Here is a 72,089-nt window from a genome sequence, read left to right as displayed (position 1 = left end):
GGCTGGCAGATGGCATAGCACATACAATGGAGCCCTTTGAATCCAGTCTTCTGGAACTTATAGTAATGCAGAAGAGGAGGAGGAGAACATTTCCAGTGGTCCATTTAAAGGAAAGATGCTTTAGGGAAGTGCACATTGCTTGATAAATTCATGGATGCTGATACCCTGCAAAAGTTCTGGTCATCCAAGGCACTTATCATGGAGCTGTATACCCGCATTATAGGGTACCTTGAGCCCTCAACCCAGAGAAGCCATGCCATGCCATACCATCCATGACTAAATCCATGAAAAATGTTTTCCAAGTTATTTTTGCTATGTGGGAACTCCCTGATAGCCGCCATTACTAGTATAAAATAAATAACAATTCCAATATACAGGGTTATTGAAAAGTAACTTCTTATTTTAAAAATCTCATAATTTATTTTGTAATCGTTATTTTTACAAAAAATTAATATGAGAAGAACACACATAACATAAGGTTTTATTTAGAATTCAATATGTGCACCAGCATTCGCCTGCAGCTTCTTGTGGGATGGCAGAAATAACTTCTCGTAGTCGCCCTTCAAGTTTTTCTAAAGTTTTTGGTTTCGTAGAGTAAACTTGTTCCTTCAACCAACCCCAAAGAAAAAAGTTGCAGGGTTTTAAATCAGGGCTTCTGGTCGGCCACTCATGCGGACCATCTCCCAGGAAAACGTTCATTCAGCCATTCATGAACAATAATGACAAAATGTGGAGCAGCACCATCTTGAATAAGAATCAAGTCTTCTATATTTTCCCAGGTATTGACAACTGGCCAGATTTCATCTTGCAGCATAGTGACATACCTTTTCGATATGTATGGTATCGCGAAAGATAGGACCCACAATCCTATCTGAAGTCATGTCATAGATTAAGGAACATACATTAAAGGGGTTGTAAAGGTTCGTTTTTTTCAACTTAATGCATCCTATGCATTAAGGTAGAAATAAACCTGGCAATGACGGCCTCCCAGCCCCCCAGTTTTACTTGCCTAAGCCCTGAAACTCTGTGGGCTCGTTCCCGCAACGGTTTTCCCCAGCTTGAGTTGGCTCGTCATTGGATATTGAGAGCAGCGCAGCCATTGGCTAAATAGTTTTAAATAGGGAGTTATTTTTCAATTACCCTGTATATTCCATAGCTTGTAGATATCATAACTTTCACACAAACCAATCAATATACACTTATTGGTATTTTTTGTTTTTTTTTAACAAATACATGTAGCAGAATACATTTTGGCCAGTTTATTAAGGTTTTTTATGGGATATGTTATATAGCAGAGAGTAAAAAATATTGTTATAATAAAAAATAAAAAGCCCAGAGGTGATCAAATACAACCAAACGAAAGCTTTATTTGCGTTGAAAAAACAATATCAATTTTGTTTGGGTACAGCGTTGCATGAACGCTCAATTGTTAGTTAAAGTAACGCAGTGCCGTATTGCAAAAAATGTCCTGCTCATGAAAGGGGGTAAATCTTCCAGAAGGCAAGTGGTTAATATAGAAAACATTATCTTTGTGTCATTTCTTTCAGAATGTAAAATATTCCATTGCAGGTTCATTTGGCAGAGCTTAATGTAATACAATGTGGGTGTTTTTCACTCTTAGTAAAGCTTGTTAAATAGGCATAATAGGGATACCACAGCCAGACAGAGCTTAAGAGTTCACCAGTAGTAATATAATTCATATGATCCATTTCTAGACTATAAAACCATCCCCGGTGAGTTGTAATGTCAGGGACACACTGGCAGGTAATTTGGTTTTGTCCTTGCTGTTCCTGACCCAGTCACCACAATGTGTATCTGCCGTGATTCATAAAGCTACAGCTGTGATGGGAATATCATATTTTCTTACAGGCTGCTTCAGAAGCTTAGTCATAGCAAGACTGCCTAAGGCTAAGGAGCCCATGGAAGGTAAAAGCAGGCCAATGATATTCTCAGAAACACTAGGTCTTTTGGTAAATATCAGTACTGTCAGATTGCCAGTTCAGGCCAAATTGTATATAATCGAATTCAGGAGCTTCTTGTGTTCCTTTTTATAGCTACTGCTGTTTTCACTTTTTTTTTTTTTTTTTATAAGCAATAGTCAGTTTACTGCTTGCACCATGCAGCTTTGAAGAAGCTAAATGTACCTATACTCCAGAGAGATATAAAAAAACAGAGCTCAGTGTTTATTAACAATAAATTCTTCCTAAAGCAGAGTTCCAGGCTTTTCCTCAGCATCTACAAAAAGTTTAGCTACTGACTTTCAATAAACAGCCACTTTCCTGTCCCACGGTCCAGCGATGCGGCTGAATGGAGCCTCACACCTCTCCCTCTCCTCTCCGTGGTGCCTCCATTGAAACTGTGGGCACCCGGGCCATGACAGCTTGTGGCTTCACGGCCGGGCATGCACTGCGCATGTATGAGTCGTGCTGCGCTCTCTGAGTGTACAGGCAATCTTATTGGACCTGTGACGTGTCCCAGAAGATTACCGAGAGGGAGGGGCCGCTTAGGGGGAGAGGAGAAATCACCTAGGTGGCCGTACTCGGAGGCAGGAAGTGGGACAGGAAGTACCACTCAAAACTAGTCACCCACTCCCCCCTAAAAAAAAAAAAACATGCCAAAATGTGGCATGTAAGGGGGCGAGGAGTGCTTAAAGAGGAAGTTTCACTTTTGGGTGGGACTCCGCTTTAAGAACTGGGTTGTTTGTCTATCTTTCAGTTTTATCTTTTTATATGTTTGTTGTTTTAAATATTATAATTAGCCAGTTCAGCTCTTTGGCCATGTCCTGTATGCTCAGGCATTAAAAGGGTCAAAACACGCCATGCACGGCAGCCATGCACTTGATTCTATCTTAACTTGAGTTCACACTGGCATTAAGAGCAGGCATTTGAGAGGTGTTTGACAGGCGTTAAAAAAGCCCCTCCAACGCCTATGCACAAGATACAATAGACAGCACATAGTGCTGTTCACACTACTGTGAGTGTTAGTGTTGCGTCACTTTGCTTTAAAATTTAAGCCTCATGTCAAGTCAGGAGGCATTTGAAGCCTTTCAATGCCTCCCATTCAAGTCCATGGTAACGCCTCGCAGATGCTCTGGCAGGCAGTTGCAGAGCTCTTGAGGGGCGTTAAAGGGGTTGTAAAGGTAAATATTTTTTCACCTTAATGCATCCTATGCATCTGACAGTACCGTACCCCCCCCCCCGAGCCTCCGTTTTATTTACCTGACCCTTCGAAAGTCCCGCACTCGCCCAGAACATCCTCCTTGGTCCTCAGCCTGGCCGTTGATTGGCTACCGTGGATGGATTGAAAGCAACGCAGTCATTGGCTGGTGCTGCTGTCAATCACATCCAATGACGCTGTGCGGTGGGGGCGGGGCCGAGTGATACAGTCAGCGACTATGGCCACCAGCTGTATCATGGGAGCGCGCCTGCAAGATTTTTCTATGAAGGTGGAAAGCTCTGGCGAGGAGGAGGAGAGACAGCCGCCGAGGGACCTCAGAAGACATGGATCGGGGCCACTCTGTGCAAAACGAACTGCACAGTGGAGGTAAGTATAACATGTTAGTTATTTTATTTTTTTTAAATGTTTGCCTTTAGTGTTTCTTTAAGATTCTTTCATTTACTATAATGGAATTGGCATTTGTGGAGCATTTTTAACTCCTCATTAATGCTTGTAAAATGCAGTTTTTTAGTCAACATGACCTCATCTTTTCTACAAACATTTTTTAATTATATTGTGTTTGTGTACAACAAAATGTATTTAAGTGTATTTAATACACTTAAAATAAAGATTAAATAAAACCGCAAATATTGTGTGAAATACAAACAATTGCAACTATGATCCTTAACTCTACAGGAAATAGATAATGCTTGGGGGGGGGGGGGGTTAAGAAATTGTTTAGCCAACAGTGCAGATTTTAACATGTGTGCAACACAAATGTAAAGATTTATTTTAAGATGAGGTGTTGTTTAAACAAGCTCGCACATAACATGAACATGTAACTGTAATAACACTTTCTGTGCCAGAAAGTCTCTTTATTGTAATCTGATGGCCTTGCATTCATAATCTAATAATACTGTATACAGTATCCAGAGAAGAATATGTGTTTTTTATTTTAGAAAAATCCTTCATAGAAAACTCTGTACAGCTAAGGAGTAGGTCACTTCTGGTGAGTGCTTATGTTTGTAAGTAGCCATTGTACCTTGTGTAGCAAGTGCTATATGTTGAGCAATACAGAGATGAAGCAAAATGGATGACGATAAATCTATTTAATTTTGTTGATGGACCTAAGTTAAGCCTGGTACAAACGGGTCGAATGTCGGGCGGCACTGGCTGGTTCAATGGAAATCGACTGACTCTTGGCCCGTAAGTACTAGAGTCGGTGTCAAATGGGCATGACTGAGAAAGGTCTACCGATCAGCTCCCGATCAATGCTGACTAGAACAGCAGTGGAGTTCACTGTACTAACGTTGGATTGTCAGTACAGAGACTCCCCCTGAACTGACAGTTTTTTTGCGTTCAGCCCTTCAGGGCTGAACGCAAAAAAATACTATTGTATACGAGGCTTAAGTGCTAACTTTTAATAGCGACTAAAGCCCCGTACACACGACCAGTTTCCTCGGCAGAATTCAGCTTCCGACCGAGTTTCTGGCTGAATTCTGCCGAGAAACCCGGCCGTGTGTACAATTTCGCCGAGGAAGCCGACGAGGAGCTCGACGAGGAAATAGAGAACATGTTCTCTATTTCCTCGTTGTTCTATGGGAGCTCTCGGCCCGCCGAGCTCCTCGGCGGCTTCAGGGCTGAACTGGCCGAGGAACTCGATGTGTTTGGCACGTCGAGTTCCTCGGCCGTGTGTACGGGGCCTGAGATATTGTGTAGATGGGTGTTGAACACTTGCCATTTGGATCCTAACACTGTATTGCTCAAACACAGCATGTGGGGCATACCTGCTGCCATGTGACAGTTCTGGGCCAATCAGCATTCACCATCACTGTCGCTTGAGAAAAGGGGTAATGAGTAACATTTCCCCATACCAAGAAATTCCAAGTACCAGTATTTATTCCACCTGCTAAACAAAGAGGTGAGTGAGTGAAGTAAAAAGGGGTATTCACAGCGAGGGAGCGATGGGGGTATTATTGCACATGTGTTACTTTACATTTCATGGTCAAGGCACAGGTTTCATTTAAGTAAATATGTTCGTTTTTCAAAAATGGCTTTGGCTGATTTTTAGTTTAGTGTATGGCCAACATTAGACACAAGTGCAGAGCTTCATAGCACTGGAGGGTGTGTACAAAATTAAGTGGATAAAGATCATTCCAGCTTTTATACTCTTTTTTTAAGTAAAGTTTGGCTTTCAATTATTTTTTGCTTAGAAGTTCACAAGTTTATATACTGTGAGTTGGCTGGAAATAATTGGCATATCTGAAGGTCTCAAAATTCCAACCAAATTGTTTTCTTCATTCCTCTTAAGACCTCCTGTTATCTAGTTCCCTTGTCACCTCCTCCCATACTCGCTTTCAGGACTTCTCTCCAGCCTCTCCCATCCTTTCGGATTTCTTACCCCAATCTGTCTGACTATCTCCAACTCTATCCATTTTTAGGCAATACTGGAAGACTATTCTGCCTCCACTTAATAACTGTACTTTTATTTTCTCAATTAGCCAATATATTTTAAGCTCTAACAAACAGGGCCCTCTGTTTCCTTCTGTATTGAATTGTGTTGTAACTGTACTGTCTGCCCTTGTGCTGTAAAGTGAAGCGCAAACTGCTAGCGCTATATAAATCCTGTATAGCATTAATGATAAAAATCTGAAAGTGCATCTAAATGGTCATAGTGAAAACCATGACGAATAGGGGAAAACATGCATACCATGTTCCAGAATTAAAGATCTGCCACAGTTTGTCTAAAGTTTTATTAAACCTAAAAGCAAATATTTATTATATTGCAGCTTACCAAGAATTCAATGTTATGGCTGTATTCTTTTTCTTTTTTAGTCTGTCTTTCCTTAATTTTCTTTCAAATACCGTATATACTCAAGTATAAGTCGAGTTTTTCAGCAACATTTTTTGTACTGAAAAAGCCCCCTTCGGCTTATACTTGAGTCTCCCATGGTGTCATGCAGTCAGTCGGCAGCTGTCCGTCCATCCAGTCCATCCAGGAAGCGGCCGTTCAGTGATAGGCGGAACACTGGGAAACTGAATCAGTGTTTCGTCTATCACGGACGACGACAAGGAAGAAACGGTATGGGCTGGCTTTCCGACAGAGCGCATGTGTCAATGACGTCATCAACAGCTTATACAGTAAGGCCCAGATTCTCAAAGGGCTTACGATGGCGCAACGCCATGTACGCCGTCGTAAGTCCTAATCTGGGCCGTCGTATCTATGCGATTGATTCTTGGAATCAGTTACGCATAGACATCTATTAGATCTGACAGCCGTAAGGCTCTTACGCCGTCGGATCTTGAATGCAATTTTTTTTTTGTCCGCTAGGTGTCGCCTCCGTCGTTTTCCCCGTCGAGTATGCAAATTAGCTAGATACGCGAATTCCCGAACGTACGCGCGGCCGACACAGTAAAGTTACGACGTTTACGTTAGTCTTTTCCCGGCGTAAAGTTGCCCCTGGGTATATGAGGCGCAACCAATGTTAAGTATGGCCGTCGTTCCCGCGTAGAAATTTATAAATTTACGTTGTTTGCGTAAGTCGTCCGTGAATGGGGCTGGATGCCATTTACGTTCACGTCGAAACCAATGACGTCCTTGCGACGTCATTTGGAGCAATGCACCCTGGGATATTTTACAGACGGCGCATGCGCAGTACGTTTGGCGCGGGAACACGCTTAATTTAAATGCTACACGCCCCCTACCCGCCTAATTTTAATTAGGCGGGCTTGCGCCGGGTGATTTACGCTACGCCGCCGAAACTTTACAGGCAAGTTCTTTGTGAATAAAGCACTTGCCTGAAAAACTTGCGGCGGCGTAACGTAAATGAGATACGTTACGCCCGCCCTAAGTTACGCCATTCTACGAGAATCTGCCCCTAAATATCTCCTAAACGGTGCAAGTTTAGGAGATATTTACAGTACCTATAGGTAAGCCTTATTATAGGCTTACTTATAGGTGTAAACAATCCAGGGAAGTTTACTTCCTCTTTAATATGTGAGAAATTACTGTCTTACATTGAACTCTTCTTTTTTTTCCATCTTTTTTTTTCATCTGGTGATCCTACCAGTAAGTTTGTTGTTTCTATACAGAACAAGCTGTCCTGCAAATGTAGCAGTTAAGCCTTGTACACACGATACGATTGTTGGCCAACCGAGCGTCTGATTTTTGTCAAAAGGGAGGTTGCCAGGATTTTGTCTTGCATACTAATGTTACACAATTGTTGTGCCACAAACACGAACGTAGTGACGTACTACAAGGAATTTCAGATTTTGAGCGCCACCCTTTGGGCCCCTTCTGCTAATTTTGTGTTTGGTAAGCATTGAGTCACAAAAGTCGAAAGTACAAACACGCATGCTCGGAAAAAAAGAAAACAAATGCAGCCACCGCATCTAATGATTGGTATGCTGCAATATATAAACATTTTTGGTTTTGGTTTTACACTGTTTTAAGTAAATATGTCCATTACACACATGTCATTTTAGCTGTGGGCTTTGAAGTTTGCAGATCAGCTGACAAATTTGCCATTTGCTGTACTATTCTCTTATGGCCACTTCGTATGTATGCTGTAGCTCTCCATACCCTTTATAACAGAATACATTATGTGGCAGAGAACAAGTTCCACACCTTCCAGATAATAGAATTCATACCGAAAGATCAAGACGACAGACCTGAAATTTTAATAGCTGGCTTCTTGCTTAGATATGCATAAAGGAGGCAGGTAAAACAGATTGTACTTTGTCATCTATTAAAATAATAATACAAGATTTAGGTCTGGGATGAGTCTCTGTTTTCGTCAGCCTCCTTATTATTGCACACACAACATCTGTTGCTTTAGGAATGGGTTTCCTCTCCGGTTATATCTTCATGGATGTGTTCTGTTTCGCCGCTCTTGTTTATTGTGTCGCTGTGACAGCTATACTTTTGTTATTGTTGAGATTTAACATTACCTCTCTAATTATTGTACAATAGTGATATCAAGTAGAACAGCGCTCTGACAGCCATAACTGTCATGTGTAATAAAAAGATGATGTGTCGGAAACATCTGCCAATTAATAACGTTCTACCATCTGCGGCGCGTGGCGAAAGCAGCTACTTCACCTTTTATGCTATATGTGCCGATTCACCCAAAGCATGCGTAAATGAGAGCTCTGATTAGCAATATGGTGGCTAGTAGCATGTATCTATAGATAGAAGCAGGTGGAACATATTATTCAAGCTGCGATTATTGGCCCATGAAAGTTGTTTACGCACAGTAAAAGGCCTCTGTTCATAAACTGCACCATTTTCATAAATTGGTTTGCGTAATAGATGTTTTCTTGACATTCATAGATAATTATGGGATAACATTAGCAAATAATCAGAGAAAAATATATTTAAAGCTAAACTCCAGGCATGTTGGTTAAAGTGATAGTAAAGTCTCCTTTGTTTTTCTATTAAAATAGAAAAATGTATACTTACCTGCTCTGTGCAGTGGTTTTGCATAGGGTAACCCAGATCCTCCTCTGGAGCTCCTGGCCCCTCCCTCCTGTTGAGTGTCACCACAGCAAGCTGCTTGCTATGGGGGCACCCAAGCCGAGCTGCAGCTCCTTGTGTCCATTCAGACACAGAGCTGTGGTTCCACCCCACCCCCTCTATCTCCTGATTGGTTAACTGGGTTTAATTGACAGCAGCGGGAGCCAATGGCTCTTTGCTGCTATGTCTCAGCCAATCAGGAGGGAGAGTCACGGATGGCTGAGGCACTTGTGGACATTGCCAAATAGAGATAGACTCAGGTATGTATTAGGGGGGGGGGGGGGTGAAGGATTTTTATCTTAATGCATAGAATGCATTAGGATAAAAAAATAAAAATAAACTTCTGCCTTTAGAACCACTTTAACCACTTAAGCCCCGGACCAAAATGCAGCTAAAGGCCCAGGCTAGGTTTTGCGATTTGGCACTGCGTCGCTTTAACAGACAATTACGCGCTTGTGCGACTCCCAAACAAAATTGACGTCCTTTTTTTCCCACAAATAGAGCTTTCTTTTGGTGGTATTTGATCACCTCTGCGGTTTTTAGTTTTTGCGCTATAAACAAAAATAGAGCGACAATTTTGAAAAAAATTCAATATTTTTAACTTTTTGCTATAATAAATATCCCCCAAAAACAAATCTTTTTTTTTCCCTCAGTTTAGGCCGATACGTATTCTTCTACCTATTTTTGGTTTAAAAAAATGCAATAAGCGTTTATCGATTGGTTTATCGATTGGTTTGCGCAAAATTTATAGCGTTTACAAAATAGGGGATAGTTTTATTGCATTTTTATTATTTTTTTTTTTTTACTACTAATGGCGGCGATCAGCGATTTTTTTCGTGACTGCGACATTATGGCGGACAATTTTGACACATTTTTGGGACCATTGTAATTTTCATAGCAAAAAATGCATTTAAATTGCATTGTTTATTGTAAAAATTACAGTTGCAGTTTGGGAGTTAACCACATGGGGCGCTGAAGGAGTTATGTTTCACCTAGTGTGTGTTTACAACTGTAGGGGGTGTGGCTGTAGGTCTGACATCATCGATTGTGTCTCCCTATAAATGGGATCAATCGATCGATGCAGCCGCCACAGTGAAGCACGGGGAAGTCGTGTTTACACACGGCTCTCCCCGTTCTTCAGCTCCGGGGAGTGATCGCTAGGGGGCGGCTAGAAACAAATAGCCGCACCCTCATCCCGAATCGCTCCCACACGATTTCCGACCGCCGCATGTACCGGGGGGTTCCCGATCGGTCCCCCGACCTGCGGAAAGGCAGGGACGTACATGTACGCCCATCTGCCTGTACGTGCCATTCTGTGGACGTATATGTACATGCGGCGGTCGTTAAGTGGTTAAAGTGGTTCTAAAGGCTAAAGATATTTTTTTTTATTTATATATATATTTTTTTACCTTCATGCATTCTATGCCGTAATACAAAAATACATTGTGTGTTCAGCTCAGTAGATTGCTTTCTTTCCTAAATATACATAATATAACTGGATACTAATATTTATAGGTAAAGTTGATCCAGGGAATATCCGATTGCCTCTCGGAAGATTATGACAGTGTTTTTTTAATTGCAGTCCTCAAGGCGCACCAACAGGTCATGTCTTCAGGATTTCCATCGGATGAAAAAGCTGTGGTAATTAGGCAGTGAAACTGATCAAATCTCTTTGAAAAATAATGGAAAGCCTGAAAACGTGACCTGTTGGTGCGCCTTGAAGACTGCAATTGAGAAACACTGGATTTTTCCCCCTGCTGGAGCAAATTGGATCATGCATTGCTGGAGTTATTTGCCTTCCTCTGGATTAAGTGTGGGTATAGGATTGGGTGTATGGAATTGTATGATTTTTTTTTTCTTTTCAGGATCCCCCCCTTTTAATGCTTGAAATAGATGGATTTTTCAAGCACACTAACTATATAACTGTGTACGAACACAAAGTTATGAATAATGGCAACAACTGACTGTAGCTTTCATTCATAAATAATGAAGAACACGACTGAGTTGTCACATTGACAACACAGCATTGCAAATTACATTGAGAGATTGGCTCTCAATCAGTTGGGCTACACTGTACATGTGAATCTCCCAATGTAAACCATCAGCAGGCTTGCAGATCAGTCGAGACAGCCAGAGAGCAAAAGCAGGAAAGACTTCTGTCCTCTCAACGACAGTCCCTGAGATGGGAGCCTCTCTTGCCCACGGGTCAGAACAGTCTTGACACTGTGCAAACAGTTCAGTCCTGGTTGGTTTGCAGTGCTGATTTTCCCTCTGCCAAGATGTGTCTTGGTGCACAGGGGATTGTAAAAAATTCAATATAAAAACAGATTCTGGCAATTATTTGATGCTTAGAAATACACGTCTTTTGTAAAAAAACAATTACATTAAAAAAAATCAATAAAATGCATTTTAATGAATTTGCAATTGGATTAAATGACAATCTTTTATAGGTGCCTGAAGTGCAGCTGGAAAATGAAGGTGGCATATTGGAAAGCGATTTTTCAGCATACATCTACCCTCCTCTCCAGTAAATCCAACAGCCAAGTGACACTTTGTCACCACCTTTTACCTTACATGGCAGTGAACAAAGGCCAATAAACTACACTGTAGAGTGACATAAATGTTATATATATATATATATATATATATATATATATATATATATATATATATATATATATATATATATATATATATATATATATATATCAGTTTCCATAGTGCTGAATTTTTGCAAACGTTAGTAGCAGCTCTCTCATGTAACTTACTATATATGACCTGTGTTTTTCATTTTAGGTACCTTTATAGTTTAGATCAATTAAACAAGACATACTTTTATATTGTATATTCCAAGGCAATCTGCAAGGTGCCTGCTTGATGCTGTTATTATGCATAGAGGCTGGTGAAAGCTTTTTTTTCCCCACACATCCCAAATCTCTAGCAATCCCAAGATAGCAGCTCTGAAACTCTGTAAAAAAAATTTAAACAGCAGCAAAGCACAGGTGATCTTAGATGGGGTAGCCAAAGGCATTGCAAGTGTCACGTTGAAGGTTAGGTCTTTGTCTGAGAAAAAAAAAGAAAGAAAAATCAATGATGCCCTACAGGTGAACTATCCACAATGGAAGGTTGTTAGCAGGTGTTCTGGTAATATTGATGTAAGCATTTTCAATATTTCAGTCAAACTGCTAAGAGGAATTATCTGCCTTCATTATCACCACCTCATCAGTGTGAACTCAATGCCTATTGCAGGGAATACATGAAACTTGACTCAGTGTTGACTTCTGGGAGAAGCAGTGAGCCAATCACATAAGAAGGACATGAGATTTCTAGAATTCCTTCAGGACGTCACATGTTCCAGGGGGAACAAAATGTACATGTTTTGGCAATTTAGAAAATCATAGAGGATGCATCGAGAAATGGAAATTTAAATAATTTAAGTAATATTAAAATGTTATGAATCTCTATACCGTATTTGCCGGCGTATAAGGCGACTGGGCGTATAAGATGACTCCCTAATTTTCCAGCTAAGAGGTTGGTTTTGGGATATACTCACCATTATAAGACGACCCCCTTCCGACTCACCTCAATGTGCCCATTGCATACCTCACTGTGCCCATTGCATACCTCACTGTGCCCATTGCCCACCTCACTGTGCCCATTGCATTCCTCACTGTGCCCATTGCATACCTCACTGTGCCCATTGCATACCTCACTGTACCCATTGCATACCTCACTGTGCCTATCTCCATACAGTATGTTATCCCTGTATGCAGAGTCAGACTTTGGACGTCCATGATAGGTGGAACACTGAACACAGGCTCTGCTGGGAAACTGAGTGTTCTGCCTGTCATGGAACAGGACAAGTAGGAGGCGCAGCTTTTGAACAATGGACACCCGCAGTCTGACTCTGCATACAGGTACCGACGTATAAGACGGCCACCAATTGTTTGGGGAAATTTTTAAGTACAAAAGCTTCTTAGTTTCTTCTCCAAAAAAGTGTAAAGATCAGTGTATTATGCTAGGTCGAACCTCTATCCATAGCCATTACACTTGCACATTCTTGTTTGTCTTACTAAAGACTGATAGGTAGATTAATGTACGTTGGCGTAACTTTGCGGCGGCGTAGCTTAAGGAATTTAAGCTACGCCGCCGTAAGTTATCGAGGCAGGTACATGATTCACAATGTACTTGCCTGCTAAGTTACGCTGGCGTAGCCTAAATCGGCGGGCGTAAGGGTGCCTGATTCAAATGTGTTTGAGGGGGCGTGTTTTATGTTAATGGTGCTTGACCTCACGTTTTTTTACGTTTTTCTTTACTGCGCATGCGCCGGGCGCCTACATTTCCCAGTGTGCATTGCGGCTAAGTACGCCGCATGGGCCTATTGATTTTGACGTGGACGTAAACGACGTAAATCCCGATTCACGGACGACTTACGCAAACGACGTAAAAAAATCGTATTTCGACTCGGGAACGGCGGCCATACTTGACATTACTATTCCAATAGGGCCTAGCTCTAACTTTACGCGGCCTATCTCTTACATAAACGGTGTAAAAGTACTGCGTCGGACGGGCGTACGTTCGTGAATCGGCGTATCTCCTCATTTACATATTCTACGCCGACCGCAATGGAAGCGCCACCTAGCGGTCATCCAAAATATTGCAATCTAAGATAGGACGGCGCATGCCGTCGTATCTTAGATATGTTTAAGCGTATGTCTGTTTGAGCATACGCTTAAACATAAGTCGGCGTAGATTCTGAGTTAGGTCGGCTTATCTACTGATAAGTCGGCCTAACTCTTACTGAATCTACCAATCTACAAAATTCTACAAAATTCCCGGCAGTCCTTGGCATTGGTGATCCTTGATAAGTTACACTCTGAATGCTTCAGTTGAAAAAAAAAGGACAGACAAAAACTTGCCACAGCTGGATATAATGTATGTCAAAATTATGATTGGAAATTCAAAGGAAAACTGCAACATTGAAGATAGACTGCCACATAAATAAAGTGCTAACCTCCAGTGGAAAGTTGTGACGAAACACTAACCCAGTATCCGAATGATTCAAAACTTCAAGTTGAGCTACCGCTGAGCTTGGTAATAGGTGTCTAAAATTGAAATGAGAACTAAACTATAAACATAAAACATGGTAGTAGATAAAATGTGGCAGCTATCATAAAAAAAAATCTGATTTTAAAAGAAATGATAGGAAAAGTGCAAGGAAAGTGATAATGAAAATAAAAGATTGGTAGAACACCCAGCAGAGATTAAGTATTGCAAACGGTTTTCTCATGTGGAGATGTATATCGAGGTGTAATAAATCACAGAGGCATTCAAGTAATCGGCAGATAATGAAAGGCACTGCAGGTTTGTAATTTAAATATTATTGCATATTTCTATGGCTGGAATAGAGCACTGCCAAAACTCAACTATTTGTTAACATTCTGTATAATATTACAAGGTTAGATATCAGAAGTCAGTTTACTTATAGGCAGTGGTGATTCCAAGAAATAAGCAGGTGGGAGAATGGATGGACAGCCGCACTCCAAAAAGTCTTGTTGAAAAAAGACGTGCTCTTTATTGTAAAAAGGAAAAAATGCACAGCACACAACAGCATACAGTGGGATAGACAACTGACGCGTTTCGCATTAACAACTAATGCTTAGTCATAGCTATGACTAAGCATTAGTTGTTAATGCGAAACGCGTCAGCTTTCTATCCCACTGTATGCTGTTGTGTGCTGTGCATTTTTCCTTTTTACAATAAAGAGCATGTCTTTTTTCAACAAGACTTTTTGGAGTGCGGCTGTCCATCCATTCTCCCACCTGCTTAATTCTATGCATTGCCAGCACCCGTGTGATTCCTGAGTGGACATTGATTACCTGCCTGTGCTCACCTGGAGCGGCGGTCTCCCTACCTATCGGTGATTCCAAGAAACTTGGATAAACCTGAGGCTAAGGCAAAGAGCGAGAAGATACATACATCCTTGGCAACATTAAGGTGTATGTACCATATATACACGAGTAAAAGACAAACCCGAATATAAGCCGAGGCACCTAATTTTACCACAAAAAACTGGGAAAACATATTGACTCGAGTATAAGCCTAGGATGTCCATCTGCATGCCTGACTGTGCCTCACTCTGTCTATGTGCATGCCTCACTGTGCCCATGCCTCACTGTGCCCATGCATCACTGTGCCCATGCCTCACTGTATTCATGCCTCACTGTGTTCATGCCTCACTGTGCCCATGCCTCACTGTGTCCATGACTAAATTTACGTTTAACATGGGAGTATATAGGGTGCCCTAGCTTTGAAAAATCAGTGCTCCCCGGCTGTAGGTCCCCCATACAGCAAACTTTGCACACTTGTAGAGGAGAACTGGGGCTACATGTATGTCAAGTTTCATTTCCCCAAAGTTACCGGAGAAATTACCGTTTAACATGGGAGTCTATGGAAGGGATGCCTGACTTTGAAAAATCTCTGCTCCCCGGCCGTAGGTCCCCCAGATAACAAACTTTGCACACTTGTAGAGGAAGAGTGGGGCTATATGTGTGCCAAGGGTGCCCAAAGTCTGGGAGATGGTGCAAGGTGCAAAAAGGTGACTCAAGTATAAGCCAAGGGGGGCATTTTCAGCTCGGCTTATACTCGGCTTATACTCGAGTATATACGGTATACCCAAAACTTTTTTTTCCAGTTCTGGAAAGAGTTTTTAATGTTTTATGTCTTCTCAAATCCACTCTTACTATTTGCTGTGGTGGCCAACGGTAGCTGGACGGAACATGATTGAGAAATCTACAGTTGTCCAAGAAAAGGAGGGCAAGTTAAATCTTACAATGGGGAGGGGCAGTCCGCTCTTTGGAGAGAACCTTTTTACAGGACAGAACGTGATAATAAATGTCCCCAACAGATGGAAAAATAAAGTCCCTACTTTTTCTAAAAAATATGCACTTCAAAGTGATTCTAAAGTGATTCTATTTCTAGGAAATATATTTTTTTTATATCAAACATGTTATACATACCTGCTCTGCGCGATGGTTTTGCACAGAGCAGTCCTGATCCTTTTTTTGCATCTCCCCACTGGTGGTCCTGGCTCCCCCTCCTGCAAAGTTCCCCCAATAGCAAGCCTCTTGCTATAGGTGCATGCAAGCAGGCTCGCTCCCAAGGCCCACACTGTGTGTCCATTCACACACAAAGCATGGCTCGGCCCTGCCCCCACTCTCTCCTAATTGGAGAGGGGAGTGAGGAGAGAGGGACCCGGGAGAGCTGCTGCTCTCATAGAAATCACTGGATTGTGATGGGGATCAGGTAAGTATAAGGGGAGGGGGGGGGGCTGAAGTGGGAGCTGCACCCAGAAGTGTTTTTTTTTTACTTAATGCATAAAATTCATTAAGTTAAAAAACCTTGAGCCTTTAGAACCATCGCAAGACTTCTCCTCTGTACCATTCAGAGGGAAAGCTCGTCCATAGAAATGTCCTGACATACAGAAATGGCACACTTTAGGTGCCGTTAATGAAACATCCTACTGCACAATCGCGCATGACGTCATTTTCGATTTACAGGACGATTTACATGGAAACTACAGCAGTGAGTACGCTTTCAGAGGCAGCGATCAGCTGCCTGTGTTATCTACCTTATGATGAGATAAAGTTATCTTGGAGGGTTTACAACCACTTTAAAGAGAAGTTAAAGCCTGTATTAAAAAATAAATAAAAGTCAGAAGCTGCAAATACTGTCTGCATTTTCTCGCAGTTCACTTCACCACACCTCTGGGCAGCGTTGCAATAACAATTGTTTTCTATGTGCCCTATCGGCATTTATCTATTGTGGAAAAAATGCAAATAACTGCACTATGTGTGAAAAAGCCAAGCAGTGGTACGATCTGGGCCATTTGTTCTAAAAGTAGCCTTCCAAAGGATGAATGCACTAACATGCCCATACTGAAAAAAACATAGTAATTGAGGAAAATAGAAAATAGGAGCAATAGTTGTTGCCTATAGTGATTAATCGGTTTAACTTCATAGAAACCTAATGTGCACTTTGAAGATTCTGTGTTTCTATATTTTATAGAACTCTCATCCTTTAAAACATTCACGTACAACACTTTGCCTTTGCTCGGTATAGACATTTGCAATCTACGCTGCAGCGTTTTGCTGCTTCTGTTCTTTATTTCCTATCAGCCCTTCATCTACCAACTCCAGTCCTTTCTCCTTCCTGGTGAGGCCGAGCCAGAGATTGAAGGTAGCACATTGTATTGTGTATGCAGATAATGGAAAATGTAAAGAATGACCAGTCAAGAATGATTTGGCTCCCAGAAAGCAGATATGCTACATGTAACCTATTTATACCTTTCTTATTTCTAGATAAATAAGTTCCTTGATTGAATCAGTGTGCTATTTCTTTCCTCTGAAAATGCATATAATTCTACTGCTGGAACAAAGAAGGAAATCTATCTATCTATCTATCTATCTATCTATCTATCTATCTATCTATCTATCTATCTATCTATCTATCTATCTATCTATCTATCTATCTATCTATCTATCTATCTATCTATCTATCTTTTCAACTCACTCTCTATCTACTGTATTTGTAGCACCCTCTTAGTACAGGATGCTAGGTAAATTAGTTTTTGTCAACTTCTGCAATTAGGGGAGCAGTGATTGTTTGGTCTGGTGTGTTCAGGGTTTCGCAGGCTGTGTGGTTTTTTTTGCTCCCCGCTACCTCTAGATATTTTGGGAGCTTAGGGAGGAAAATTCAAATAACCAGCCTAAATATTGATCAGGGCCTGAATATTGATCAATTCCTGGGGAGGTGTGAACAGAACGTGACTGGGAGGCTGATATATAGTCTGAAGCTCTGGAGTCAGGGTCTCACCCCAGTAAGCAGAGTTCCAAGCCAGCCCCTGAGCAGCCTGTGTCCTGTTTTTCTGTGAGGTTTCAGTGGTGGCAAAGCTGGGACCTGTAACTGACTGCAGGACTTCACAAATCAGATCTGGTCTAGAGAAAGACTGTCTAACTTACTGGATTGTGTCTGGAGGAGGCTGAAAGGTGGCAACTGATCTGAGAACTTGTGAGTAATGACCCCAAAATGATTCCTGGTGGTGGTGTGTTTTTGAGATATAATTGTTAGAGGTAGCTTGGACTGAGACTGCTGTTATAGCGTCCTGGAAACTGGCCACTCCCTGTCCCCAGCAGGGTCCTGGACAGGTATCTTAGAGAAGAGTGCCCTCATGTACTGCACAGTGTCCCTGAGATTGCACTGGGTACCAACAGCTGTGTGGTTGTGAATGGTAACTAGACTTGCCGTATGATTCCCAGCGGTGAGGCCTTAGCATGTCTAGTATACACAGTTGCTTAAGTAGAAGATCTTTCACAGCCAATTACTAACCTTCTCCTGTTACAAGTTTTATCAGCAATAAATCACAATACTATTTATTGGAGCTGAAGTAAATAGCGTTGCTTAGGTGACTGGTAGACTCTGTGCTGTTTTGGGGAGAACCAGTTAAAATCAGCGGCTCCTGCAGGTAGCGCTACATATCTTTTTATTCCCCCAATTTACATTTTTTTTAAACTGTGTACGCATTACAAAGAAGGAGAAAAGTAAAGGTAGCACTACATATCTATCTATCTATCATCTATCTATCTATCTATCTATCTATCTATCTATCTATCTATCTATCTATCTATCTATCTATCTATCTATCTATCTATCTTGTGCATGTTTCAGTCTACCTCACATCTATATCATAAATGAAAAACTAACATTTATAACGTTGATCCATTCATAAAGTGATGTACTTTGTGATCACCTTATTATGTTCTTACCTAATTTTTTATGTGCATGTGCAAACACTACTGTCAAAACATTACTCTAGTTGCTTATCAATTACTAGGTGTAATTGATATGCAAAGCAGCTTGTTTGCGCTTTGCATATCTCAAGCTCATTACCTTTGAATATCACTCAGTAAGACAAAAGTTGGAACGTGGAAACATTTTAAAGACCATCATTCAAATTCGCTTTACTTCCTAGAGACCTTTGAAAAATAGTTCATCTAAAACGAAGAATGACCTTGGTAGTTACTGCATAAAATTCCTTTAGACTAACTCTTATACCGCCATAGATGTATACAAGCTTAGAAGCTTTTAATAATAACAACTTTCTTTCTCTCTCACTCTCATGCTCTTTCCCTTTATCTTTCTGTGTGCAATGTCTTGTTGGTCACCTTTTGATTCTAAAATTGCTGAATGTCTTTATTGTTTGTTTTTACCTTTAACTTTAATTGTGCCTGTCCGAAAAATAGTGGTGCATACAAAACAGATGTTAACTTATAAAAAAAAAAAAAATCCACTCTTTTTTTTTTAACATATTAACATTGCCAATGGACTAAATGAATTAGTCTTTTAAGTCTGTGTGATGTTTTTCTATCAGATTGTCAGTTTACCCAAAGGTCATCATTTATTGCCCTTATAATAATGTCCTGCCCTTATAATTGCACTGCACAAAACACACCCTACCAAAATCAGTATAAACAACTCATACAGCATTAAAGTTACGTTTCAAATGGATGCAGTCCTTAATTGGAGTTAAAATTAACACTGAAGTTTTCTTAAGTTTACCAACACTATTAAATGATAATAACCCCTTCTCGTGGAGCGTGCGCATATTTGTGGCTTCACAGAAGAGGGTCTTCCATACAACTATGCTGGGAGCCAAAAATGCAATATCTATCTATCTATCTATCTATCTATCTATCTATCTATCTATCTATCTATCTATCTATCTATCTATCTATCTATCTATCTATCTATCTATCTATCTATATATCTACTGTATCTATCTTGCACACCATAAATTATTTTTATGAATCAAATATGAAAATAGTAAAAGGAAAAGGAAACTTTTGTCTTAAAAATTATAATTTCCCAACATTTCTTATTGCTGCTATGTGCCTGTAGTATCATATACGTGTATTAAAACGTATGCTGTTTTGTATTCATTGCTTTCTTTGAATGAAAAACCTGGTGATACTGCCAAGTATTCTGCCAGGTGTTATGCCCCCTGTATTCCAATTTCAAACTGAAGATGCTAGACATAAAAGCACATCCTTCCTAACGTAGTCCGTTTTCTGTTTGTCCTGGGAGCACAGCCTGCCTGTCCGCCAATGATCAGTCTTGTGCTGACAAGCCCCTTCCTTATGCCGAGTATACACGATCGATTAAACTGATGAGAATGGTCTGATGGACCGTTTTCATCGGTCCAAACCGATCATGTGATGGCGCCATCGGTTATTTAACCATTGGTTAAAAAAAAGCCAACTTGTTTTAAATTTAACCGATGGATTCCTAACCGATGGGAAAAAAACGATCGTTAGTAGGCACAACCATCGGTTAAAAATCCACGCATGCTCACAATCAAGTCGACGCATGCTTGGAAGCATTGAACTTCATTTTTTTTTTCAGCACATCGTTGTTGTTTGTGTAACACATATGTGCAGCGACAAAAGGGTGAGCCTCAATGCTTACACGCCACATATACTGTATGCAGCAATTGGATGTCAATGTTTTTGTGCTGAGACCACACTCACAGCACAAGAGACAAAGCTGTTAAAGATGGCTCCCGATCATGTGACCACTGTGAAAGCCAACCACAGTGGTCACATGAACGCCAATGCTAGCCGCCTCCCAGAATACAGACTCTATTTAATGCATGCAGGGGCTTACAGGAATGGGTTAAGGTGATAGTTTATTGCACACACAGAAAATTAGCAAACATTTGTAGTACACTTGTTTACAGTTCAGTTCTGTTCAAACAATGTTAAAGGGGTTGTAAACCCTTGTGTTTTTTTCACCTTAATGCATCCTATGCATCCGGCATTTGTGTCTATGGATACCGAATGCTGGACTTAGGAGCACTCCCACAAGATAACCCCCGAGGACAGCGCTTTACCTATGGGGTTATCTGATGTGGGGAAGAGCGACAAGAGCTGCCGAGGGACCCCAGAAGAGGATGTTCGGGGGCACTCTGTGCAAAACGATCTGCACAGTGGTGGTAAGTAAGACATGTTTGTTATTTTAAATAAATTAAAAATGAAGGCTTACAATCACTTTAAGGTAACACCTCCTAGTATGCTACATATTGGAGTTGATTTACTAGAGCCAAACAGGTTGTTTACTTTGCAGGGGAGTTTTGCTGGGTGTTAGCTTAGTGAATGGGGTGAAAAATGACTGTATATGGAATACTCAATTACATGCAGGAAAAATGATTGCACATGGTTGGATGATGGAAGTCAGCAGACATTCTCCTCATTCACTAAGTTAAGGGAAAATACCCTTGGAAAGTGAAAATTTATTGGAAAACTAACAGTCTATTTGCCTTTAGTAAATCAACCAGCTCGAGTTGACAGTTGAGTTAGTGTCCCTGTGGTGACTTACAGTTACATGATGTGTCATATATTGCTCTTTGTCCTAACCGTATAACTGTCATAATTGTTCTTCAGAGGAATACAAGTCTCATGTGCCTTCAGAATTATTTGCCATGGCCTTCAAGTAGTGGCTCTGGCATTTGACAGTTAGATGACCTAAAAAGGGCCTAGCACTGGGAGGGGGCATTGCTTAATACTGGCTTTGAAAGAACTGAATGTTCCATATACAGACTTGGCCTAGGATCCACTGGGGCTTCTGAGGGACACAGGGATCAGTGTCAACATTATGTCACCCTATGGTACTTATAGGTACCATAACGTGCCTGTAAATAAGCTCATTTGTTACGAGAAACAATTATTAGGTCAGGTTCTCTTTAATACTTTATTTTGAAATAACCTATTTTAAACTTTTCTAGTGTTCTTTGAAAAGAAAATCCTAGGTCAGGCGCTTTTCAGTATAATCTTCTGTCTGAGACATCATCTGACTTTGTCTGTGAATTTTTCTTATGAGTTGCTGTAACTCTGGGGAAATCTTGATGCCGTGGTTCACCTATTTATTTAGGGGTGTTTGCTCTGCAGCGCCGTGGAAAATCATTTCCTTTCTGACCGTTATGAAATCCCTGTTTAAACACAGGACAGGCTGACCTCCATCCTCGGCACAGACATAGTTTTTGAGCTTTCAAATTACACAGTAGGGTTTCAAGAATTAATTGTAGAAGGTTTCATAACAGATTTTATTTGTACAAAACAGGTTTGTAGCTTCCAGTCAGTCCTGAGTGCTGCATTTAATTGCCTGATTGGTGTTTTATAAACACTTTAACCAAGCTGGCCCAAAACATTTTAAAATCGCGACAAAGTATAAATACATCTGTTGAGAAAAAATAAATAAAATTAAATACTGAAACAAATATGCCTACACCCGAGCGTGATATTTCAGCCTCTAATAGAAAATAGTAGCGCTGTGTTCACAAACTAAATGAACATACCTAAACACATATAAGTATGAATGAATCACACTGTGAACAAAGTGTCAAACATTATATATATATATATAAAAAAAAAAAAGTGTTCATAACGTTTAATCCAATGACCAAAATGGAAAGTGGTTAAACCATCAAAATCAAGTCCATAAATGATTGTTTTATTTCCAAGTGATTAAACTCAAGCAAACAGGTAATCTTCCTAAAATAACTTGAAAAAAAAATCTTCCACCACACCATTTGTGTCCAGTGACTCCGCTCCCTTAAGAATTGCACTCACTAATAGGATATGCCTTGCACTCTCATGCTCGGCTATGTAGCCTAATAAACCCCCCAGGGGTATAAAATGATTCCAACGGTGCTCAGCAAAACAAAAACACTCCACATGTAAGAACAAAAGTGCTTTCAATAGTGAAGTAGAGTAAAACTATTTATTGTAAACAGCACACGTAACCTTCAAATATTGCACTTACATCCTCAGTGCCGATCCTGACCTCCCTGGGGCCCTAAGCAAAATTACATGTCACATTAAAGTTGAGAATCGGGGGGTGGGGGGGTAGGCGCTGCCGACAGTGACATGTCACATTAAAGGAAGATTTAAGTTGAGAATCGGGGGAGGGGGTGTTCTGCTGTCGGAAATTACATCTTACATTAAAGTGAAAAGCAGGGGGTTCTGACATCTTACCTCTTCTCCCATGCAGCCAGCGAGTTGAGAAGTGGGGTGAGGGGCCGAAAATTACTTCTTACCAGGCGGGGGCCTTTAGTAATTTGCAGGGCTCTAGTAACTTTGCCGGGCCCTAAGCGGCTTGCAGAGTGAGCCTATTGGGTGGATTGGCCCTTTACATCTTTCATAACAAACAGAGGCACTTCAAAAGTAAACTTTCCAAATAGGGAGCTTGCAGTGGTATTCGCGATGTATTGCGGTCCCAAAACAAACACTATTAGTCTCACCCTCCACTTCGCTCGCTCAACCCTCTACTCCGAAGCAACTGCACACTCGGTGATCGGTAAATCAGAACGTCAAGATCACAGCGATACTATTTTGTTCATTTAAAATCACTACACAGCTATTGATATTTTTAAGTAACAGCTTTAGGTGTTTAAATGAATAAATTTTATATATATATATATATATATATATATATATATATAAACATTGTATATTTTTTTCTGGGCGCAGGGGCGCGTATACATTTTTTCATCTACTAGAAAATAGATTATTTGATTTCCCGGGGACGATAGCAAGGTCTCTGCATGTGAGGCCCCAGGTCCACAAACCTGTTGCAGTCACGACACAAAGCACCCACACTCCTTGCTGGATATGTAAAGTGTACGTTTTATTGTTGTTGAGTTGTTAAAGAAGATGAGACAAAATCTTGCAACTGGGACACTTTTTCTGGGACAACTTAGTGATATTCCATCTTACTTCTTGTTGGGTCTCTGAGACAGGAACTAAAGGGAAATCCCCTAAAAGGCACACAAAAACATAGATGTTTTGGCTTATATACTGTTTAAAATATATATATATATATATATATATATATATATATATATATATATATATATATATATATATATATATATATATATATATATATATATATATATATATATATATATATATATATATTTATATATATGAGTTGAAGAGGGAGTTAGTTGCACACTTTTCTTCAAGTTCTCATTTGAACCTTAATCACTTCAGCTCCAGAAGATTTACCCCCCTTCATGACCAGGCCATTTTATGCGATACATCACTGTGTTGCTTTAACTGCTTCCGGACTGCCCAACGTTCATTTACTGCGACAGGGCGGACCGTGTGAGCAAAATCACGTACCTGTACGTGATGCCAGGAACGTGGCTTAGGGGGCGCGTGCCCCGCTGCTCAGATTTGATTGGACACAGCAGGAGCCAATCAGTGGGTCTGGCGGCCGCGATGGCCACTGCGACCTGCCAATTGTTTAGAAGAGACACAGAGCAGGAGTGTGCCGATGTAAACAAAGCACACCACTGCTCTGTCAGAGAGGAAAAGAGAGAGATTGTGTTTTAGCTAAGCTGAATCACAATCTCTCTTTTCCTCCAGTGAATCCACCCCCCACAGTTAGAAAGCACCTCCCAGAGAACACATTTAACCCCCCTGAATACCCCTGTAGTTAACCCCTTCCTTTCCAGTGTCATTTATCCAGTGATCAGTGATTTTTTTTTAGCACTGATCACTGTATTGGTGTCACTGGTCACCAAAAAGTGTCACTTAGGGTCGAAAAATCACAGTACGCTGCCATTACCAGTAAAAAAAACTGAAAAGTCCCTAAATCAATCCCCTATTTTGTAGACACTATAACTTTGGCGCAAACCAATCAATATACGCTTATTGGGATTTTTTTGCCAAAAATATATCGCAGAAGACTTATTAATCTAAATTGATGAAGAATTTTTATGTATTTATTTATTTATTTTGGATATGTATTATAGCAAATAGTAATACATATGTTTTACTTCCTGCTATAAAACATATCCAATAAGAACATTTTAACAAATTGAATTTCTTCATCAGTTTAAACCAATATGTGTTCTGCTACATATTTTTGGTAAAAAAAAATCCTAATAAGCATTGATTGGTTTGCACAAAAGTTATAGCATCTACAAACTATTGTTTTACTTATAATGGCAGTGATTAGCGACTTATGGTGGGACTGCAATATTGCGGCGGATGGTTGGATACTAACTGACACTTTTTGTGGACCAAGTGACACACACACAGTGATCAGTGCTAAAAATATACACTGTCACTGTACTGATGACACTGGCTGAGAAGGTGAAAAACATCTGGGGCGATCAACGGGTTGATTATGTGCCTAGCTATTGTGTTTGTGTACTGTGGAAGGTGCTTTTACTAAACCTGTAAGTGTCGGATCACGTACTAGGTACTTGATCCGGTGCAGCAGTGCCACCTTGCACCTTTAAAAGTAAGTTATACGGGTGGCAAGTGGTTAAGAAGGGTGGGGATGCCTGAATCTGTGATTCATAGTTACACTTTATTGTGTTAGATGTGTTTTTTTATACCTGAATTATAAAACTTTTGATTACTGCAATTCCAAATTCCCAGTCCCCTTTCTTTGTGGAATATATATATATATACACACACACATAGATAGACTTTGAAGAAAACCTGTCATGGAACAGTTATCCTTTTCTCATGAAAAACTCTAGCTCTCTTGCTTGTCTAATGTTTTGGCTTTCATAATATGGGGTTGATTTACTAAAGGCAAATATACTGTTCAATTTGCAAGGAAACTTTCCCTTAGCTTAGAGAATGTGAGAAAAAAGAAAACCTAATCACGATCAAAGTAAATAAAAAATAAACAATATTTTGCTTGCACATGATTGGATAATTGGAATCGGCATAGCTTCTACTCATTCCCTAAACTAAGGAAAAATTGTGCAAACTGAGCAGCATATTGCCCTTAGTAACACAAACCCCTTAGAATCACGGATCAGAAACAACAGAAAAGGACAACTAATTCCACTTTCATGTGTGGCTTGCAAGGCACAGCAGGGCAGTTAGCATTTTGAGAAGCAGTTCAGAAATGTCAGCCCACACATTTTCCCTAACCGGTTTACTTTGAGGATCTGTTCACACCTCAGCATATGGGTATTTGTAAGGCATGTGTTTTACACTGTGGGAGAACTTTCAAGATTTCAAGTCATATTATACGGGTGTAAAAAAAAGCAACCAAAAGTACAGTACAATTCATTTCTATGTAAACCAATGTTTGCAAAAAAAATTCTAATATGTATCAGGGAAGATCTTTGGCATACACATGTTTTTTCTATGTGCTGTGATTTAAAACATTTTAGTTTTTAAAGTAGATTTCTTCACATAATTGTGGATTGCCTGCGGCGATCTAGGTTTGGGTTTTTAACCACTTCCCGACGGCCGTACGACTATATACGGCCGCCGGGTGGCTCTACTTCTCTGGGAGGCCGTGTTTTTACGGCCGCCCCTTTTCGCGTTCCCCGCGCGCGCTCCCGAGCGCGCAGCGGGGAACTGCTGTGCTGGCCGTGTCCCTTGGACACAGCCAGTCACAGATCGCCGTGAACGGCCAATCGGAGCGGCCGTTTCCTAGGCGATCTGTGCGGCCAATGAGAGATGATCTCATATGTTTACATATGAGATCATCTCTCATTCCCGGCTCTCGCAGACAGCGGTGCTGTCAGGGGAGAGAGGAGACGGATCTGTGTCTCTTGTACATAGAGGCACAGATCGGTCACCCCCCCCAGTCACCCCCCTTCCCCCACAGTTAGAACACTAATTAGGATACACATTTAACCCCTTCCTCACCCCCTAGTGTTAACCCCTTCCCTGCCAGTCACATTTATACAGTAATTGGTGCATATTTATAGCACTGATTGCAGTATAAATGTGAATGGCGCCAAAAATGTGTCAAAAGTGTCCGATGTGTCCGCCATAACGTCGCAGTCCCAATAAAAAATCGCAGATCGCCGCCATTTCTAGTAAAAAAAAAATGTTATACAGTAATTAGTGCATATTTATAGCACTGATTGCAGTATAAATGTGAATGGCGCCAAAAATGTGTCAAAAGTGTCCGATGTGTCCGCCATAACGTTGCAGTCCCAATAAAAATCGCAGATCGCCGCCATTTCTAGTAAAAAAAAAATTTATACAGTAATTAGTGCATATTTATAGCACTGATTGCAGTATAAATGTGAATGGCGCCAAAAACGTGTCAAAAGTGTCCGATGTGTCCGCCATAACGTCGCAGTCCCAATAAAAATCGCAGATCGCCGCCATTTCTAGTAAAAAAAAAAAATAATAATAATAATTCTGTCCCTTATTTTGTAGGCGCTATAACTTTTGCGCAAACCAGTCGCTTATTGCGATTTTTTTTTTTTACTAAAAATATGTAGAATACGTATCGGCCTAGACTGAGGATAAAAAAAAAACGTAAAAAAAAAAATTGAGCTATTTATTATAGCAACAAGTAAAAATATTTTTTTTTTTTTCAAAATTGTCGCTCTATTTTTGTTTATAGCGCAAAAAATAAAAACCGCAGAGGTGATCAAATACCACCAAAAGAAAGCTCTATTTGTGGGGAAAAAAGGACGTTAATTTTGTTTTCGAGCCACGTCGCACGACCGCGCAATTGTCAGTTAAAGCGACGCAGTGCCGAATCGCAAAAAGTCCTCTGGTCAGGAAGGGGTTTAAGTGCCCAGTAAGGAAGTGGTTAAGGGAGCTGCTAAGAAAGTAACATATTCCTAAAGAAAGTCTGCACTTAAAGTAAATATAAACTCTAACTAAATGATATGCAGCAGGGTTTCTCAACCAGGGTGCCGCGGCACACTGGGGTTCCACAAAGAGTCCCCAGCAGTGCCATGGCAAAATGACTAATAACCTCCTTAACCAAGCAGGCATTCAGTAAAATATTCTTCTCAACACCAGTTAAGCCTTTTTTTTTGTTATTACAGTGGTGATGGTCCACTGTCTCAAACATGCATGCAGCTACCAATGTCACTCAGAAAGCTGTGGGGGCCACACGCCCGTGTCCTGCCAACCCATGACATCATCATTGGTTGCTAAGAGCTGGTCGGATGCTGGCACAGCTGTCTGGGATGTTCTTTTGTGGTTTATTGGATGGGATACTTCCCCCTCTTCTGCTGGTGTAGCTGGGGAGACGCGTGCAGTTGTGTGAGGAGTGAAGGAAAACACGAGGTGGCTACATTTGGAGGTACAATATATCAAAATACAGTTTGTATACTGTGTGGAAACATTAGCCGTTCTCTACCAAGATGCTGCAATCCTGTCTGCTGACAATTTACAGCTCTGCCAATCCCAGCCCTGTATACAGATCTGAGACTGTCAGGCCCCGTACACACGTCCGAGGAACTCGACGGGCAAAACACATTGTTTTGCTCGTCGAGTTCATTGTGAAGCCGCCGAGGATCTCGGTGAGCCAAGTTTCCCCATTGACTAACGAGGAAATAGAGAACATGTTCTCTATTTGGCCCGACGAGATCCTCGTCGGTTTCCTCGGCCGAAAGTGTACACACAGCCGGGTTTCTCGGCAGAATACGGCTCCCATCGAGTTTCTGGCTGAATTCTGCCGAGAAACTCGGTCGTGTGTACGGGGCCTCAGAGTTCCAAACTGCTGGTAAAGTGAGAGTTGACAGTGAAGAGTAGAGCCAACAATGTATAGAGCCCTGAATGGGGGGACGGGGAGGCTTCCTCCAGACGCTGACCTGCTCTGTATTCTCCTAGTGGGGGTGCCGAGCATGAAAGTCAGCCAAGTGAGGTGGCCCGATCAGGCAGGTCAGTAGATCTATGCACTGTGTGTATATGTGTATATATATATATATATATATATATATATATATATATATATATATATATATATACACACACACATGTGTGTATACGTACATGTATGTGTGTGGATGTATGGATGTATGGATGTATGTACAAACAGTTTATGTATGTTTATATGCGTTCATGTGTATGTATTTATGTCTGTACAAATCTTTTGATCCTGACCTCTACACTACGTACAGTCGGAACTGCTTTTCTAAGGTAGCAGGACTGCTTTTTCAGAGCTTGTTCACACTAGTGGTACAGAATGCTCTTGAAAGCAATCCACGCTTGGATTGCTTTTCAGAGGCATTTGACAGGTGGTGAGATGGCCTCCTCACTGCCTGTTTTAACCCCCTAAATGCAGCACCACTGTACTGCAACCACATGCACTGCGCATGGTTGCAGGGTGGTTGCAACAAGGCCCTATTCATCAGTAAAATAAAAAATCATACTTTTTGCTATAATATGTATCCAAATAAAAAAAAAAATGTATTCATCAGTTTAAGCCGATATACAGTATATTCTCCTACATATTTTTGGTAAAAAAAAAATGCAATAGGCGTATATTGATTGGTTTGCGCAAAACGTTGTCTCTACAAACTACAAACTAATAATAATTGTTTTTATTGTTTTTACTAGTATTGGCTGCTATCAGCGACTTTTAGTGGGACTGCGGCATTGCAGCGGACACATTTGACCCCAGATGACACTGTGGGGACCAGTAACATTATTACATTGATTAGTTCTAAAAAATTGCAATGTAAAAATGACACTGACAGGGAAGGGGTTAACAGTAGGGACGATCAAGGGGTTAAGTGGTGTTCCTTAGGTGTGTCCATAGACGCCGACTGTATGACTCGGTCCTGCCCCCGGCAGTCGCTCCATTGGATTTGATTGACAGCAGCGAGAGTCAATGGCTGCGCTTCTATCGATCTATCCAATCAACGCTGAGACTCCTTGGGGAAGGGGACGCGCAGAGCAGGTGAACTGGCTTAGGTAAGTAAAACGGGGGCTGGGGGGCCCGTGACAGCCATAGGATGCATTAAGGTGAAAAAACACGAACCTGTACAACCTCTTTAAACTTTGACAAAAAAAAAGAAAAAATGGAAGCTGATTGGTTTCTATGCAGTGCTGAATCAAATTTTGCACTTTATAGTTTTAGTGGAAAACAAGTCACATGACTGAATGCCTAGCCATTTAGGCTCCCTAAGCAGAGTTTACCCTAGCCAGAGTATTCCAATACTTTTACTATCATTAGCTGCTTAACCACTAGCCGACCAGCCGCCACAGTTTTACGGCGGCAGGTTGGCTCGGCTGCGCAAAATCACGTAATATAATGTGATTTCGCATTACAGCCACTAGGGGCCCCCTGCTCGCCCCTGGTGCCGACGTGCGTGCCTTGAGGGCAGGATCACCCCTGGGCACCCGTGATCGCTCCTTAAAGAACGAGAACCGGGAGCTCTGTGTGTAAACACACAGCTCCCGGTCCTTTCAGGGGGAAAAATGACTGTTCGTCTGTTCATACAATGTATAAACAGCAATCTGTCATTTCCCCTAGTTAGTCCCACCCCCCTTCAGTTAGAACATACCTAGGGAACATAATTAACCCCTTCCTCGCCCCCTAGTGTTAACCCCTTCCCTGCCAGTGACATTTTTACAGTAATCAATGCATTTTTATAGCACTGATCGTTACAAAAATGCAAATGGTCCCAAAAATGTGTCAAAAGTGTCCGAAGTGTCCGCCAAAAGGATGCAGTACCAATAAAAATCGCAGATCGCCGCCATTACTAGTAAAAATAAATATATTAATAAAAATGCCGTAAAACTACCCCCTATTTTGTAGACGCTATAACTTTTGAGCAAACCAATCAATAAACGTTTATTGCGATTTTTTGAAGAAAAATATGTAGAAGAATACGTATCGGCCTTAACTGAGGAAAACATTTTTTTTATATTTTTGGGGGATATTTATTATAGCAAAAAGTAAAAAATATTCATTTGTTTTCAAAATTGTCGCTCTATTTTTGTTTATAGCGCAAAAACGAAAAACCACAGAGGTGATCAAATATCACCAAAAGAAAGCTCTATTTGTGGGAAAAAAAGGACGCCAATTTTTTTGGCACATCGCACGACCGCGTAATTGTCAGTTAAAGCGACGCAGTGCCGAATCGCAAAAAGAGGCCCGGTCATTGACCAGCAAAATGGTCCGGGGCTGAAGTGGTTAAAGAAAGTCTGTACTGAAATGCTACGGAGTCTGTCATTGTTGACTTGTTCTTCTTGAAGATGCTAGTTGCTAGGCTGTGGCTCCAATATTTGAACACTTCTTTCAGTAGACAGTTACTTTAAAGAAGAGCGACTGACACAGCATGAAATCTGAACATCGAAACAAATTTTTGCCTTTCAAAACGAAAATGCTTACTCAGAAAGGCCCCATTTTTAGAACCCAATTCATCTTAAAAGCTCACTGCCTTAGAAATAATGCCAAATGACACAAGTGCCTCTACCAGTGGCTGTGATCAGAAACTGTAGATTTTTTTGCCGCCATCTACGGTATGAAGCAATCAATCTCAATCCTTGGGGAGGCGAACTTTGAAAAAAAATGTGTTTTGCACAGAGAGAAGATGTAGTAAATCAGTGTAAAAGTGATCTATTGTCAGAGGGAAAAGAATTATAGATATAGACTGCTGCTGCAGTCTCCAAGAAAGCCACACATATCATAATGATATGTTAGGAGAAAAGATATTAGGATGTAAATACAATTCAGATGTAAGCTGGTGAAAAAAATGGAATGTTTGAGGAAAGGGCAAATTCCTTTTTTAGTATTATTTATTTATTTAAATTAATTGATTGGGGTTCATATATATTTATATACAGTATGTTATTTAAGGCTAAAAATACAATTTTAACATTTTAAATTTTACATGTATAGTCAGGGAAATATAAAATGTTTACAATTTGCAGCAGCCAGCAGATGGCACTTTAGGCTTTTCACCTTTCTTACTAACTTTACTGCTGCAAAAAAAGCCTTTGTTGTGAATGGACCTCAGTGACAGGAGCTCAATTTATACACACAGCTGAATAAATTGAAAGGTCTTATCTTCTCCCTGCCATATATATATATACAGTATGTATATATATATATATATATATATATATATATATATATATATATATATATATATATATATATATATATATATAATTATATATATATATATATATATATATATCTCTCTCTCTCTCTCTCTCTATATATATATATATATATATATATATATATATATATATATATATAGCTATATATATATATATATATATATATAGCTATATATAGATATATAGATAGATATATATCTATATATCTATCTATATATATTTTTTTTCACACAAGTTTATGATTGATACACACTACCTTCCTTCACTTTGGGCACCGCCAGCCCCTAGGCAGGCAAAATGTTGTACCTGTAACCAGGGCTGGTGCAAGGATTTTTGACACCCTTGGCGAAAACTCATTTTGCAGCCCCCCCTGACTCCACCCCCTGTGTCCTGCCCATGTATACCCTACCTTTTTAATGAAGTGCCCATCAAATGCAGCCTCACCAGTGCCCATCAATGCAGCCTACCAGCACCCATCAATGCAGCCTCACCAGCGCCCATCAGTGCAACTTCATCAGCGCCTATCAATGCAGCTTCACCAGCCTACTTGTGCCCATCAATCAATTTTTTCTTGCTTCCATTCTTTCAGGAGTTGGGACACAGACACAGTTCTCTGCCGCCACAGCCCTCTGACACTATGTATGGACGAAGCGGTGGCTGCCTGCTGAAGCTGATACTTAGTTGCATGTTGCAGAGAGAAGACAGTAGGAACACCAGTGACCGGGTGCCCCTAGGCCACAGTGCGCCCTAGGTGGCTGCCTAGTTTGCCTAGTGGTAACATTTATACAACTGATTGTTGCAACACATTGACTGTTTAAAACTACGCTTGACATATTCCTGTATTGCATGTTCAAACAATCTTTTTTTTTCAATAAAACTTGTTTGGAAAAATAAATATAAAATAAATAAAATCAAGCAAACTGTCAAAACTGTTTACTCTATCTTTAGGGCCCATTCAAGCCAAAAGATTTTTTGTGAGCATTTCTCACACCACATTCAAAACGCACTGCAGTTATTATGAGCTGCAGTGAGTGTCAACTTTATGGCATCACAAACACAGATTGCATGGTACACTGGTACAGTAGTATCATGTGAACTGGATGCTCTGTGTTTTTTTAAAGTGGTGCATGCACCACTTTTGGTGCAGTCTGGCAGGATTTCTGCCTATTCAAATCGCACTGCACCTAGATTGCATGTGACACGCACAGTAACACACAGCATATTTTTGTACGATTCATAGTTTGAAATGGCCCATAAGGTACACATAAAACATTTCTTTAGAGTGGGGAAATTTTATATTAGCTGTTAGTGTTTTTTTATCTTATTTTTTTGTTTTAACCACTTAAGCCCTGGACCAATATGCTGCCTAAAGACCCAAAGGGGTTTTTACAGTTCGGGACTGCGTCGCTTTAACAGACAATTGCGCGGTCGTGCGATGTGGCTCCCAAATAAAATTGGCGTCCTTTTTTCCCCACAAATAGAGCTTTCTTTTGGTGGTATTTGAATACCTCTGCGGTTTTTATTTTTTGTGCTATAAACAAAAATAGAGCGACAATTTTGAAAAAAATGCAATATTTTTTACTTTTTGCTATAATAAATATCTCCCAAAAACATATATATAAAAAAAAAATTTCCTCAGTTTAGGCCGATACGTATTCTTCTACCTATTTTTGGTAAAAAAAATCGCAATAATCGTTTATCGGTTGGTTTGCGCAAAATTTATAGCGTTTACAAAATAGGGGATAGTTTTATTGCATTTTTATTTTTTTTATTTTTTTTACTACTAATGGCGGCGATCAGCGATTTTTTTCGTGACTGCGACATTATGGCGGACACATCGGACAACTTTGACACATTTTTGGGACAATTGTCATTTTCACAGCAAAAAATGCATTTAAATTGCATTCTTTATTGTGAAAATGACAGTTGCAGTTTGGGAGTTAAACACAGGGGGCGCTGTAACATTTAGGGTTCAGTGTGTGTGTGTTTACAACAGTAGGGGGTGTGGCTGTAGGATTGACATCATCGATCGAGTCTCCCTAATAAAAGGGATCACTCGATCGATGCACCGCTTTAGTGAAGCACGGGGAAGCAGTGTTTACACATGGCTCTTCCCGTTCTTCAGCTCCGGGGAGCGATCGCGACGGAGCGGCTATAAACGAAAGCCGCGCCGTCGTCTCGGATCGCTCCCCGAGGCTTGCCGACTACCGCATGTACCGGGGGGGTCCCGATCGGACCCCCCACCCGCGTCAAGCAGAGGACATATAGGTACGTTGATGTGCCTGTCCGTGCCATTCTGCTGACGTATATTTACATGAGGAGGTCGGCAAGTGGTTAATATTGATGTCAGTATGCTCATTAGGCACATTTTTCCATATGTGTTGCTTTAGTGAGTTGGATACCATTAAACCTGATTGGTCCTGCAACACAAGTAAAATGCATTGTTGTGCATTGTAGTAATATGTGCATTACCACAGTGCAAAGATGTAAATGGCTCCTTAAAGTGCTATAATAATACAGACAGGAATTGGCCTACATGCGCACTTGAGCTAAACATCTTTGGTCATTTGTACTGTCAATCTTGAGAATTTTGCTTGATCATTTCTTGTTTTAAATATTTTTAGGCAATGTAAAGTTAGTTATTAGGGGAATAAAATGTGCAATATTCGTTTATACTGTATATGCAATTTTCACAATTTTTTTGGGCATTCCCATTGGTCTATTGCAACCAAAAAATGTCTAAAGCTCAAATGAAGCTCATGTATTTTTTTGGGCTACATGCTGCAAGCTTCAAGCAACACTACTCTCAGGTGTAAACTGTTACAATTAAAAACCTTGGGATTTTTGATGTGTAACATTTTGGAGCTTTTAGTTTTGACCTACAAAAAACACAGGTGTGAATAGTGCCTTAAAGAAGATGTGTGAAAGACATTGGTGAATGTTTTTTCACCGATTTCATGCTTGTATGCCTGGAGCAAAGATGTGGGGTCTTATTGACCCCACATCTCTCCATAAAGAGGACCTGTCACACTGATTTATATTACAAGGGATGTTTACATTCCTTGTAATAGGAATAAAAGTGATAAAAAAAAAGAAGTGTAAAAATAAAAAAAATAAGTAAAATAAAATAAAAAAAATTTTTTTAAACGCCCCTATCCCCGGTAGCTCACGTTCAGAAGCAAACCCCACTCTGTAACTCGAAAATAGTAACCTGTAAAAAAAATGAAAGTGTCGCCTATGGAGATTTTTAAGTACCGAAGTTTGGCGCCATTCCATGAGTGTGCGCAATTTTAAAGCGTGACATGTTAGGTATCAATTTACTTGGCGTAACATCATCTTTCACATTATATACAAAAATTGGACTAACTTTACTGTTTTGTTATTTTTTAATTCATGAAACCGTATTTTTCCCCAAAAAAGGTGTTTGAAAAATTATTGCGCAAATACCGTGAGAAAAAAGTTGCAATGACCGCCATTTTATTCCCTAGGGTGTCTGCTAAAAAAATATTTAATGTTAGGGGGTTCTGATTAATTTTCTAGCAAAAAAAAATATTTTTACATGAAGGAGAGAAGTGCCAAAATAGGCCCGGTTGTCAAGTGGTTAATGAATCAACCAAATTTAACAAAACAAAATAACTAGATTAAAGAATCTAAACAAAACTAAACACATTTTTTATTCATGCACATGTCTAATCAGTATGCTCCTTGTCAATGTATTTGCGTTCAACCATATTGTTTCTCAGTCCTGCCCCTCCATTTTCCAGTCGGTCTGCAGTCTTTTATAAGGGATTGCAAGAGGCTTATACTAAGCCTAATCAAAGAAAATCCAGAATTCGCTGCTAAACTTCACCTTTATTGATCCTTCGTGCAAGACATCACAGACACTGTGGGGTATAGTAAAAGTTGACCTGTTTCATGCTGTGGCTAGAACTTACTCATAACCATAATAAAATGGAATAAGGTTATGTCTGTGATGTCTTTTGCATGAAGGATCAATAAAGGTGAAGTGTTGCAGCAAAGTCCGGATTTCCTGTCATTGTGTATCTGCTGACGGACTGTGCTATGAAAATATGGATATGGATATGCTGTGGATGGATTGCTAATGTGCTCACCTGGAGTGGCTTTCGCTTTGGTGGTGAATTGACCTTGGAAATAAGCCTACCAAACCAAATTCAGGTACTTACATTAGTTGCATTTAAACATGTTAAATTATTTATTAATGAATATACCACTGGATTCCTTGGTGTTTTTATATCGGTATGATCATTTGCCTGTATACCATTTGGATCACAGTGGATGTTAAAGCACTGTATTCTTGCAAACCACACCACCTGGCACTTGAAGCTGTCAAATATCACCTTACACGCTATAGTTTTTTTAAGCGGGAGTAGTGTGAATTTCTGTGTATGGACACAGAATTCCTGTTAAAGTACAATTATTATATGTTTGATATTATGTACAGTGCCGTGGTACCTCGATGGGCTCAAAATTCTCCCCTTCTTTGGCAAATTTGTATATGGGTTGGTGGGAGGAGATTTTTCTCTTCTCCCAAGACAACCCATATGGAGAATTCATTAATTGGTATTGGCGCTTTATAGATGATCTGATCTAGGTATTGAAAGGGCCAGCACATGCATTGGATTCATTTTTTGGCATATCTAAATATCAAGCATTTGGATTTGGAGTTAACACACACTGCATATCCAGTCAGCATTGACTACTTGGACTTGACTTTGGTGGGATGTGTGGATAGTGAAGTAGTCTCTACCAAACACTAGAGGAAACAATGTGCAGGCAACTCACTTCTCCTGGCATCGTGTTATCACCCAGCCCATATGGTACAGGCATTGCCAGCAGGTGAGTTTATTAGAGCAAGGAGGAATTGTTCCTCTTATGAGGATTTTGCCAAAGAATGTAACATTATTTCCAAAAAGTTAAGAGAATGGGGACAAGGTGCACATTTGATAGATAGAGGCAGACGGTTGGCATAAAATAGAGATCGTAGTGATCTGATTGGGAACTCTTCTGCCTCTAGCAAGAGGACATGCTCCCGTGGAAGGGGGGTGTTCACTTACTCACAACAATACAACCAGATTGTTGCTATTATTAAACATTGCCTCCCTGTCTTGTATGCAGACACAACTCTGCATGATATTTTAAGACAGGGATGCATTTTTTCTAGTAGGAAATGCTTTTACCCTTTTTGTTTTGTCCCTGCAGCACTCTCCCATCCACGTCATGGTTAGGGACAATGGGCTCCTATTCCTGTGGTTATACCACCTGTAAACAGTGTAAAAGACAGAGAAAAAGCAAGTCTGTTATTTATTTTTCAACAGGTAGAACATATCCTGTTAAAAGTTATATAAATTGTAACTCAAAGATGATTGTTTATTTATTGTATTGTAGTACCTGTACAGTATGTGGGATGCACTATTCGCAATTTACGTATTAGAATATCAGAGCATTACAATGACACTCATAATAGCAACGCAAAAAAAATATTTAAAATGTGTCTAAACACGTTAGAAAAGTTCATGGTGGTAATTTTGAGTCCTTTTCTTTTTGCGGTCTGGAACAGTTGAGAATATCTGTTAGGGGGATGATACACAACTCACTCTACTCCAATGGGATGTGTGGTGGATGCGCAGATTGAACACTCTATTCCTAGTGGAATGAACAATTTGATTCTACTATGGGTTAATTTCTTCCCTTGAGTTTTTAGTCTGCTTCTCCATTTTACCTCCCCTCCTTCTCTAGTTCCACCAACCTCACATGTTTTTAATTTTCAACTGATTTTAAATTAAATTGTACCACCCCCTTTTTTAGGATGAATGGATATTTTTTCTATATAAACATGATTTTATTGTAAACATGTATGCTATGAGAAAAGCTCCGGCCGAAACGCATTAGTCCTATTGATTTAGCACTGCTGAAAGTGTCTAATAAAGAATTGTAAGAAGAAGCAATCGAGTTGCCGGAATTTCTTGCTATTTTGATGTTCATGGGACACAACAAGCCTGAGCACCAATATTCAGCTCATTACTTTACAATTGTGCGGTAGAGCTTTCTTACTCTAAAAAAAGGATGTCCTTTCTGCAATCATTGAAATACCTAATGATTATCATAATCATGGATCGGAAGAACACTAAACAACCTGACACTTCCTATCTGCCCTGGAAAAAAGCAGAAAGGTGATTCTTTCATTTCAGAAAAGGTTAAAAATAGTTGGATAGAAGGAGAAGGGGCTGATTTCCCTTGCACACCATCTATCACTTCAACTATCAATTTCCCTTCCCCACTCCTCCACTTAGTATATTTCATGTCCTCGAAGCATTTTAGTGCATTGTTACAGCTGACTGATTTCAACCTTGTGCCCTACATGTGTTAGATAGAAACTGATTGAGACATGTAGAAATGTGAAGAAAGATTCCACATTTTATGTCGCTTTTCTCTCTTTATCTCTTGTGGTGTATTTAGTTAGGAAGAATACCTAATAACTGGTTGTTGAGCTATAGTTCTTAGGTGGCTGTGAGTAATTTGGGGGGGGGGATATATAAAGAAAAATAATGGCACTTATAATGTGAGACAAAAAAAAATAAGGGCCATTTATTGAATAATTCTGAGCATTGAATGGGTTCCTATTTGAGAGGGAAACATCCTGACATAATTAAGAGTTCTGCTGTGTTTCCTGAAGAGAGGAAGGGGAGTTAGCTACTGCTTAAACGTTATACTGCTGGAAAAAATGCATCTTAATATATGAGTGTTCCACCTTGGAGGACCCTTACCGGTGCAGAGATCTTCAGTTTGGTTACATAATTTAACACTTACCCCAGCAGCAAAATAAGTTTATGATAGTGTTTTGCTGCTGGCATTCATAGTCGAAAAAAGATTATGATAACTGATATATGATTTTTAAAACAAATTGTTATGTAAGCACTAAATGCAGTATAATGCATCGAAACACACTCATAGTTTAGCAGAACTCCAGCTAAAATGTATTTATATAGTCTTGGATAAAATAGAAAGAGTCAGTACCCTTGTCAGGTTTTTAATGATGCCTGTGTTTCATCAGGGAGACTTTCCTTCTCTGCCTCACCCAGAGACATGAGGGTAAGTGACTAGAAGTTTTCCCTCAAAGTGCGGGGAAATACTCTTTGCCATAAGAAAGAGTGAGGGGTGGATGTGGAATAATTATACACAGGTACCATCCCAGGAAATGAAAAAATCAATAACAAAGATAGAGTAGCGTGGGACTTTAAGTGTACCTTGTAGGGCTTAATAAATGCATATACCACATATATAATTAATCTTTATTTTCCATATATCGATGGTCATGTAAAAACACTACAGTTTTAACCTGTTACATCACAGTTTTAACCTGTTACAATCCCTTTTTGAAAGATTTAGCCTTTTGTCTCCTGGATTGGATTGTCCATCATTTTTTCCTGCGTACAGATGATCGGATTTCCGGAATTTTTCGTCGGAATTCCGATTAAGCTGACTTTCATCATTCTTGCCTACACACTATCAGACTAAATTCTGACTGTCCAAAACGCGGTGGCATAAAACACTACGACGAACCGAGGAAAATTAAGTTCAATGCTTTCGAGCATGCGTCGACTTGATTCTGAGAATGCGTTGATTTTTCTTCGATGGAATTCCACACAGACGATCTAAATTTCCTATTGTTTTTTTTTTTCATCGGAAAAATTTAAAACATGTTCTATTTTTTTACACCAATGGAAAAAAGTCAGATGGGGCCCACACATGATCTTTTTTTTCCCGATGAAAAAAGTCCATCAGACCTTTTTTATCGAAAAAAAACAATTGTGTGTACACAGCATTTCTGTCCCAGGGATAATGGTCATTAGGACAAGTAAGAAGAGGAATCTCCCCAGCATGGACCCAGACAGCAATAAATACCTGACAAAGAATCTAAACCTTGCATGGTTTTGGCGTGAGTTCTACTTTAGAGAGAACTGTTTACCAGTGGGCATCCATGTTATTGGTTAGCAATACACTTTTCATTCAATAGATATTTATTACGTTTTAAGTTTCAACAAGAAAGAAACAGTAACAATTATACATAAAGTTTCAGGTATACAGTACAAGTATCTCAATATGTAATTCACTGATAAAAGAAAGAGGGTGAGTATCATCAGGTTTATCTATTCATATTAAAGGAATATATTACAGACAAGTAGATACATTTCTCATTAACGGCAAGGAGGGAGTTTATCGACCTTGAATTGGTCTTTTTTAATGGGAAAGAACCAGCACTGATCAGGTGACGGCTGTCTCTCATTCGTTGTTACTCATAAACTTTTGACCAGAAAACTGGCACGACTTTAGGTTCCTTGCTGTTTTTCATGAAAATGCTATTTTCCCCTTTAGGGATGGGGCTTTAAAGGTACAGGCGTGTAACAAACTGTTATAAAAATTCATTTTTAATAGTATCAAAAAAGTACATATAATAGAGCAAAAATATAAAAGCAATTTAAGCTAAAAGTGCTGAACTAAGACGCATAGTAGTAGTAAAATGCATCATTTATATAATGATATAAGGCAAAATATATATAAAGACTGATATTAGTCTGCATGTTTCCAATGTGTTTCAAAGTGACCTTGACTCCTTCTTCACTGACAATCGGTTATGCACTTTAATGTAACTATAGTCTAGAAGATAAAGAATGTATTATACATCTGTTACACGTTAAATGGCAGCCCAAAATGGTGGTGAGTTGTTGACATGATACTCACAATGCCCACAATTCCATGAATCACAATGCCCACAATTCCATGAATTACAATGCCCGCAGCACATGAAGACAGTAAAGAGATGAGTGACCAAAATAAGTCATAGGCAGAGTGGGTACACCCAGAGACAATTAGTGGATACAAAAAAAGTAAGTCTCAGAACCTTGAGTGGGAAAGCACAATTATGTATACTGGGACCAAATGGCATCCCTGAAGAGGGAAAAAGAAATTGGGTAAACAGTTTTTATAAGTATATTGGTGAGACATGTCTGTATAAGGGTATATAAAAGGTGCAGCGGTATATAGTTTGCTGTTTTTAATGAAAACCAGTTAGCTTAGTTGTTAAAACTAAATCTGGCCATACATGTATCAAATGTCTCTCGTTCATCTGAATGCTATAAATCCATAGATTCCCTATCCATGCTAAGTAGCATGGATAGAGGAATGAGAGCTGCCGGCTATTGTATTCTGCAGCTGCTGATTGGATGTGAGTGCTTTTCAGCTGAGAATGTTTTGTCCTGCTCTTTTGACAAAAGTCAATTAGAAAAATTACTTTTGTCGAGGTGGGAGAAGGCCTGCCGACAGGGTTTGGCATTTTAGCTGTGTATGGCCAGTTTAAAAAGAACAATATAAAAGAAAGAATAATATAAACCTGGAAGTTAGATTGTAAACACCTTTGAGGCACCGAATGATACAGATGGTGTTTAAGGGTTGATTTACTAAAGACAAATAGACCGTTGCACTTTGCAAGTGCAGTTGCTCCAAAGCTTAGCAAATGAGGTAAAGCTTCACTTTGCAAAGAATACCCAATCAATACCCAATACCCAAATTAAAAAAGTGCATTTTTGCTTGCACATGATTGGATGATGGAAGTCAGCAGAGCTTCTGCTCATTTACAAAGCTCTGGAGCAACTGCACTTTGCAAAGTGCAAAGTCAATTTGCCTTTAGTAAATCAACCCCTATGTGATTATAAAGAGCTCTACAGAGTCTTGGCATTGTGTGTATTACTATTGAATACATATGTAGCGCTAAAACAGATAGAAGCAGAACAAATGGATAGAGTAGAAGGGAAGGGCATATCTAGGTAACACCTATTGTAACTGTGTGTCTAAGGGACATTTCTCTGGTTCTGGGGAATTATAAATGTGAGAAGATTATCTCCTTCGCAGCAATGTGTTGTGACACCATGATAAATGGGTCACAGTATCATTAACATTGAGTCTCCATGTTAAGCAGATACAAATCGAAAGCAAAAATGACCTGACATTTTAAAAGTCACCACTGGTGGCATGGCCAGAATGAATAGTAAAATGTTAAACTAATATGACATGGAGTAACACTTTCAGAACTATGAAACTGACAAATGCATTATTTAACACACTAAAGAAAGATGGATCCAAAATTAGCTTTTTTTTTTATGTTTGACCTAAATCAGGAAAAACATTAATGCAGCATTATTATTTTTTCTCCTAATTTTGCCTGTCCTAATGTGATTACTTATTTTCATTTGATACTGTTTTCACTCACTTTCCTAGGTATTGCAGCTTGTCTTTAGATGTACCTGAATATATATCTTTTAACCTATATGGGTAATACACAGTCTAATAAAGTACCCTAAACATTTCTTCAACACCGATATTCTTCATTGGGCCCCAAATCTGTATTTTCAAAAATTGCATATATGGCAAATGTCTATATATCTATTGGTATTACTTTATCATCTATCACCCAGGCTCTATAATTAGACACTGGACAAAACAATCAGAAGATGATGGTGGTGGTGGCTGGGGAGTTTTGTAGCAGTTTGTTGTATGTACATTACCATTTTTTTCAGTGGTATCACATAGAGTAAATTAACGTACCCGACCCTCATAAGATCAAATAAAATAAAAAGGTGGTGCATAGAGGGGCATAATGGTAGGTGTAGGGGAAATGTGCCTTTGTGGAACAGTTACATAATTACATAGTAAGGTTGAATAAAGACAACAGTCCATCCGGTTCAACCTGTGTAGGTGTACGCAAATCAGTGTCCATAATTAGTTCCATATCCCAGTGTTCTTTAAGATGTAAGTCCAAGAGTCTTTTAAAGACTCCCTGAGTTTGAACAGCTGTTTTCCTATGCTGGGATCACCATTGGGGTATTTGTAAATCGCTATCATGTCCCCTCTCAAGCTTCTTTTCTCCAGCAAGAATAAATGTAGTGCGTGTAGTCACTCCTCGTATTTGAGGTCCTCCATTCCCCTTATTAAAGCAGAGTTCCAACCACAATTAGCATTTTTTAAATGTATGTCCTTTCATCCTGCGTCTTTATAAAATAAATCCGGTCACTTACTATTTTACAATCCGCCACCGATCCGCATAGATATTCAAAAAAGATAGTTTATAAAACTATGTCTACACCATGGTCATTTTGCTTGTGGGCATTGTGAAGCCTACAAGCACTTACTTCCTGGAAGTCTTGGATGGGGAGTGATAATTGGACAGCACACTGCATCCTGGGAAATGATGACACACATTTCCCAGGAGCATTAGAGGGAGATGATGTCAGAATCCTAGGTGCTTTCAAAGGCAGATTTTGTGGGACCGCATAGCAACAGGCATTTCCAGATGAGTAAAAATATATATATATATATATATATATATATATATATATATATATATATATATATTTTACTTTTTTAGGTCTAATGAGCACAATAATGAAAAAATAATTTGGGATGGAAACTCCACTTTAATTTAATTAAGTCCCTTCATGGACTCTCTCCATCACATCCCTTCTGAGGACTGGTGACCAGAACTGGGTGGAATACTCCAGATGTGGCTGAACCAGAGTTTTATAAAGTGGCAGGATTATATTTTTATCTCTGGAGTATATCCCCTTTTTTATGCATGCTAATAATTGGCCGGCTTTGGTAGCTGCAACTTGACATTGCATGCTATTGCACAGGACCCCCAGATCTTTCTCCATCCTTGACTTGTGTTCTTAGCCCCCAAGTGCATTAATTTACATTTCTCCACATTAAACCTCATTTGCCATGTAGTTGCCCACTCTTCAGGTCTTTCTGTAAAATTTCTAAATTCTAATGTGAAGTTATCGCCCTGCTTATTTTTGAATTGTGCGCAAAAATTGAGATTAGGCTATGTATCCGTTCCTCTGTCATTTATGAATAAATTAAACAGAATTGGTTCCAAGACAGAACTTTGGGTTACCCAGCTTACCACTCCAGATGAGTCTGAGTACATGTTATTTATTACTGCCCTTTGAATGTGCCCCTGTAACCAGTTTCCTATCCAAGAACAAACCTTATGGTCCATGCCTGCAGACCTCAGATTGTAGATTAAGTGCTTATGGGGAACTGTATTGAATGTTTTTGCAAAATCCAGATACACCACATCCACAGACCTCTCCCTATCTAGATGGCAAGAAAAATATTTCCCCTTGGGATTGGACTTTAAAGGCACTTAAACTCATGTAACAATCGTGAAGTAGAGAAGAAAAATCATTTATTAATAACACAATTAAAAATGGTAACATGGAATGTACATAACAATAAGAAACTGAGAATGCACTAACTGTAACATGATTGACAATACAGAATAGATATCCTTCACTTGACACATTTCAGAGTCTGTTTTATCTCCTTCCTCAGGGGTAGGGAAGATATAAATTCTAGTCATTTTAGTCATGTATGAGGATTCCACATAGATTAAAAGCAAAAAACAATGCCCCAAAGAACTTCTGCTTCCTTCATCTTCACCAAGTGTCAGGCATGTTATATTGTAGATTTAAGTAAAAATAAAAATGTTTTACAAGTATTTCAAGGGAGCATCAAAATGGCTCCCCTGAACAAGGGAAAACCAGATCCACTGAGGCCTTAAGATAGGATCCCAGAGCAAAGATAGTGTTCTCATTAGGTCCTGGCCTCATGTAGGTATGCTGCATTCCTTGTCCAAATCTAGAGGGCAGTTCACTTCCTTGTAGAATGTTTAAAGATTGGTCTGGCAAGAACAAATAAACCTAAAAAAGACTAATATAATTAAAAACAATGCATTTAAAAAAATATGAATTCCATATAAAAAGGAGGCCGTACAGTTAATGGTACGTTCTAATCACTATGATCAGGCTGCCAAGGTGGAGAGAGTAAGAAGCCACTCTGTGAACACATGAAGAGGAAAAATCAGGAACACATCTAAGTGCAGTAGTACTGAAAAAAAGAACCTTCAATATGTAATAAACTCACAAACAAGATATGTAATGTAACAAATTCACATGTCTGGTAGAAGCTGCCTAAATGATGTAGTCCTAAGTAGCTACAGGTAGTGTGATCCAAAGCCGTAGCCTTGCTAGTGGTGTCCAGGGCTCCCTGTCTTGTACACAGACCCAGGTCTGGACACCACCAACGTGGCCATGGTCCTGGATCATACTACCTACTATTCAGGACCACACCATTGAGGCAGCTTCTACCAGACATTTGGATATGCGACATTACATCTCTTGTTTAAGAATTCATTACTTATTAAAGGTCCTTTTTTTCTGTACTACTGCACTTAGAGCTCCTGTTGGTCCTTTGCACCTGGCCTTCAGCATGCTGCAATGCAGGTTATACTGTAAGATAAAGAACAGAGGGCACATCAGCCTTGTGCATTACCCAAGTGGTATTTTTAATAATGTACAAAAATAAAGTGTACTCACAAACACATTACAGGCATACCCCGCTTTATGTACACTCACTTTACATACACTCGCGAGTAAGGACATACCCGCGAGTGTATGTAAAGTGCCTTACAATTACTGGTCAGACATTTTGCAGCCACAGTAGAAGGAGCTAAAGCTCAGAGAGCATAGCCCGCCCTGTTCCAGTGTGCCCCTGACACCCCCAATTCAGACCCTGAGACCTTAACTACAGCTCATGACACCCCCACTACAGCCCCTGACCCCCTACTACACCCTAGAAGTGAAAACATATATTGTTTCACTTTAAGTACATTTTCGTTTTACATACATGCTCTGGTCCCATTGTGTACTTAAAAGTGGGGTATGCCTGTAATGTGTTTGTGAGTACACTTCTTTTTATACAGTACATTATTAAAGATACCACTTGGGTAATGTGCACGGTTGGCTCGTATCTTCATCTTACAGTGTTTCCATTGAGTTTTTCCCCCAACCCTCAGGGGGCAGCAATATCTGTGCTTTTCGTTTGAACCACCAAGATTCTGTGATACATCCAACACTATTACACTACCCTTGAGCGCTGGAGAATACTATTGTCATGCAGATTATGCAAAACTGCTTGTGCTGTCATGTGGTTCTCTTGGAACTAGAATTAAAAAAAGTTGGCATTTGCATTTTCGGCCTTTTAATGTGCATTGAGGACCCATTGAAATGAATGAGAAACATGCCTCAATGCACATTAACACATTCAACATGTCACAGAGGTAATGTTCCATGTCAGATGGCCTCTGACAAAGGAGAATTAGTCCTCTGAAATTTTATGTTCCTAAACTGTACACTTTATATTGCCTATTGATATTTGGGACTTCTATAGACTGGAATCCAAGGCATATGGACAGCTTTAGTAAAGCATGCCCTGTATGTGATGTACATTAGTAAATGCAACAGGTCAGGATTAATCAATAACTAGAGGATTCAGCACACAATTGAACTAGGAAATACAGACACAGAAATGAAAAAATAGGAACAACTATTGTTTTAGAAGACGTCATAGAGCAATATTTATGGAACTTTTTCTGTTTCAGACATACCACCTGGCTTTATTTTTATAATTCTGTATCAATAAAACATTGAACAGATCTCTGGTTTAAACATCCTGGCTTCTAGTTTTCTGCATATTGGAAAAATAACTTTATAACACAAAATTTTCATTGTAAAGGCTTTGAAGAGAAGTATCATATTACAATTTCACTAGCAACATCCCCTCAAAGCAACATTCCTAATTTTGGGTAGAGGTCCTAAATCAAAAAGGCCGATAAGTGCTCGTTTTGCTTTTTTTCCAAAATGATCTGTCGTAGTACTAAGTAATAAGTATTTAATGAGTATCTGTTGCATATCTGAGGATGAATTGATCTTTCTACTTTCTTTAGAAAGTGTAGAACTAAATTTGCAATCAACTGATTCAAGGATGATATTGGTAATGACTAGCCAAAAGGAAAATATGAAAAATTCAACAATATTTTGGATCATTTACCTCCTATGAGCAGGTGGCTGTGTGTAATTTTACAAGCAGCGTCTTAATGGCACTCAATTTAAAAAGAGAGCATCATCTTTCTTGAAACAGGGCATACCCAAAATAAGTCAGTCAATTTGGGTAGAGCAGATAGTACCAGCTGTTCCTGGAGGAATTGACTCTAACACGGTCACGGTAAATAGCGATCTGCAATTTTTCTCTGTGACACACTGTTTATTTGGGACGCGCCTTGCACATTTATATAACCAAATATATCATTTGTATACAAAAGAGACTTAATGCTTTTGTGGGGTGGAGGAGAAGATCAGAGGCTCCTTGATGTCATGTACATAATGCATATATGCATTGTATATTTTGGTATGTATATCAAAATAGATTTTTTTTCACCAGCTCTAACAGGAGGGTAAGGTAGGATGTCTGCATGAATAATAGATCAGGATGTTTTATGCTAGGTGAGTAGCCTCATTGAAATGAAAATGTGTTTTAAAAACTCATCAGTTTGTTTTGTTTTCCTAGAGGCAAAATTAATGTTTAAAATGGAAGGCTGTCCAGATTAATCATCTGCGGCATTGCCACTGTTTGAATGTTAACCAAAAAATCATTAGGCTGGTCATTATCAACTCATTTATTTTCTAATTTGTTAAACACAAAATATTAGCATTTTCTATTAACCCTTCGCCTTCGAGTCTTCTTACAAAATGCATTAAAACTTAAATGCTACAAAGAATAGGTGAAACGAAAAAATGTAAACCCAATTCTTGCTTATATTTAAAAAAAATTGGTATACATTGTACCCCTACCATTTCATAAAAAGGACAGGAGATGGCTTGGGACAAGTCCTTTATTAAAAATAAAAAATAAATAAATAGAAAAATGATTCCAGTGATGTAATCCAGTCTCGATGTCCAGCATTGTAATCCATTCTTGATCTCCAGTGATGATCCATTCTCCAGCGATGATCTCCAGTGAGGAACGATGCACACGATACCACCTCCACTGGAGGCCCAATATACACATAGGGGGGGCCGGGATCTGGGGGTCCCTTTTGTTAAAGGGGGCTTCCAGATTCTGATAATCCCCCCACCCGCAGACCCCCACAACCAACAGCCATGTTGAGGGCATGTGGCCTGGTATGGTTCAGGAGGGTGGGGGCTCTCTCATCTCCCCTCTTTTCCTGCAGCCTGCCAGGTTGCGTGCTTGGATAAGAGTCTGGTATGGATTTTTGGGGGGAACCCCACTCCATTTGTTTTATTTTGGTGCAGAGTTCCCCTTCAAATCCATACCAGACCTGAAGGGCCTGTTAATGGAATTTAGGGGGACCCCCTCGCATTTTATTTTTTAATTTTTCAATGACTTTTATCTGTATTGCCTGGACCTGACAATTCATTATAGCCGCAAGTAGTTTTAAATTATTTTTTTTCCTTTAGAACTGTCATTTTGTGCAGAGAATGTTATAAACACGGGAAACATGCACTACTTTACAGGCATACTATAGACACCTCCCAAGGTACGAAATTTAAAGGAATATTTCACTTTTATTGCTTCACTTTAAGCATTATTAAAATCACTGCTCCTGAAAAAAACTGCAGTTTTTAAAACTTTTTTTTGCATTGATACATGTCCCCGGGTCCCCAGACACTTTTTATGATAATAATGATATTAACCTTTAAAATCAGCACTTTAGATTTCTCCCATACACTTTTAACCCTCCTGGCAGTATTCCCGAGTCTGGCTCGGGGTGGAATTTTAGAACCAAGAGCGGTAACCCCGAGCCAGACTCGGGATCACCTTGCAGCATCCACAGGCATGGTTTACTTACCTTGTCCCTGGATCCTGCAATGCCTCTCCACTGTGTGATCGAGCTGTGTCTTCTCGCTCGATTCACAGTGCCTGTTTGTCCTGCCAAGCTCCGTTCCCTGCGACGTTACGACGCACGGGGGAGGAGAAAGGCGCCAAATTCAAAAAAGTAAAGAAACACAATACATACAGTATACTGTAATCTTACAGATTACAGTACTGTATGTAAAAAATACACACCCCCTTTGTCACTAGTGGTCTGCCCAGTGTCCTGCATGTACTTTCGTATAATAAAAACTGTTCTTTCTGCCTGCAAACTGTAGATTGTCCATAGCAACCAAAAAAGGTCCCTTTATGTCAAAAGAGGTTTTACAGCTAGAAAACAGCGATAATAAATTATAACCACTTGCAGAATTAAGCGATAGCAATTTGTGGGGAAATTCATCATAAAAAAATAAAAGTAATGACAGCGACAATTCTGCAATTGTTTTTGATTTGATTACATTATTGAATAATTTGTATTATAATTATATTATTATTTGTTATAATTATTTATAGTTATTTATTATATTATAATTTATAATTTTGTTTTTCAAACTTTATCATACCCGAGATGTCTACTAGACTCTTGTTCGGACAGATTTAAGTGAGTTATTCCTAAGAATTACAGGCCTACAATTTAAAATGCCAAATTTCCTTGCAAAATAATGGTACCACTTTCAGCACCTAAAATCTGAAATAATCATACCGCCAGGGAGGTTAAATGGTGTTCCGCGGCTTTTTGAATTTGCAGCGAACACCCCAAATTGTTTGCTGTTTGGCGAACGGGCAAACAGCCAATGTTCGAGTCGAACATAAAGCTCATCCCTACCTGTGACTACCTGGTTAGGATAGCTACACTTACTAAATACATATGAGAGGAAATAATATGTAATATGAAAATATTTTGACCAGACACTTCCCATAGCTCCCAAGTGTCCCTTTTTTTAAAACAAATCCTTCTGTCTCCATTTTCTCCTCATTTGTTCATATTTTTTATCTTATTTATAGAAATCTATAAAAAACAGTACAATCATCTTTTTTAAAAAAAAAATGGGTTGGTGGATTTAACCACTGATTTTTTTGTGCATTAATTCTTCATGGTTTATGTAACTGGGGGATGGAGCACAGTTGTGTCCTTTCCATACTATATGTTAAAAGGGTTCCCTCTTTCTCATCTTAGAAATTTGGGAGTTATATTTTCTATGTTGAGAAGAATGGCCTATGAATGGTGCATTTTAGGTTCGCTAAATAACAATCAAGTATATTGCAAGCTCAGAAGACACATTCCTATTCCTTTTTACAAACTTTTTAAAATCTAAAAATGTAAATGATAGGTATAACATATAAATACTTTTGTAAACCAGACACTTTTTTTTGTATCTAGAGATTAGGATCAGTCATTTTGCATAAGCTGGTGAACTGTAGTCACCTAAGCGCATTTCCAAGCATTAGATGTAATTTCTAGTTACGTTTGAAACTATGTTTTTACTGTAATTATTTTCTGTAAATACACTGTTTACATCACATATAATAGCTCCAATCTGAAAAGAGATGGCATTGCAGGAATTGCGTGTTTTCATACAATTTTCTTTTTAATGTAATTTAGGGAAAATGAATTCTAGTTGTTGGTATACTTTTTAAAAGGAAAAGTTTTTGATGATATTTAAAAATATTTTATATTTGTTTACATTTGTTTATATGAAGGGATTGGTCAAACATTATAATTCTGGAATATGTAGTTGTACAGCAGAGATAAACCTCAAAGCTGAAGTCCAGTAGCCTAAAGCTGAATTCTGCAATGCAATTAAAAATCGCCTGTTATTGGCTTCAGCTATACATATTTAAAAGCTGCAAACCAGTTAATAAACAACCTTATCTTTTAGCTCAAAATTCTGCAAAAAGTCATTGCTGCCATTCCACAAAAGCGGGGTTCAGGAGGAGGTCTAATGTAGCCAGACACGTCTCATCTGCCCTTCTCACTGTGCGGTTATGTGAAACTATAACTCCCATTATGCTATGGGAATTGTAGTGAATAATTATGAAGGATGGGCCACTGTTTGAGAAAATCAAACTGTGACCCACCTTACCTGTCTCTTACACCAGCAGAGAGGTGATTTGTAAAGCAGGTGAACCATTGCTTCACCCTTTCATCTGAAATCAGAATTAGATGACGTAGCTCTTTGTGGTTTAGAACTTTAAAAGCAGTGAGATATTGTTAAAGCTGTTCTGATGAGCTCAAACATATTGTTTTCAGAATATTATACTTATGTGTACCATACTGTATATGTGCAGTACTATGCAAAAGTTTTAAGCAGGTGTTAAGAAACCTTGTAAGGGGGGAATGCGTTCAAAACAATTTATTTTTTATTTTTATATATTTTAGCAACTTACAAAATGCAGAGTGAGCAAATAGAATAAAAAATCTAGGATTAGAGTAAGGTGTATAATTAACCAATTATGCCAAGGAGGTGCTAATGATGATCAATTGCATAAGTATGTGGAAACTTACAGTTTCAATACTTCTGTTTCAATAACTGAAACAGAAACAGCTGTGTAGGAGGCTTTAAAATGAACAAGGAAACGGCAAATTCTGCTACTAAGATGAGGTTGTGGAAGACAGTTTCATGTCACAGGTCATACACCATGGCAAGACTGAGCACACATGGTAGTTATACAGCATCAGCAGGGTCTCTCCCAGGCAAAGATTTCAAAGCAGGCTGAGGTTTCAAGATGTGCTGTTCAAGCTCTTTTGAAGATGCACAAAGAAACTGGTAATGTTGAGGACCGTAGATACAATGGTGGGCCAAGGAAACTTAATGCAGCAGATGAGACACATCATGCATACCTTCAACATCGCAAGATGACCAGCAGTGCCATCAGCACAGAACTGACAGGAGTGTATAAAGCTTCTGTTCTAAGATAGCTGCTGGTATTATTCCAGCATCCTGGTTTTGGCTGAGCTGCATTGTGCCTGTCTGCCCATCCACCTGCAAGGTGATTGATGTAGCCAGCCACTGGGTGGAGAGCAAACCTGTATTAAGTTAGCCAAACCCTCACTGTCTTGCTTGTGATAATGTTTGTTACACATGCTTCAACCTCCCTGTTTGTCTGCCCTTTTCCTATGCCTGCTAATTTCCATTCCCCTTTGACAACCTCAGATCAGATATTGAATACACTCAGAACTCATCATACCCTGAACCCAGACTGTCACTGACCACTATGACTGTCTTTTAACTGCAAGTACCTGTTTGCTGTGCTTAGTTCAATTACCTGTTCGCTGTGCTCAGTTTTTGCCTGCACAGGCATGGTAGTCAGGCAATATAACATTGTGTATAAGTACCTGAAGGCTTTTGTGCCTTATGGGAAAAGGTGCTGCTTTAGATGAAGAACACAGAAGCCAGTTATAGTGCCTGACCACCTACGTAAGGGGTAGGCGTGACAATAACTGTCAGGAACCAGTGGGACCCAGGCAAGAAAGGTCCAAATAAGTCTGGCCAGAAGTGGTCTTCATGGAAGAATTGTGGCCAAAAAGCCATACCTCTGAGGTGAAAACAAGATTAAGTGACTAGAAGGGCTAGATAGAAGTACAATAATAAGTGTCTGCAGGCAACAGTGAAGCATGTTGGATGTTCCTTGCAAGTTTGGCCATTTCTTAAAATGGAGTAGGGGATTTGGACAGGGTCAATGGTGTCCATAATGTAGGTGTAGTTTGGCCTCCCTGCATAGGTGGCACTGTTGTGCAGAGAGAAGCAGAGGGCAAGGGATACCCATGTTGTGATTGTATGCTGCCTCCCTGGTTGACCTCTGCCCTTACCTTAAGATTGGGCAGTGGTAATAAATAGCACTGCCCCCTTCAGTTGGCACACAATTGTGGTGGTTAGATTAGGGACAGTGTGTTTAGTGCATGGAGGGGTTTTGGTGGAGGAAGGACAGTGTAGGGTCCGCTCTCTGTTGTCAACAGCTAGGACCTTTTTCATTTTTGGGCACCTTGTTGATATACTCCCTTCCAGCCACCTCCTCTGTCAGATGCTGATGGTATCAGATTATTCTTGTTATGGGAACCCTCTGCAACTCATGAAAAGTGCTGCTGTGCCAGTCTGGTCATATTAAAGTGACTCTGTTACTATCTTCTCTGAACTTTTCTGTTAAATATACAGTCATAGCCAAACATATTGGCACCCCTGCATTTCTGTCAGATAATGCAACACTTGTGGAGAAAAAAACGTGGAGAAACAACAAGCCAAATCTGACACATTCGAAGAAAAACTCCAAAAATGGACTGGACAAAATTATTGTCAACTTCTCAAAGTTTAAAGAAATAATTGCATTTCAAGTTTGTGATGCTCCTGTAATATGTAATTAAACATAACTGCATCAATTAACAGGTGCTGACAATATAGAAATCACACTGGCAACCAGTTAAAATGGTGAAAAACTGACTCAACCTCTCTGTTGTGCCACATGGAGCATAGGGAAGAGAAAAAGCAGCAAAGAATTGTCTGAGGATTAACTGATGGTTTGGGGTTGCTTTGCTGCTTCGGGCACTGGATGTCTTGACCTTGTGCCTGGCATTATGACATTTTAAGACTACCAAAGAATTCTGGGGTGCAATGTAAAGCCCAGTGTCAGAAAGTTGGGACTCCGCCAGAGGTCGCGGGTCTTACAGCAGGACAGTGACCCAAAGTACATGGCAAAAAGCGCCCAGACATAGTTTAAGACAAAGCGCTGGAGATTTCCGAACTGGCCAGCAATGAGTCCAAATGTAAATCTCATAGAGCACCTGTGGAGAGATCTCAAAACAGCAAGTGGGAAAAGAAACCCTTTGAATCTGAGAGACCTGGAGCAGTTGGTAAAAGAAGAGTGTTTCAAAATTTCAGTATGGAGGTGTAAGAAACTCATCGATGGTTACAGGAAACAATTAAGTTCAGTAATTTTTTTCAAGGGGTGTTCTACTAAATACTAAATTGAGGGTTCCAATAAGTTTGTCCAGTCCATTTTCTCAGTTTTTTGTGGAATGTGTCAGATTTGGCTTTTTGTTTCTCCACTTTTTTGTGTCATACCAATACAAACAAAATAAATAAACATTTGTAATTGCATCAATTTTCTGGGCAACGTGGTGCATTATCTGACAGAAATGGAAGGGTTTCCCTATGACTAAGCTCCGGGGGGCAGAGTAAAAAGTGTTGGGGGCGTGGCCTGGTTGGAATCCAGGCTGAGGCTTCCACTCTATTCACTTCTTTAGGACATCCTAGATGTGCGACTTCCAGGGGATAACCTTTTGGCTTAGTCATGGGGAACCCTTGCAGCAGCCAATATTTTTGGCAATGACTGTATGCTACAGCAATACCTGGTCTCTGTGTGCCTTCACTTCTCTCTGGGCACCCCATCCTGGGCCCCGCTCGCAAAATGTTTGGGTACTATCGAGCTATCCTTTTTCTATTACATGATGATGCTTCAGAAACCCAGTTATTTTGACTGAAAAATTGGTCAGGGTTGTCATCAGATATTCTCTTAGTTTCCTTGATCATGAGGATCATCATCCAGTCCAGCTGAAATCAGCTATATGGTGACAGTCATCTTATGTTTATACATACTAAAGTTAACCTCTCTATTTCTTTAGTGTGTCACTATATAAGGGTGATGTAAGCCTTCAGAACCAGTTTAAAGCAAACCTGTTATGATAGAAATACATTGGATGCCTTTGCTTACTTTTTCTGCCTGGTTGATTCAAAAACTTCAATACATTCTAGTTTACTGACCCACAACAAGGATGCAGATCAGAAGTTCCACCTTTCGTTGACTCCTCTGGAGACAAATCCATGATTCAGGAAGTATTGATGCTAGATAACCCAGACAACTGGTATTTTGAGGAGATTAGCAATGGTAGCCCACATTCGTTTTCAGTAGAATTAAGCAGGTGGGAGAATGGATGGACAGCCGCACTCCAAAAAGTCTTGTTGAAAAAAGACGTGCTCTTTATTGTAAAAAGGAAAAAATGCACAGCACACAACAGCATACAGTGGGATAGACAGCTATCCCACTGTATGCTGTTGTGTGCTGTGCATTTTTTCCTTTTTACAATAAAGAGCATGTCTTTTTTCAACAAGACTTTTTGGAGTGCGGCTGTCCATCCATTCTCCCACCTGCTTAATTCTATGCATTGCCAGCACCCGTGTGATTCCTGAGTGGACATTGATTACCTGCCTGTGCTCACCTGGAGCGGCGGTCTCCCTACCTATCGTTTTCAGTAGAAGTCTCACTTTAAAGCCACGTACATGCGACCGGTTTTTCATGACGTGGATCGTAGGTGCATATTTACGCTGGCCGCTAGGTGGCGTTTCCGCTGAATTCCGAGAATTCTGAGTATGCAAATTAGCTAGATACGGCGATCCACGAACGTATGTCCAGCCGGCGCATTTTTTTACGTCGTTTCCGTAAGGCTTTTTTCGGCGTATAGTTACCCCTGCTATATGAGGCGTATCCTATGTTAAGTATGGCCGTCGTTCCCGCGTCGAATTTTAAAAATGTTACGTCGTTTGCGTAAGTCGTTCGCGAATAGGGCTTTGCGTAGAATGACGTCACCGTCGTAAGCATTGGCTTGTTCCGGTTTAATTTCGAGCATGCGCACTGGGATACCCCCACGGACGGCGCATGCGCATGCGCCGTTAAAAAAAAGTCATTTATGTTGGGTCACGACGTGTTAACATAAAACACGCCCCCATCACATCGACTTGAATTGCGCGCCCTTACGCCGCCTAAGTTACACTACGCCGCCGTAACTTACGGTGGAAATTCTTTCAGGATACCAGAAAAAAACTGTAAGTTACGGCGGCGTACCGTATCATAGCTACGCTACGCCGGACGGAAGAATGCACCGATCTACCTGGATCTGCCCCCAAATATGCAGCATGCAAGACTTTTGGTATTACAGCAACCAGTGAAAACACAACCACTACCCAGATTTGAAATGTTAGTTGATATACATCATAGGGGACAACATAACTAAAGAAGAATTAATGAAACCTAGCACAAAAATATGTTTAAACATTTCCAGTGAGGTTGTTTTATAACTGGACATTATAATAGTTTAATGAATTTCCCAGTAATGCAACTAATCCCACCTCAAACAGTTTAAAGTTTTAAACAGCCTAAAGTATTTGAATTGTTTTTATAGGTTGCCAATCCTGATTTGTTATGACTCACTAAAAATTATCTTTTCAATTTTTTCCCTTTAATTTATCCTAAATAACAGTGGGCAGCACAACATGCCAGTGATTATGACCATGCATTGAACATTCTCTTCCTTCTTGACAAGAAGTTGCACAGCTAGGGAGCAGAGAAGAATTTACTTGATTACAAAAATTATGTTTTCTCTTACAAAATACTGATTAATTAATCTTAGCACTGACTTTTACTGCGTTGTAGCATCTCAAACTACTGGCTAGATCAATGCTTCTTAAACTGATGCCACGTACACACGATCGGTCAATCCGATGAGAACGGTCTGATGGACCGTTTTCATCAGACCAAACCGATCGTGTGTGGGCCCCATCGGTTATTTATGCATCGGTTAAAAAAATTGAAACTTGTTTTAAAATTAACCGATGGATACCTAACCGATAGAAAAAAAAACGATTGTTTGTAGGCACGTCCATCGGTTAAAAATCCATGCATGCTCAGAATCAAGTCGACGCATGCTTTTAAGCATTGAACTTCGTTTTTTTCAGCACGTCGTTGTGTTTTACATCACCGTGTTCTGACACAGTCGGTTTTTTAACTGATGGTGTGTAGGAAAAATCCATCAGACCGTTCTCATCGGATTGACCAATCGTGTGTACAGGGCTTATGGGTTGGGACCCAAACGGGGTTGCTAATGCATTTGTCCTACCACATGACTCTGCAATAACCATAGCCTTGTATGCCAAAAAGTTTTTTTTGGGTGACAATTTTTTACTTGAGGTGTTAGGCTTAAGAACCAATGGGATAGAGCAAGTCATATTGGACAGTTCTAGACAATACCACCTACAGAACAGCACAAAGTTGGAGATAACAAAAAACCCTTCTGTGTATACTTTCTTCCTCTCAATATATGTATACAGTAACTATATGGTACTTCATGGTCACTTTTGTTTCTTTTTTCAAATAAATTGAATTTAGGAAGAAATGCAAACTTCATATTCACAACCTTCATCCAAGAGATCTATGGGAAGTATATTCTAGTAACAATAGATACCTGTAGTTTCTAAATGTGGCCATACATGGACTGATAATCTTATAAGCAATGTTTTACACCTTCTCTGCCAATATTTGTCCTTTGGCCATTGCACATTTTTGAGACCCAGAGATAAAAAGGCATTTGTATGGGAGTGCGGCTGTCCAGATTCTCCTTTTTCATTACTACATGCTGAGCCTGTACCCTGAGGAGAGTGTTACCTACAACACACCTGCCTAGAGCTGTAACCTTCCTTCAGACTGTAGCAGGCACTGGTCTCGATGCATGTGTAGTTCTGAGTCGAGCAGCACAGCCATATTTTTTACTGGCAAACTTTTCCTATCATTGGCATTTACTGGAGATAAGTGTCTGTTTTTTACTGGCTCCCTGTAAAAATACTGATGGCTGGCAACACTGTATACAAGAAAGCCCCCCCCCCTCTTTGTTTTCTTGCCTATTGGCAAGTGCCTACTTTGCCTAATGATAAATCTGGCCCTGCCCATTTTTGAAGTCTATAGGCATCAATGTAGATGATCAAACCTGCTTCATAATCGGCTGTCCACAGGTGAAGTGTACAGCAGCCCAGTCCACTGTAAAGTGGGCAGCTAAACAGTACAAATATAAAGTCATACCAATTAACAAAGAACTTTACTGTTCCCTCTCCCCTAATTTACTTCCAACAATAAACTTTCCTTCTGTTCATTAATACAAATTCATTTAATCTCCAGGAATCTTTGTTTCGGTTATCTCAAACAGTTACAACACAAACTGTGAAAAAATGAGGCATGCCAATGTAATAAATCAAGAACAAAAAGAAAACATAGATTATGTAAGCAGCGTGACACTTGTCTCATCTGCGATATTTCTCGGGACAATTTCTTATTTAAAGACTGTCAAAGGCCCACTCTGTTATTATTTTCATAGAACAAAAGGCTCTTAGAAATCAAACCTAGTTTTTATTTCCTTTACTCTGTGTTCTGGAAGGATGTCATTGTTCTATGTCTAATTGGATCGCAAGATGCATTATTAAAAGGCATATGCCTTTGTTAACGGGGTGAAGGCATATTCAGAGTGAAGCTCAGCGGCTCTTGTCGCCTTTTGAGAAGTGCTACAGAAGGAGTCTGCTCTATGAATTCTCCCAAACAGATGCTTATGCTGTAATTTCAGACCTTACTTCTGAGGCTTTTCATCGCAGGACTGCACAGAACAATATGTTATATGGATCTGATTTATTATTTTTGTAGCCATAGGGCTATACCTCTAATAAGTCAACATATGAACTTTCCTGACAGTCTCAAAGTATACAAGGGTTATTATTTTCTGAAAACTAGTGCTGGCTTTAATTGAATCTAGAGATAAAACAGGAGGCAGACATATGGCGGTATCAGCCGAATTCTGGGCACATAATTACTGACCAGCATGTTTTCCTATTGATATGCCATAACCATTTATTACAGTGAGAATTCACAGACATTCCAATGTGTTTGTTCAAAATTCTGAGCAGTCTACATGGGCACTGAACAGAATAAGAAACACAGGAGTATATTCGGCATGGTGGGAACTTTTGATTGTGTGCTATCAAATATAAATGGGTAAAAATTCTTGTGCCCCAGAGGCAACATGAAAAGCCGAGCTTTAAACATTCCATCATTTTAAATACCGTTCATATACAGCAGCTAAATAGCTTTCGCAATACAACACTATTTAGCCAATAATTTGTCTTCCAGCTCAGTGGTGGTCAGCTAAGGGATTTTGTGCAAGAACTTTTACCCCCTGCTTAAGTGGAAAAAAAACACATTGGGTTGATTTACTAAAACTAGAGGGTGCAGAATTTGGTGCAGGTGCGCATGGCAGCCAATCAGATTCTAACTTTATCTTGTTCAATTAAGCTTTGACAGAAAAAAAACTGAAAGCTGAGTTTCTATGCAGAGCTGCACCAGGTTTTGTACTCTCCAGTTTTAATAAATCAACCCTTAACTGTGTATAGACAGATGCAGACAAAGATAAGCCTTTGTATTTACCTCTTATCATCTATAATGTGCAAATGAGGTCTTATATAAAGCATTCCCTTCACTTCTTGCCCAAGCAGAAACATGCTCTTCTTCATGTCTCAATGGAAGTTAAACATGAATTGATGGAGCTGCTCACTACCCAACACCTCCTGGATATTTTAAACTGGGAGAATTGTTTAGGCTTAATGAAGACTGTCTACTGCTTCTCTTTTGCTCTATATGTGAACAGTGCCCAGGTCAAAGTGACAGTTGCGTTGAAGGCTCTCCTAAAAAATGGTGGACTTTGTGGACATATCATGAGGCGGTAATTATAAAAAAACATTGCTTTATTACAAAATAGATTAAAATTACATATAACAGACAACAACACCCTATTACTTGACAAGGTCAACATATACCCAATAAAACAAACATAGAGTTATGGATCCTTTCATTGGGGTAAATGAAAAGTCTGTGATAGATCCAAAAATATATATGTATGTATAAAAATTCCACTGCATTTGTAAAGAAGGCTTCAGGGTGCCCAAAAAAGTCCAGCAAGCGCCAGGACCGTCTCCTAAAGAGGATTCAGCTGCGGGATCGGAGTGCCACCAGTGCAGAGCTTGCTCAGGAATGGCAGCAGGCAGGTGTGAGCGCATCTGCACGCACAGTGAGGACAAGACATTTGGAAGATGGCCTGGTGTCAAGAATGGCAGCAAAGAAGCCACTTCTCTCAAAAAAAAAACATCAGGGACAGATTGATCTTCTGCAGAAAATATGGTGAATGGGGGCATCAGGAAAAAGACTTGTCCAGAGAAGAAAAGGTGAGCGCTACCATCAGTCCTGTGTCATGCCAACAGTAAAGCATCCTGAGAACATTCATGTGTGGGGTTGCTTCTCATCCAAGGGAGTGGGCTCACTCACAATTTTGCCCAAAAACACAGCCATGAATAAAGAATGGTACTAAAACACCCTCCAACAGCAACTTCTTCCAAAAATCCAACAACAGTTTGGTGAAGAACAATGCATTTTCCAGCACGATGGAGCACCGTGTCATAAGGCAAAAGTGATAACTAAGTGGCTCGGGGACCAAAACGTTGACATTTTGGGTCCATGGCCTGGAAACTTCCCAGATCTTAATCCCATTGAGAACTTGTGGTCAATCCTCAAGAGGCTGGTGGACAAACAAAAACCCACTAATTCTGACAAACTCCAAGAAGTGATTATGAAAGAATGGGTTGCTATCATTCAGGAATTGGCCCAGAAGTTGATTGAGAGCATGCCCAGTCGAATTGCAGAGGTCCTGAAAAAGAAGGGCCAACACTGCAAATACTGACTCTTTGCATAAATGTCATGTAATTGTCGATAAAAGCCTTTGAAACGTATGAAGTGCATGTAATTATATTACACTACATCACAGAAACAACTGAAACAAAGATCTAAAAGCAGTTTAGCAGCAAACTTTGTGAAAAATAATATTTGTGTCATTCTCAAAACTTTTGGCCACAACTGTACATGCAAACACATATTTTAGCTAATATGACCAGCCAGACACTGGGCCACTTAGAAACAGCAGACACCTAAGCATATATTGCAGTACATGCACCTAGGAACCCCCCTTTAAAAAGGAGATATCAATACACATTTAGGGTTACAGAAGGGCAAACATGGTTAAAGTAATATGTATTTATGCAGATATATATGTTAAACCTCCATTAATTGATGTGATAGTGGTATCTCTATTTTCCTTCATACAATTTGTTTTGTATGAATCACAAGATAAAGCTACTATTATAGAAGCTTCACTTAAATGGATCCACTTGGCCTTCACCATTTATGTGTGTTACTCTTGCAACTGGGAAACAAATGGCATAGTTTAATATAAAATATACAGTAACATGAACTTTGTGTTGCCATGTCAGCTAATGGGGTCTAAATGACAGCCTCTCCTCTTTTATTGAGATGGATTGGGATAGGAATGCTGTCAGCACAATAAAGTGCATGATTTCTGCAATTAAACATTTAGACACAAACCACTGTAAGGAAATGAACAAAAGTAGGGAAGATCCTCAAATACAATTCCAAATTTCACATTTGTCATTATCATTCTAAACTATGTCATGACTGGAAAAAAAGAAACTATTGCGTGCCAGAAAGGATAAATTAGTATTTCATATTATTTGTATGCCACCACACACTACAACCAAGTGTTTCTTCAACTTTTTTTCTAGCTTGTTATTAATCTATGTGGACAGCTTAAGCAAAGACAGTGTCTATTTACCTCCATGCCAAGGATTTAGATGGAGAAATAGTTTGTGGATCACAATGTTATCGCTAATACACTAGTTAGTACTACTATTCAGTATAGTCCAGAAGACCAACAACAAACAGATTGCAAATGTAATCTCCTTACTTACAATATATGCTTGTTGCAAACCCTTTCCCCTATCTACTTTAGAAAATGGCTTCCACATAGTACAGACTAAAAGTTGATCACTGGTTATTTTGCAGTCTTTACATTCTTGTTTTCATCCACTTGGATGCTGTGACATTTTCCCCAGAATGGCTTTCAGTCAAAGGCCATGATGCAAAGACCTATGCATGCACCCCTAGTAACATAGAGCTATGAGCAGTGTCATAGTTAATTTCAAGCACATCATCAGCTCAAAGTGTGTGTTCTCCTAAGACCCACTGAACCTTCTTCCTTCCCCCAGGGTGTATACAAAGTCAAATTGCAATTACAAACAGTTGGAGGGTCCAAAAAGCTTTAGATTTGATTTACAAATGACAGCACAAAACAGCTAATGTATTTCAGAGACTTATGCCCCGTACACATGAACGGAATTTCCGATGGCCTAAAACCCAATGGAATTTTTCGTCGGAATTCCGTTCAAGCTGTCTAGCATACACACAGACCAAATTCCGACCGTCCAAAACGCGGTGACGTAAAACACTACGAAGAGCCACAGAGTTGCACACAGACGATAGGAATTTCCTATCGTTTTTTTTTCCATCGAAAAAAAAAAAAATATGTTCTATTTCTAAACACCGACGGGAAAAAGACAGATGGGCCCCACACACGATTGGAATTTCCGATGAAAAAAGTCCATCTGACTTTTTTCATCGGAAATTCCGATCGGGTGTACGTGGCATATGCAACAAATTATTTACTTGTGATAATTTGTGTCATTTTTTGACTCCTTATAATTACTCATTATGTTTATTCTCTGAAGAAGGGGGAGGACTTTAAGCATATTGATTTTCAAATTTGGTCCCCCTGTGAGTTACATCCCATTTTTGTCAAGAGCTGACTCATCAGAGACATTGGGGTTGATTTACTAACTGCAAATATTTAATTTCATTTCATTTCAAGGGAATTGTCCCCAAAACTTAGTGAAAGAGGTGAAGCTCTGCTGACTTTCATCATCCAATGCAAGCAAAAAAATATATATTTTTTGTCTGCATGTGGTTGGCTATGCTTTGCAAATTCAAACTTTACCATGTTAACTAGGCTCTGGGGCAAATTTCTTTGCAAAGTTAACAACCTATTTGCCTTTAGTAACCCCACGTTGCTCTATTACATTCAGATCAATGTTCTAATGATTTCAATTCAGTGCCTCACCTCTACTTGCTTCAGGGAGGTAAAGGAGACTTTGGTTTTAAGGCCGCTTCCACATGTACGGATCCAGGTGAGGATCCGTACATGTCTTATCCACTTGCTCAGCGGGGATCCGGTGAGCCGGAAGATGACAGGGCGGTCCCTGCACACTGTGCAGGGACCGCCCTTTCAGATCTCCGCTCTCCCCTATGGGGAGATCAGATGAACATGGACCGTCTGTGTTCATTCGATCCGCTCTGTAGACAGATGGAAAAATAGGATTTTCCTCCGTCTGCAGAATCGGAGCATCGTGGACACCGATGAGATCCCATAGGGATACATGTAAGGCCCCGTACACACGACCAGTTTCCTCGGCAGAATTCAGCTTCCGACCGAGTTTCTGGCTGAATTCTGACGAGAAACCCGGCCGTGTGTACACTTTCGGCCGAGGAAGCCGACGAGGAGCTCGGCGAGGAAATAGAGAACATGTTCTCTATTTCCTCGTTGTTCTATGGGAGCTCTCGCCCCGCCGAGCTCCTCGGCGGCTTCAGTGCTGAACTGGCCGAGGAACTCGATGTGTTTGGCACGTCGAGTTCCTCGGCCGTGTGTACGAGGCCTATGTCCGTATTTCATCCAAAAACTGATGGATGAAATACGAACATAAGGTGCGCTGGTGTGAAAGGGCCCTTAGGAAAAAGGTTGAAATGTGTGTATAAAAATGTTCATACCTTTGCTTTGCATGATCATTTGGAAGAAAGAAAGGGTATTTTGGAAAACTCAGAAACAAGTACATTATTTACAATGTATCAGAATATTTTCAGGTTATCAACATTATTTACTAAGAAATGGAAGCCTTGGCAAAACTTGGATTGTGTAGATGCTTACTGATCGCTATTGATGAAGCATGCACTACCAGAAAAGGGGTTGAGCAGCAGTTTACAGACAACATTGCAATAAGACACATTGGTGGACATACCTGTCATATCAAATTAAAACAGAAGACAGAATTGCAGCAGATAATGAACAATTTGCTGACAAAAGAGGACAACATCAAGCGATCTATCAGAGGCAAAATTAAAAAAATACACATAAGAAAGGATGTAATTTATAACTGGTATTACCGGTATTTTATTGGAATTTTAAAAACTGAAAACAAACCTTTGAAATTACTGCTCAGCTATATTGGCACTCTGTAAGCACCATCATATCAAGGGGTGAGCAAAGAAATGTATTATACCATCTATGAAATTTCAGCAAAATCCACCTCCAAATTATTCCTTTGCATTTTGCAGAAAACGGCCCGGGTGCAATTTTTCATTCCTAGAGGGATATACCTTGGAGTCAATTTGCAACTCTGTAAAAACAATAGGAAAATTATATGACTACTGAAGTAGCTGAACAAGGGGAGCAAGTAGCTAATCAATATTTTCTGAAACAAGAGCACTACTTTTCCTAAAACTTAGTGGTGCGTTGTTTCCTTTTTTTTTCGTTCACCCTAATTTTATACATTCAAGATTTAGAGCCCAAAATTCTATGCACAGATTACACTTTAACCTTGAAATTGGAATGCAAAGCCAGTGCAGTCATCTGCATACAAATGCTTACTTGTTAGTGTTTAGCAGTGTAGCTTACAGTTAATTGCCTATTGTTCTGAAGCTAAAGTTTATGGAACACCCGACAAATTAAGGTTATGGTGAATAAACAAAGTTCATTTACATTTCACATCTAGTTTTTAGGCCTTGGACAAATTGATTATGATTTAAAAACCTTTGTACTCTGTGAATTATTATTGTCAGATCAATATGAGGAGGGTACTCTCACAATTATATGAGGAATTCGTTATGCTTTCATTAGTCCAGCATGAGCAAACTAGCTGTTGAATAATAAGTAGAGGCATACTGAGTAAACAATGTTGATAAAGAAGAGTGATTTTCTTGGCGACTAACTTTTATTGAAGTTTATAAGCTTTGTGAGTAGTATCATTTTGTGCTGCAGGAAAAAAACAGAACTAAAAACCTTAAGATGAACTTTAACATTTTAATATTTATAATATTGAGGGAAAAGGTAGCAGCCCAGAGAGCAAGGATGACTTGCCACACATTTGTGGCATTGTTAAATTGTAATTCTGTTAACTTGCTGCACATTTTCACTGGCAAGTTGTACACTTGGAGTGCACAAGTTCTAGTTTACATTTTTCCAATTTGTATCAAATTTGTGTGGCAAGCCTCTAGCAAGAGCAAAGTGCAGTGGTGAATCTACAGCAAGAGCTCTGCAAGTCACAGTGACTTCTGTGGTGGGATGACTATTGCACAGCACAACTGAATCAGAACTTGCAGCAGATTTGCAGAATGTTAGCAAAGAAAGTTGATTTGGAGACATGCAATGCGTATTTGCTGCAATTGTGAAACAAACTTGTGAAGCCTGGCAAGTCTATCAATAGCTTAGCAAGTTATTTTCAAACTTGCAGCTCAATTGCTTGCTAACTGGGAGGGTGGCCAAAGACTCCTACGGTATATCTGATGTGCATGCATAATATAATAAGTCTCAGGCTTCTCTGTAGAAAAGAAGCAAGACTGTCCAGCTCTGCCATAATTTGTGTTTGTGAATGGAGGAGAGGGTAGCATTGGCGAACACTGTTAGCCCCACTTATGGGGTTAGCTCCACAACAATGGTGACAGGTCTTCTTACATGCAGTCAGACTGCTGCCTGTTGGAGCATAGTCCGGTTTCAATATCACAATAATCATATCACTCAGCTAATGATAAACAAACAGAACTTGTACAAAAATGTATTTTGTAAAGAACACCACAACCTCCTGGATAAGTCAGGAATAAAAGCTGAATTAAAGGCAGCAATACTTATCTTAGATCCAATGTCTGCAGGGGTGGGAGTATTGTCTTCCTGGCTTATTCTGGGTGTCGGTCTCTACCTGACCTTATTGGCCTGTGCAGAATGACATCACTCTCCCACATGTGGCAGTCAAACATCAAGCCACACTGGACTTTCCCGGAAGTGTAAACAGAGCTGCACAGCTCCATTTACATTCTGCATAAGATTTAAAATGTGTGTTAAAATGTTAAAATGTATTTTATTGCAGAAGAGACATGCCATCTGTTGGCAAAATATAAAAAAAATGCCTTTGGTTGCACATTAACACTTGTATTCCTTTATTTTCCTTGCAAACTGTCTACTGAGGCAATTTCATTGCACATTAAAATGGCAGTTGGCTATGCAAATTCTTTGGACAATAGAATGGCAATCAGGAAAACCGAGGCCCTAATAACAAAGTGATACTAAATCAGATATGGCCAGAGGACAGGGTTTACTAGCTAATTAAAGCCAGCTATCTTGAAAAAAAAAAAAAAAAGGAAAACCAAGACGTCTATATAGGAAGAGGCACTGTTTACTTGTTTACAAAATAAACCTATATCAGAGAGGTGCACAGAAGAAACCACAAGCATTTTCAGACTTTAGTATTTCTTTTGTGACATCTGTGTATTTTAAAGTGGATGTCCAACTTTAAAACAAGTTTAAATAGTTGGTTAGGACCAAGATGGTCCAAACAAATTATTACCTATGCTAACAGATGTAGCGGCTATGTAAGCTGTATGAACACTATATAGTGTTGTGTTCCAGCAGAGGAACAGGAACTTCCCATCCCATACCAGAACAAAATAACGTTTTATAGTGAATGAATACAAAGCTACACATGATTGACTGAGGCAGAGATTGTGACATCATCCATCTACCTTTCCACTTCAGCAAATCAGGGGAAGCTTTATATTTTTTTTCATTACAAAAGCTCCCTGTGAATGGCTAAGCAGTGCTCAGTCTGACTGTTTTGTATTAAGCGTGGGACAGGAAGTTCCTATCCAGTGCTGTATATTGTATGTAGCTTAATCTATGTAGAGTTTTTACAGCACACACTGCATCTGTTAATGCACATAATAGTTTGTTTGCACCAGCTTAGTCCAACCAAACTATTTGAACCGAGTTGGAGTATTGGTACTTGAGTAGTAGGTTGCTTCCTTACCAAGTATTAAAGTGATTCTAAAAGAAAGAATAACTAAAAAAAAAACATGTTACGCTTACCTACTCTGTGTAATGGTTTTGCACAGAGCAGCCCTAATCCTCCTCTTTTTCTGGCTCCTCTCCCCTGCTGAGTGGCCCAAATAGCGAGCCCCTTGCTATGGGGGCACTTGAGAAAGTTTGCTCATGAGCCACACTCTGTGTGTGTCTATTCACTCACAAAGTGTGTCCTGCCCCTGCTCTCTCCTTATTGGCTCACCGGCTGTGATTGACGGCAGCAGGAGTCAATGCCTAGGGGTGTTTTGTGTGAGAATGAGGAGCGAGATACCGGGGAGAGCAGCTGCTCACAAACACATTTCTGGATCGAGATGGGGCTCAGGTAAGTATAAGGGGAGGCTGGGGGGAGCTGCACCCAGAAGGTTGTTTACCTTATTGCATAGAATGCATTAAGGTAAACAACCTTGAGCATTTAGAACCACTTTAAAGCAGAAATTGGTCATACAGATTAAAATCTGGTTTAGTGAAGCTCATATTTAACAGAATACACCATGGATCTCAAAAAGTGGATGGCAGGCTTAGCTAGGTGTATATATGTGGTTACTAAAATCAATGTTATAAGGACAAATGTATGTGCAATCTTCAGAACTAAGCGTGAATAAAACTGATTTGAAAGAGAAGATGCTAACTAGTATACAATCAAGGTATAAAAAAGGTTTGTTATATCTGCCTACACCAAATATCTGTAGAGGCGATCAACTGCTTTAAATTCCATGTATTTTGTTTTGTCAGTTACCTCCAATGGGACCTGAAATAAGCTGCACAAACTGTACAGTAATTGCATTCTGTTTAAGTCCAGAACACATGTAGCAATTCACTATGACCTTTTCTTGTACATGGATGCCCTTGACACCAACATTATACAGCAGATTGACCCCCTACTCTTTTGTTTCCCTCCTAATAGTACATTAACCTTTACCTATCTCGGATGATACGCTAACACAAAATGACAGATGAGCGATACGCAAACTAAATGGATATAATGATTATGAGGTGTAAATGTGACAATTGTTTTTCATGCTTTTGTTCCTAAACTCAAGTATTTTGAGTCATGTAAAAATGTGTATTTTACAGAAATCATAAAAAAGGGAATTGGTCAGATTTTTAAAACATCCTTAACCACTTGATATCCGTGCTGTAGACGAAAGACATCCACAGCGCGGCTCTCAAGTGCCGGGTGGACGTCCCTGGACGTGCTGTTGTTTACATTTCCTGTGCGCGTTGCTGGGTGCGCGCAGCTGGGAAACACTGTGCCCGGCGCATCGCTGGGAAGCCGATGCGTGTGCCTGGTGCCCGCGATGTCCGCCAGGTACCCGCGATCGGCGGTGACAGCAGGGACGTGGAGCTCTGTGTGTAAACACAGAGCTCCACGTCCTGTCAGGGAGAGAGGAGACCGATCTCTGTCCCTTGTACATAGGGACATAGATCGGTCACCTCCCCCAGTCAGTCCCCCTCCCCACACAGTTAGAACACACTCAGGGTACACATTTAACCCCCTCCTCACCCACTAGTGTTAACCCCTTCACTGCCAGTCACATTTATACTGTAATTAGTGCATTTTTATAGCACTGATCGCTGTATAAATATGAATGGTCCCAAAATTGTGTCAAAAGTGTCCGATACGTCCGCCGCAATATCGCAGGCCTGACAAAAAAATCACAGATCGCCGCAATTACTAGTAAAAAAAAAATAATAAAAATCATAAATCTATCCCCTATTTTGTAGGCACTATAACTTTTGCGCAAACCAATCAATATACACTTATTGCGATTTTTTTAACAAAAATATGTAGAAGAATACGTATCGGCCTAAACCGAGGGAAATTTTTTTTTTTTTTTTTTAAATGGGATTTTATTATAACAAAAAGTAAAAAATATTGTGTTTTTTTCCAAAATTTTCTGTCTTTTTTTGTTTATAGCGCAAAAAATAAAAATCGCATAGATGATCAAATACCACCAAAAGAAAGCTCTATTTGTGGGAAAAAAATCAGTCCCAGTAATGAAGTGGTTAAATGTCCTTGTTACTAGGAAAATTAACAGACTTCATGCAGATCAGGTACCATTATTTGCTTACACTTACCTTTCTTAAACTCCCCTGCTGCCCCCGTTAGCTCTCAGAATCACAACAAGGATTGTCAAAATTTGAGGTTTTCAGCAAAATCAGGAACATTTGGGTGAAAAGATATAAAACACAGTCACAACTCATCATAACAAAATCAGAAAAAAATTGCATCATAACGGGACTAATCTTTTAAATAGTTGCTGAATTCATACATATTTCTAAAACACTTATACATAATGGTTGTTTAATAAAATCTATACCTAGATCTAAATCTTTTATTATAGAAATAAGGTTACAGTAAATATATGTTAATAAGGACAAATTTATCATGTTTAATATTGATTTAACCACTTCAATACTGGGCGCTTTCACCCCTTTCCTTCCCAGGCCAAATTTCAGCTTTCAGCACTCTCTTCCACTTTCAATGAGAATTACGCGGTCATGCAACACTGTATGGAGGAATGGGCATAGCAGCTGCAGCGACTCTGCTGTTGAAGATGCTGGGTTCAGCATCGGGCTCCCGGGAGCTACTGCAATAGCTGTCTTCCTGGAGTTCCAAAAAACTGCCAGAGGTAAACAATAGAGATACATCTAAGAGGTGTACTGCATCTTGTTGGATTTAACTCATAGTGTGCCTTCTCTTTTTACAAAGGAGCTGAATTCCTGGAATGCAGCTTTTATTGTTTTAACTGATTATTGTGCTTAACCACTTGTCCCCCAAGGACGTCATATGACGTCCTCGACTTTGTGCAGTGATATCTGAATGATGCCTGCAGCTACAGGCATCATTCAGATATCACTGTCTTCTGCCGGTGATTCTGTGCGTGATAAGAACGATCATGGCGGCAGTTACGCCGCTTGTTCGTGCTTATAGGCAGTGGAGTGGGACATCTCCCCCCGCTGCCATTCGGTGCTTCCCTGGGGTCTTCCTTGTCTTTGGGGGCACAGAGAACGAATTGGCTGGCGCCGGGTCACGACAATAGAGATGACGTTGTCACATCACGTCCGGGTACCCGGAAGTAAACATAGCCGCAATCATGGCTGTCGGCATGAAATCGTCAATTTTTTTTTCACGATCTCATGCTTTCAAGCCTGGAGGAGAGATGTGGGGTCTTATTGACCCCCCCCATCTCTCCATAAAGAGGACCTGTCACAGTGATTCCTATTACAAGGGATGTGTATATTCCTTGTAATAGGAATAAAAGTGATAACATTTTTTAAAAAAGTGTAAAATTAAAAAAAAGCTTGCGCTCAGAAGCGAACACGCATGTAAGTCCCGCCCACATATGTAAACCCCGTTCAAACCCCACATGTGAGGTATCACTAAATGCGTTAGATCGTGTGCAACAATTCTAGCACTAGATCTCCTCTGTAACTTGAAAATAGTAACCTGTAAAAAAAATTAAAACGTCACCTATGGAGATTTTTAAGTACCAAAGTTTTGCGCCATTCCATGAGTGTGCGCAATTTTAGAGTGTGACATGTTAGGTATCTATTTACTCGGCGTAACATCATCTTTCACATTATATAAAAAAAATTGGGCTAATTTTACTGTTTTGTTATTTTTATAATTCATGAAACTGTTTTTTTCCCCCACAAAAGGCATTTTAAAAATTATTGCGCAAATACCGTGCAAGAAAAAAAGTTGCAATGACCGCCATTTTATTCCCTAGGGTGTTTGCTAAAATATATATATATATATATATATAATGTTTGGGGGTTCTGATTAATTTTCTAGCAAAAAAGTGTGATTTTTACATGAAGGAGAGAAGTGCCAGAATAGGCCCAGTGGAGAAGTGGTTAAAGTAGAATTAGATTTAAATCTATAAAGTAATAGATGGCTATAACTTCCTGTCCCATAGCCAAAGTAGGAAGTTAGAGGAAATCCCTTCAAAGTGAGGGAATCACTTCATCAGGGTCACCAAAACTGTCTCTATTGAAGATTTTCCCGCTATTTTTTTTCCTATGACAGCTCAAAATTTGGGATTCACTTCCATTGATAACAGTTAACAGGACAAATAGAGATGTAATGGATGTTCGAGCTCTGAGCTCCGGACCCTGGGGGAGCTAAGTGAACATTCCAGCATTCTGGGGCATACAGGAATACAGACAGCATAAAAAAACCTGTTCTAGTGCCTTTCTACTCTATCCAAAACTGAGAAAGTATTTTGGTAAAGGTGTAAACAGACTAGGTACACCGTTGGTTTGCAGTATAACTTTTCTTTGAGTCAAAATTATTTATCCAAGTTGCTGACACTAGATTGCGAACCAAAGCTTCTCCGTGACATTGTTATTCAGTCAGTGCATAAAATGTGAACTTTCAGACAGATAACTCTAGTTTTTAGCGGAAAGAAGCCCAGTAAATCCATGTATGCCTTGCTGCCTAAGTACAATTTCCTTTATACACTGTATATTTTCAGCCTTTTCCATAAAACAGTCTTTGACCCAAAATAAACCCATATAACTTTCAAAATGGATTAACGGGATAATAAAAGATTAGGACATTGCATTTATTGATTAGTTATGTAATTATTTCTGAAAGAGGCTCTATAAACTGCAGATAATAGCTTTGTTCCAGTGTGAGCACAAGCATTACAGCATGCTGACTAGGTTTGTACTGTTCTGTGTGCTTTGTTTCAGTGAAAAGGTGAACTTTCCAAAATACTATCTGCCTCTTCCATGATATTAGATTAGAGAATTTTAGCTGATCTTTGAGAAATGCTTCCATTCTTTTGCTTAAAAGGGGATGTGCGGTGCACAGTGTTAAACCCTTGAACACTACAATCATTCCAACGTACTGTTACTCTCTAAGCACCACATAAGTATTTTTTTTTATGTACACCTTTCATTCAAGAAATAAGAGGGCTACCATTGCTGACCTACTTCTGAAAACTCTAGTTGCCCTTTTGTCTATCTTCAGTACATTTGAGTCAGAGTTTTGGAAGAAGCATGCAGCAAACAAAAAACAGAATTTCTTATCTCTATATTTTTTCAGCTCAGTGGGGGTGATTTTCTGGAGTATGTTCTTACATCAAAGTGAATATAAACTTAACTCAATGGCCCAGATTCAAGTAGAATCGCGCAATATTTGCGTGGGCAAAGAGCAAATTTTTTTCTCTGCGCCCACGCAAATATTGCGCTTTGCCCGCGATTCACGGAGCAGTTGCTCCGTAAATTGCGCGGGCAATATGCTAAGCAGCCGGGCGCAAGGCTGCCTAATGTAAATGATCCCGCCGGGGGCGGGAATCATTTAAATTAGGCGCGCTCCCGCGCCGAGCGAACTGCGCATGCTCCGTCGGGAAACTTTCCCGACGTGCATTGCGGCAAATGACGTCGCAAGGACGTAATTTGCTTGTAAGTGAACGTGAATGGCGTCCAGCGCCATTCACGGTTCACTTACGTAAACAACGTTAAATTTGAACGTCGCGAGCGGGAGGCGCAGCTATACTTTAGCATTGGCTGCTCCTGCTATAGCAGGAGCAACCTTATGCTAAAGGCGCCGTACGGAAACTCCGTACCTTGCGTAGGCAGGGCCCGCGCAACTTTTGTGAATCGGTGGTAGTATGCAATTTGCATACTACACGCCGATCACAAAGGCCGCGCCCCCTAGCGGCCAACGCAAGAATGCAGCCTGGGATGTGAAGGCATAAGGAGGCTTATGTTTATCACATCCTAGGCTGCATTCGGTGTAACGAGGTTCCTGAATCAGGAGCACTCGTTACACCGGAGCAAGTAAGCACTT

Source organism: Rana temporaria, chromosome 2, assembly GCF_905171775.1.
Source record: "Rana temporaria chromosome 2, aRanTem1.1, whole genome shotgun sequence".
Taxonomy (NCBI): domain Eukaryota; kingdom Metazoa; phylum Chordata; class Amphibia; order Anura; family Ranidae; genus Rana; species Rana temporaria.
The sequence above is the reverse complement of the archived record's forward strand: the minus strand, read 5'-3'. Positions refer to the sequence as shown.